Source organism: Chenopodium album, chromosome 25 (genome assembly GCF_948465745.1).
Source record: "Chenopodium album chromosome 25, dcCheAlbu1.1, whole genome shotgun sequence".
In the NCBI taxonomy this organism is placed as follows: domain Eukaryota; kingdom Viridiplantae; phylum Streptophyta; class Magnoliopsida; order Caryophyllales; family Amaranthaceae; genus Chenopodium; species Chenopodium album.
In genome coordinates this window covers 27,253,977-27,326,065 of record NC_137858.1, presented here as the reverse complement: position 1 = coordinate 27,326,065, position 72,089 = coordinate 27,253,977, and the positions used below count along the sequence as shown (strand labels likewise).

Below are 72,089 nucleotides of genomic sequence, written 5' to 3'. Positions count from 1 at the left end.
TGATACTTTACTTGTAAGCAGCCATTCTATCTCGGGCTGAGTCTCTTACTTCATCAAGGAAATCAAGGGATTCCTTCATAAGTTGTTCGTTCTCATCCGAGAAGTGATGCACTCGCAGACTTTCAGAACCGATTTCCACTGGAAGAATGGCATCGGCACCATACACCAGCTCAAAAGGTGAGTGGCCCGTTGCCTCTTTTTCAGTTGTCCGATGTGACCAGAGGTTCCTAGAGTTCCTCTATCCACTTGGACTTTTGATCTTCAACCCTTTTCTTCAAAGCATTGAGGATCTGTTTATTTGCAGCTTCGGCCTGGCCATTACTTTGTGGATGACACACTGCTGAGTATGCCAACTTGATGCCGAACTGATCAGTGTACCGCCTCAGCGTCAAATTATCAAATTGTCTCCCATGATCGAAGACAAAACCTTCGGAATACTAAAGCGAGTGATGATGTTCTGCCACATAAATTTTCTGACAGTTTGCTCTTTGATATTCGAGGCTGCCTCAGCTTCTATCCATTTGCTGAAATAGTCAATGCCGACTATTAACCATCTTTTTTGTTATGGAGCATCCGGAAGGGGATCCAAAATATCCAACCCCATTGGGAAAATGGAAGCGGATTAAGGATCGGCTGAAGGTCTCTGGCTGGCTGATGGATGACTGGTGCAAATTTTTGACATCTTTCACACTTTCTGACCAGCTCCTTAGCGTTTGAGACCATGGTGGGCCAATAATATCCGGCCCTCAATGTCTTGTTGGCTAAGGTCCTTCCCCCTTATGTGGTTCCCACAGATGCCGAGGTGAATTTCCCGAATGATGTAATCTGCATCTATTGGGCCCACGCACTTCAGCAATGGGGCTGAGAAGGATTTTTTCAAAAGTTCTCCTCTAAAGACTATGAACCTTAAGCTGGTTCGCTTCAATTTGGAGGCTAAGAGTCTGTCTTCGGGAATTTCTCCCCGTAGCTTGAAAGCTAGGATGGGATCTATCCATCTCGATTCTTGGTCAACGCAACACACTTCAGGTGCTTCGTCGACACTTCTTTCTCGGCGCACTTCCACATAGTCAGATCGGTTCAGCTCAGTGAGAGTTGAACTAGCAAGTTTGGAGAGTGTGTCGCCTTAAGCATTCTGACCCCTTGGGATCAGCTGAACTTCAAAAGTTCTCAGCTTTGCAATAACTGATTTGATCCTGGCAAGATAAGCTATCTTTGAGGGCTCTTTGGCCTCGTAGCTTCCCCCGATCTGATATGTAACTAGCTGAGAGTCTTTCTTCAGACAGACATGTTCGGCTTCCAAAGAGATGCACAGTTCTAAGCCAGCAATTGCTGCCTCATATTCGGCCTCGTTGTTCAAAGCTTTGAAAGAAAATTTCAGTGCATACTCAAAGGATTTGCCTTCGGGAGAGGTTATCACTACCCCTGCCCCCGAACCATTTACGGTGGAGGATCCATCCGTGAAACGGTCCAGATTTTCTTTTCATCATCTAGCGTCTCCTGGTACGAGCATTCGGCCAGGAAGTCCGCTAGAGCTTGAGACTTGATGGCTGCTCTCGGCTGGTAGCTGATGCTGAACTCGGTGAGCTCGAAAGCCCACTTGGCCAACCTACCAGATTTTTCAACTTTGCCGAGGAATTTTTCAAGCGGCTGATCAGTTAAAACCACTATTTGATGGCAATCAAAATAGGGCCTCAGCTTCCGAGCAGCTACCACTACTACAAATGCAACTTTCTCAAGTAGATGGTAGCAAGTCTCGGCATCCGTCAGAGTGTGACTAACGAAGTAGATTGGCTGTTGAATTTTATTTTCTTCCCTCAGCAGCACTGCACTGATGGTGGCTGGGCTAACAGCTACATGTAAGTACAGAGATTATTCCTTCACCGGGCTAGCCAGTGTCGGGAGTTGAGCCAGATGCTCTCGAAGCTGCTTGAAGGCCTCTCTTTGCTCGTCTTCCCAAATGAGCTCTTTTGTTTTTGGGAGTTTCAAAGCTTTGAAGAAAGGTAACCCCTTATTTGAGGCTCTAGAGATGAACCTTGAGAGGGCTGTCATTCTTCCGGTGAGCCGCTGAACATTCCTCTTTGTTTTCGGCTCGAGGAGATCGAGCGCTGCTTGCACCTTTGCGGGATTGGAATCAATCCCTCTTTTGCTGACCATGAAGCCGAGAAATTTTCTAGACTTCACGCCGAAGACACACTTCTTCGGATTCAGCTTCATTTGGTGCTTTCTTAACCTGGCGAAGGTTTCGGTGAGGTCCTTAACATGGTCTTCATCCTTTTTGCTTTTAACGATAGAATCGTCAACATATTCCATGTTTCGGCCTTTTTGATCGGCAAAAACCTGATCCACCAGCTTTTGATAAGTTGCTCCCGCATTTTTCAATCCGAAGGGCATCATTTAGTAATTGTACACCCCGACGTTCGTGACAAATGTCGTCTTTGCTCGGTCGTTGTGGTGCATGAAGATCTGATGGTACCCCGAGAATGCGTCCATGAAACTAAGCAAGGCATGGCCACTTGTCGAGTCGACTAACTGATCGATCCTCGGCAAGGGATAAAAATCCTTCGACAAGCCTTATTTAGGTCCGTGAAGTCAACGCACAATCTCTAGGTGCCATTTGCCTTGGAATCATGACCGCGTTAGCCAGCCATTCTAGATATTGACAGGGTTCGATGAAGCCTGCATCCAACAGCTTTTTAACTTCGGCTGCGATGTCTCGGTTCTTATTAGCAGAGTAATTTCGCCTCTTTTGCTTAACCGGCCGACACGTTGGGTTGACATTAAGCTTGTGAGAGATGAGGTCTGGGCTTATCTTGGGCATGTGAGTTGCCGAGAAAGCAAATACATCTCGGTTGTCTCGAAGGAGTTGGATGAGCTCAACGCGGACTTGTGGATCGAGATCCAGCCCGATTGTAACACATTTTTCAGCGTCTCCTTCGGTCAACTCGACCGTTTCAGTCTGCTGATCCAGCTCCATTTCTATGGGGCCGGACTCTTCATTATCTGGCTAGCTGTCAATATCAGCAGGAGTCCCAGACTTTTTCTTCGGCTGACTCTCTAAGTTTTTCGGTTCAGATGAAGAACTAGCCTTTTCTTTCTCTAGCCCTTTTCCTTTGTCCAGAGAACCTTGGGCCGAAGCACTTAGGCCTTTCGGCTTCTCCGCAATTGTCTCTCTTTCTTTCTCCTCCTCATCCTCATCGTCATCTTTTGAACGACTAGTGGATGGCTTGAGGTAGTTGCACCTTCGGGCTTCCTTTTGGCTGCCCTCGATTCTTTCGAGGTAGCCAGCATCCGAAACATAAATCATGAGCTGATGGTATGTTGAGACAACCCCTTGAATCTCGTGAATTATGGGTCTCCTCATGATCACGTTATACAGTGAAGGAGCGTCAATGACCAAGAATTCAGTCATGGCGTTCCTAGCTGCTTCATCGCAGCCGATGGTGACAAGAAGGGTCACCTTCCCGTCAGGATAAGTTGAAGACTCGTTGAATCCGGATACCGGATTGGGTACTGGCGTGAGGTGCTTGGGCTTCAGATTAATTTGATTGTAGGCCTTTCAGGACAAAAAATTTGCTCCGCTGCCACCGTCAAGGACTTTGCTGACGTCGTGGTTGGCCGCCGTGGCGATGATCACCAATGGATCCTCGTGAGGGCACGTCACCCCCCAACAGTCAGCGGTTGTGGACGTCATGTTTGGCACCGGTGACTGGGGCGGCTAAATGCTTGCATTATTCACCTGGTGGGTCAGAGCCCTAAGGTAACGCTTGTGCTCCCTCCAAGAGCATGTTCCTCCCGAAATAACATGAATTGGAGGAAATTTTCCCTCCACAGTTTTGCTGTTCTTTCGGGGGAAATCAATTTTCTGCCAAGAGTCTTTCTCGGACTTCTCAGCTTCTTTTTTCTAGCGGTGATCCGCGATGTATTTTTTCAAGTATCCCTTCCGGACCATATCCTCGATTTGGTCCTTCAGCTGGATACACTCTTCGGTGTTGTGTCCCAGGGACTCATGGAACTCACACCAATGATTTTTATTTTTTCGCTGATACCACTCGGGGAGTGGTCTCGGCTTTTGGTAACTCTGCTCTCCCTTCGTCACGCTATAGATTTTGGCGCGTGAAAGGAATGGTGTTCTTCGTACAAGTGTATTATTCTGATAACAGGTTCAGAATTATTAGAAAGCTAATATATTCAATAAGGTCAAGTGATCGGAATGCCTAGGTGGAGGCCGCTTCCGATCAGTAATATTAATATAATTAATATTACAGCTTAATCTTGACTGAACCCTTAGGGTCACACCCAAGCAAATATATGAAACGACTCGACGAATTAATTTGGAAGAAATTAATTCGTCACCCGAGTGTTAAATATTTAGACGTCCATAATTCGAGCTTGGAGCGTCGAAATCGAGCGTTAGAAGTCAAGTCAAAAATAATAAATGACAAGACACCCAAAATAATAATAAATCAACCATATTCCCAAAATACCCCTAGCATCGGAGTTCCCTGAGCACCCGAATGCTAGGGGAAAAAATGTCCAAGCAAAGGTGGCTATAAGCACACCAAGCCGAGCCTAGCATGACTGGCTGGTGCGTGCTAGCGCAGCTGCAAGCTAGCAGAAGCTAGCAGCTGCGTGGGCATCATGCGTGCAGTAGCTAGCTGCCACAAGCAAGGCATGCTAGCAGCGCACGTATGGCAGCAGCCCGCACCAATGTGCGAGGCTTGCTAGCCATAGCAGCAGCCCGCAAAATTGGTGCGGGGCTGGGCTTGTGGTTGGGCTATAGGGCCGGTCACTAGGGGAAGCATGTGGGAATATGGAAGCAAGTGGGGTGAGGGACATGGTGCACAAGGAAAGTATTGAGTGGGGAGCAAGTATGGTCCCCTACTCTCCATGTGGTCCTCTCCACCCTTTTGATATGATAGTGTCACTTGTAGATTTATTATTAGTTTGCAATTTTATTTTAATTTAGCTTTAAATTAATTTGTGGAATTTCATGATCCCACATTGATGGGATAGAAATTCCCACTCATACTTTCCTCTATAAATATCAAACTTGGGATTTGGCGTAAAGTGCTTGAGTGGGAGTTAAAAAGAGCATTGCATTTTGGCAAAAACTCTTAAACTCCCTTAACACTTGGGTTTTGGTCGGACCTTGCTAACTCCAAGGTAACGGACCTAAAATTTCGTGTTCGTCCTTTGTGGGTGGATGCCGTTGGAGGCTCGGCATTTGCGAGCTAAGAGCTTTCAAGTAAGAGCCCGTGTGTGAGGGCGAAGCACGCGTCAAAGGTAAATTCCGGTTTTACCCTTCTTTATATTTTGTTATTGTTTAAGGTTTTATTAATTGCGAGTGGTTCTTAGGTCGGGGTTGTTTCCGCGGTGAGTCGGATTCACCAAACCCCAACAGCGCGGTAGGGCGAGCGGAGTGTAGGATTCGTATCTGCCCAAGTGAGGTGCAGATTTTTCCTTCTTTGACTCGTTGGCCGAAGATAGTTCAGAGGCTTTCGCCTTTCCTTTCGCCTTCTGGCCTTGGCCTTCGACGATTGTTGTTTTTGTTTCCCGCCCCCAGTTTGGGGTTGGGTTTTTGTTTTGTTGCACTCTTCGGCTTAGATGAACTTGTCCGAAGCGTTCAGAGCCTCCTCTAAAGTTCGAGGTGAGTTCATGACCATGAAGTCGGAAAACGGTCCAGTTCTGAGGCAATGTGGTCCTTCGAATCCGATGTCCCATCATAAGTAATGTGCGATGGGATTTTAACCGTCGGCACATGATCTTCCAGAATCCACTGCTCAAATGGAGAACTAGAAGGAAGAATCACGGCCTTGCCCTTGTTCCTAGCCTAAGGGACCGCGCTCCGCCCTCTCAGAGAGGTAGATGTAGTTTTCGTCCTGGTTGGTAAGGTTGGGCCTCGACCTCAGGAAAGGAGAGAAGGTTGAGCACACTCTGTTCCCGGTGGCCGAGACGTTCGTGAACGCTTCTGCGAACAGTGTCCGACCGAGAGGTTGAACTACTGCTTTTGTGAGTCTTGCTCTAGGTGAGCCGAGGGTTAGACTCCTTGAAGTACTGCGAGTTTCTCTTTCTTTCTCGCTCTGTCTTCTAGGTGTCCTCCTCCCACTCTTCTGCCAACTCCCTGAAGGAAGAGGGTTTCCCCCCTCCTGGCCGAGCCTCCTCCGCTGGTTCCTGGTTCGCGGAGGTGTTCGGTCGCATGGAGGCGGTATATTTTGGGCCTTCATGGCCTCCATGAGAACCGCAGGGCTCTTGCAACCTCCTCCGTTCTGGGCAACGTTATAGGTGTCCTCGGCTGAGAGCGAGATTGAGAATGGATGCTCAAAGGCTGACTCCGTGCATTAGATTGAGTCATGGGGTTGGACTGATTTTCAGCGTTGGACCGAGGAGGACTCGCCTTGTGCTAAGATTGAATTATGGGAGAAAGATATTTCTCCAGAGATTCCCCTCCCGAAATGGCACCCTTAGCGGAGTTCCGTTCCAGTGAAGGCGATGGTGTTGGAGTAGGAGGGTCCAAGGGCCTCTTCCCCTGCACCATTCGGCGCTTCCGCGATGGGGAAGCACCGCTGTTCTTGTTCTTGCAATTCTTAGCCATTGATACTAAGATTTTGGTAGAATAATTGAGATTGGCTTAAAGATTTTTTGGAAGTCTTCCCCACAGACAGCGCTAAATTGTTTCGCGTGAAAACAATGGGACCTTGTCGAAGGTCATGTGAAGTGGTGAAGACTGGGCTCGGTCCAAGTTATGCTGGGCAGAGGGTTTGCTTCACAGCAAACACATGTAAATTGGCCTCAGGGGTTGTGCCGAGGAAGGCCCTTCCGATGCCGAAGTCAGTACAATGTGTAGAGAGAAATAGCTATGCAAGAGAATTAATTGCTTGAGGCTATACGTGAATGAATGTAAAGTTGTACAATTCACTACTATAGAAAAAGGGATAGAAAACTGTCAAAATAGGGCTTATAAAACGCTTTAGAAGCGTTCTTCTGCTAAGCGATGTGTAAAGTTTACAAAACGGGTGAAAAAGGCTTTCTATATGCAAAAGGAAAATAGAACGGTTATGTGAGTCAACCGTTATCTTTTCTTCTTCAAAAACTCATATAGAATTACAAAATCAAAGAGAACGGTTGTCATAGATAACAGTTCTCTTTGTCTATTTTTTTTTTAAAAAAAATTTAATAATTTGCACGAATTTCGGAGGTTGATATAGACAAATCTACATCATCAATCAATAACTCAGATCAAAATTAAACAGTAAAAGTCGAAATCAAATACCATAATAAATTTTATTCACATATGTATTCAATACAACACTAAGTACATTTTGATACAATTCAAATGCGAAAAGAAAGAGCATATTAATACTTGAAAAAAAATGTAGGTTTCCATGAAGGTCTTTAAGAATGTCTTCTCTATATCTACTTAATCTGATGAAATAAACAAACAAAAAAAGTTGTAAATATTAGATGTATAGATAATTAAAATAAAACATCTTTAACTAAAATATATTCATTTTTAGATCATGTAACTAGCAATTAACCAAAAACCCTTTGATTTTAAAGTCAGAGCCAACAAAAAAACAAATAGGAAGTATAAGGCATGCATTTTCATCAACACAAAACTGTAGATCTAAATCTTAATCTCAAAAAAAAAATATCATAAATTAATAATAAATTCAAAGAAAAATCTTACTTATAATAAAACAAAACAACTTAACACAAAAATGTAGATCTTCAATATCATTTCAACATTAATCAACAAACACAAAAATACTTTAATTTAAAGCATAGAAACTCTCATTAATCAAATGAACATCTAATGAAAATGAAAAAAAAAATTAGAAAATGTGAGAAAAGAAGAACAAACAGTATATGATACGGAGTACTTAACAATGAAGTAATAAACATTCTAAAATCACAGATCAATCTGCTAAATATACATTTACAATTAAATAAGTCAATTCGAATTTGACAATCAAATCCAAATTGGGCACCGATGTGGTGGAGAATTGATGAAGGACAGCGGAAGAGGCGGTGTGGCCGAAAATTGGGCGGCTGGTATTGGTTTGGTTGCTTGTGGTTTCACCATTTTTGAGGCTCCAAATTTGGGCTTTTTTGGTAGTAGACGAGATTGGTTTTTTGCCATGGAGATAATTTTGATTGTAGTTAGGGTAAAAGCCATGGAGGAACCTTAAGCCATATCTAAGGACAGGAAGAGAGGAGGAAAGTATTGATAGGGGGAAGATATGTATGCCATCAACGGCTGGTTGAGAATGGAGTTATTAAAAAAAAAAAAAAAAAAAAAAGTAAACCCGTGAGAAATTAGGGTTTTGCCATTTTTATTTTTAATTTATTTATTAAAATGTTTAAATTAAATAGAATGGTTAGCTACAAAAGGCGTTCGACATTGTAAAGTCACAATTTATTAAAAAAAATAAAACAAGTCAAATAGAACGGTTAACTTAAGAGGCATTCTATATGATTTGACATACACAACGTCCCTTTAACATAGGCGTTCTATATAATCCTAGAGATCTCCTACCTTAGTTAACCGTTTTGTATCTTGCGTTTCTTATTCTAATTTTTGTAGTAGTGATTAATGGCTTTTATTACTTTGCATAACTTGGAGACGTGGGCCTAAGCCAAATGGGCTTGCCATGTTGACTGACCTTGACTTGGCATGGAATGGAGAGTTGAACCTTTGACCTTGGGCCTTGAATTAAATCATTTATGGACTAGGCCCAATTGGACTAAATTAGACCCAAACACTTACTAAACAGGGAGTCGGTAACATTAATGATGCGCCACCCTTGCTTAGGAAGGAGAGCTTGGTTGAAAAAACGGGCATCCAGAATGCCTAGGCCTCCTTTTTCTTTATTGTGAGTTAGATTGGACCATTTCTTCCAATATACCCCTTTGTCAGTTCTGTTTCCCAACCACTAGAATTTCGCAATTATGTTGTTGACCTTTTTTAGGATACTAACAGGGCACTTGAAGACAAACAGCACATAGGTGCCCAAACTTGATAAGACAGACTTTATGAGTGTAAGCCTGCCAACATGGGAAAGAAAGAGAGAGTTCCAAGTATTTAAACTCTCTTTCACTCTGTCAACCAAATTACCAAAAATCTGTTGTTTATTTACCCCAAAGTCAGCTGGAATGCCAAGGTAAATCCCAAACTTGCTGCTCTTTTTAATTCCAAGTTTATCACTATATTTTTTAAACTCATTATCATCCATGTTAGGACTAGAAAGAAGCATTGACTTGTCTTGATTAATAACCTGACCCGAGGCCCTGTAGTAAGTCTCAAGCACCTCACTCAAAGCCCGAACATTGCTATCCTTACCTTGCAGAAAGAAAACCGAATCATCCGCAAAAAAACAGGTGGCTAATCTTTTAGGCTTTTTGAGCCACCCTAATCCCAACAATGTTGCCTTTCTCTTCCTGCAGACTGAGTAAACCAGATAGACCTTCCATACAATGAATAAATAAGTACGGGGAGAAGGGGTCTCCTTGTCGTAGACCACACTTTGGGAGTAAATTTTTCCTAGGGGGAGCCATTGATGAGTATAGACTAGGTAACCGAGCTCACACAGTTCATGATTATTCTTATCATCAGATCAGGTAAGCCAAATTTGTGTATGACTTTCTCAAGAAAATCCCACTTAATTTTATCGTAAGCTTTGCTCATGTCCGTTTTAATGGCTAGCTTACTTTTAACCCCCTTCTTAGTCTTTCTAATATTATCTAACAACTCATGTGCAATTAGGATGTTGTCAGAAATAGCTTTACCCGGGATGAAAGCGATTTGAAATTGGCCAACCAAATCATTTAAGACTTCCCTTAATCTGTTGGTAATGCATTTAGAGATAATTTTATATGTGACATTACAAAGGCCAATCGGTCTCAATTTATCCATAGTTTCAGGGCTATCACACTTTGGAATCAAAGCTATATTAGTGTGATTAAATTCTTTCAAAGTGTTACCTGACTTAAGAGCTGATTGCACTGCTTCTATCACATCGTCTTGCATCCACACTGCTTCTATCACATCGTCTTGTATCTAGTTCTTTTGGTAGAAGCCACCAAGAATTCCATCGGGCCCCAGCGCTTTCCATGGTTTCATGGCAAAGAGTGCATTTTTTATTTCTCTTCTTGTATATGGCTGTGAAAGTAAATCTCTCTGATCCTCTGAAAGCTTTCTGGTAATACCTTTTATGCCCTGTTCTATTTGAGTGTTTCTGTCTATATGTGAAATGGCCTCACTTCCCCCGTAAATACCTTTGAAGTATGCTGATGCAACTCCGTCGATATCCTTTTCCTCAAAAACCCAATCACCTTGTTCATCTTTGATTGCATCTAGTTTATTCCTTGCTTTCCTACCTTTAACATAATTGAAGAAATACCTGGAACACATATCCCCAGAATAGTTCCAATTTAAGTTTGCCCTCTGTCTCTAATAGGCAGCAATGTTCTAAGAGTATTCTTCCAGTTGGCTGCTAACTCTATTGAAATCTTCATCATCCCCTTTGTTTTCTAAGATTAATTGTGCTTCTAGTAAATCCTTCTCGAATTTGTCCCATTCCCCATTCCAGTCCTCTCTTTTGTCAAGTGTCCATCTTTTAATTTCTAATTTGCTTTTTGAGCTTTTCTTGCCAGTCTGTACATGGGTGAACCTCTCTGATTAGAGCACCAACCAACTTGCGCAGCATTAATGCATTCACTACAATTAAGGTTCCATTGCTCTAGTTTGTAGTTGCTCCTCTTTTTCTTTTTTGTAGGCTTAGTTTGGAAAATTTTTGGGGCATGGTTTGATACTTGTATTGGTTTGTGAATTATATGCGCATGAGGAAATTTATTTAGCCAAATTGGATTTGCGTAGCCTTTGTCAAGTCGTTCTAAGACTAGCGCATCACCTTCCCTACCATTCGACCAAGTGAATCTTGGTCCTTCATAGAGTAACTCGTGTAGGTTGTTAAGATCTTTCCATTCATTAAAAATATTTGCACCACGAATGGGAGTAGACTTATCTCCTTATGTATCTAGTTGGGAGTCAACTTGATTAAAATCCCCCACTAAGGTAATTGATCGAGGATTAAGTAGATCGTTGATCTACTAACCCTAATCAAATTAATTATTTATAACCTAAACTACCCTGATACAAGTATAGGGGTAAGTATAGGGTCGAACCCAAAAGGAAGCATGCAAGCTAAACATTAAATTTACTAAGCAAGAGTCAATGAAAGGATAATTTTGTTGATTAACTTGAATAAAAAGCACTAAAACTACGAATAAGCAAAATAAAGACAAATAGAATCAAGAGAGACGAACGCTAGGGATACGGGGGTGTCAAACATGATTAGAAGAAGGGGAATAATGATAGTTATCATGAAGAACATGCCAAAGAACACAAGATCCTACCTATACAATTCATTCTCATGCAATAGTCTAGGCAAGTCAATGAAAGAGGTCTATGCTAATTAGGATCATTCTCATGCATCCTATTAGACACAAGCAAAATCAAAAGAATAAAGAAGCACAATTCATAAAACTCCATTTTAACAACTCATTCTCATGCAATCATTAAAATAGAGGTGATCTTAATAATCTAGCTCAAATCATTTTCATGCATTTAAACTAGAGGGCAATCAAATAAAGTGCAACAATAATCTCAAGCCATCAAAAATCATGTCTTTCATCAATTTTAGGCATATATTCAATCCAACCATCATCATTCATCCAATATTCAACACATATATTCCACCCCCTTCCCCTAGCTAAGAAATTAGCCTAAAAGGGGGGGTTAAACATATTAGCAAAACTAAAAGTAAACTCAAGAAACACAAAACCAAACATGATTAAGAACAATGAAAATAACAATAATAACTAGATAAACTAAAAGGAGTAATGAAAATAAGCAACAATAAAGCAAATAAATAAAGCTAAAAGAAGTGATTAGAGATTACTAAAGATGAACTTGATTAAAGATGAAAACTCGATTAAAGATGAAAACTTGAAAGTATTGCTTGATTGAAATGAACTTGACCAAAATTGAAAACAATAAAGAAACTGAGCAATAAACTATTTTCTCTCCCTAAAATTATCTATTCTAACCCTAAGAGAGAGAAGCTCTCCTAAACTAACAAAAAAATAGCATAATAGATCCCCCCCCCCCCCCCCCAAATTACCCCAAAATGGGTATTTATACTAAGCTAAGAAAAGAAAATAAATAATGAGAAATAAAATAAAAAGAGGAAAATAAATAAAGAAAGGAAGGAAATTAAAAGAAAAAAAAAGAAATTAAAATAATAAAACCCACAAATCCCACCCAAAATCGAAAACTAACAGTCAGACCCCAAACTCTCTCCTCTTCAAAATTTGGCTGCTCTGAACATACATCAACACCATCACCATTCACGCATCATCAGCCCTCATCACCACCGAAAATCAGCATCATCATCATCTAGTATCCAAAATCGTGGCGGTTCAATTCTCATTAAAAATCACGTGAAAAACTCGTGATTGACCCACAATTGCGCGCCCGTACAGAAGACGCGCACAGGTCGCGCAAAGCTTCTACCTCGACTCTGATTTTGGACCCCAATGTGTGCCTTTTGACAGTGCTGCGCGGCCGCGAAGGTCTAGGTAGCTGCAATTGGCGAATTCGGGGGTTCGATTGAAGCGGCTTCTCTGATTGGTGGCTAGTGTTTGCGTGGGTTTGGTTGGAGGTGATGAATGAAGATGGATTTGAGGTGAGTTGGAGGTGAGGTGGTGCGTGGTTGCTGTTGGGAACGACTTTAATTGGTGGCTGCTGTGGCTGATGTTTTGGGTTGCGAAGTGGTGCTGATGTGCGTGTGAGTAGAAGTGGCTGCGGTGGTGTTGGTGGTAGAATTGAGGTGTGGGATTGCGTGGCTGGTTTGGGCTGTGGTGGTGCGCTGTGGGTTACGAAGCTGATTGGAGTTGCGGGTATGAGGCTGCGGCAGAGGGTAGTTTTTGTTGTTGTTGCGGTGGTGGGTGGTTGGTGTGATTGGTGGAGCTGATGGTGTGTGTGGCTGGTGGAGTTGAGGATGGAGTGGTAGAGTGCGTGGGTGAGTGAAGGTTGATTGGGGAAGGTAAATTGGTGGATATTGATGGCGGTGGCTGGTTGGAATTGTTGTTATTGCGAGGTGATGGTAAGGTGGGGAAACAGGGGAAGTTGCTTGTTGTTGCTCTTGTGGTGTAGGGTAAGGTGAGGTGTGGTGATGGTTAAGGTGGCAGCAGTGGTGCTTGTGCATTGTGCCTCGAACCTTGGACCTCCGAACGCGAATATGACTTTGAAACCCGGAACACCTACAACCAAAAACACGAGGGTGAATTGGAAGATAAAATAAAATAAAATAAGAAAAATAAAGTAAAATAAAATAAGATAAATAAAGTAAAATAAAATAAAATAAAATGCTAAAATTAAAGAAATAATAAAATTAAATGAAATAAAATAAAATAAAATAAAATAAAATAAACTACAAACTAAAAGAAAATAAATAAAATGAGAGAAGAGGGAAATTAATAACTAAAACTACAAAAATAAACTAAAAACTAATAAAAAGGGCAAAAATACTCAAAATAAAGATAAAAGACGATAATAATAAAATAATAGAAATTAAGGATAAAAGGGTGAAATTATTGGAAAATAAGCCGAAATACGACTCAATAAACACCCTAAAAGTGACATAAAAGTCACTTATCAGTAATTGGTAAATTGAGGTCCGGATTTGTCCATTGGTTGAGACAATCCCAAACATCTTTTCTATGTGAAGTGCTAGGTTCACCATACACCAAAATCAATCTCCACTTTCTATTAATAAGATCATTGATATCAACTACAAGGAAATTGACACAAATAAAAACAACATTAAACAAATTTTTATCCTTCCAACATAACCACAAACCCCCACTTCGACCACTAGGATTGACCCCTTTGAAGAAATTAAAATTCTAGACTTCTTAAACGGTTAAAGACTAAATCCGAGTTACTTTTAGTTTCCGAAAGAAAGGCAAAATCCGGTTCAAAAGACCCAACAAGTCTTTTAAGGATAGGAATTATCAGGGTTGTTGGGATTTTAATTCCCCGACAATTCCAAAATAAACCGATCACTGCACTAGAGGTGGTTGATCTGGGTCAACCACCGCAAGCCCATCTCCTTCATAGGTCAGAACTAAATTGGTTTCAAAGGCAAAGGAGAAACTCGGCCCAGGCCCATATTTGGAGGAGGTTGAAGGCCCTTCTCCTGTTGATTCACCACCAAAACTCACACTTTTCCCCTTTTTCTTTTTCCTTGCTGAATGTGAATCAGCATCATCTCTTCATCCTCAATAAATTGGAGTGAGACGAGATCTAGGTCTGAAATAGCTTTTCTCTTTAAGGGGCAATATCTTGCTTGTAACGCTTCTGAATAATTATGAATATTAATTGCTTAAACATATATATATATATATATACGCACATATATATATACACACACATATATATATACACATATATATATATATATATAATGTATTTTTTTTAAAAAAAAAGGTGGGGTGGGGGGGGGGGACAGTTGTCCCCCCTTGTACCCGCCTAGCTCCGCCACTGAGGACAAGTAAAAGAATCCTGGAAAATATTAATAACGGTTAGATTATCACCTTCAATAAAAACATTAGGAATATTATGGTCCCTAGCTAGAAGAAGGTCATTACGAAGGGATATAGCTTCAGCAAGAAAGGTCGGGCATGAGCCTAAATTACAAGTGCGATAATATGGTTACCAAGATAGTCTCATAGAACAATCCCTGCAATAGCAGAGTTTTAGATAGCAGAATCATCAAAATTAAGCTTATAGTAACCCACTGGTGGGGGAGACCAAAAAATAGCAAAAGGGGGAGGAGGAGAAGTCGGAGCTCAAATTAAAGAATGATAAATATCATTCAGAAAGGAACGAAAGAGTCACTCTTGTTAAAGGGAGAAAGCGCAAGAAAACACAGTACTAATATTAGCAGCAAAATTCTGAAAAATGAATGCATTACGACACTTCTAGAGACTTCAAAGAAGTAAGGCAAATTTAGGGAGAATACAAGGAGAACTATATTCAAACAAGTGGAAAAGGTACGAGAGTTGAGTGGGAAAAGGCAAAGGGCCGAGCTAATTATGAAAAGAAGGCGGAGAGGACCAAAGATTAGAAGAGTAGGGACAGAGTAGAAAGAAATGTGAGATTCAAAATGGATGGGAATTACATAAAACATAATGAGTAGGAACATCAATATGACGAGAGGCTAGAGTTTGTCGAGTGGAAAGGCTATTCAAAAGAAGTTGCCACAAAAATATCTTAATTGTAGGCAGTATGTCTAAATCTCAATCCAACAGAGATCCCATTTAGAGGAGGAAGGAGAATTAGAGTGGGTCAACCATACATGTTTCCGATTTAACAGTAAAAAGGTCATCTTTATACAAACCCTAAATTAGAGCATCTGGGATCGGATTAATAGGCAGAGGGATCCCAAGAATATGTTGGATTAAGTCATAAGGAAGGCACAACATAATAAAAGAAGTGAAACATTCAAAGTATTATCATGTGATAAACATATCCACCGTAGCATCAATTTTAGGAATTTAGTTAGGGTCTAAATTTAAAAGGGCAATAACATTGGTGTTAGCGCACCAAATATCAATAAAGAACAACACAGAAGAACCATTGTCAATTTTCTAGCGGATACCTTTAATTAAACTAGGGGAGCCTACGCACGCAATGCGCGCGGTATATCTAGCCATCGTGAGAGAGTTATGTATTTGAAATTTCGAACTTTAGAGTTTAAAGACTTTTAGTTTCTATTGCATTATACTTAATTTTATATATATATTTTTTAATCTCTATTTACCGACCTAATAATACAAGTATAATGCAACTCGCTAATGTAGTACTATATTTTATTGTATCTTTTTTCCATATATATTTTATAATCTCTGTTTGATTGATGTCCTTGATGGCTTTATTATGTCTTTTGTTTAAGCCTCTCGCAAACAACATCTAAAGTAGGCTCCTCCTCATCCACCAATTTAAAGATTTGAACCTGCAAAGATTCATTAGATTATAAATCAAGATTACGAATATTGATGTAATCAAGATTTGAACCTAAAAAGATTCATTAGCTTATACAAGACTCTTGTACACCATCAGGTCCTTCACTTGATTTTCCAGCTTCATTGTTTTGAACATCCTGTTTCCTAATACAAAAAATAAGACATGTGTATGCTATTACTTAAACAGAAAAATGTTAACAAAGGAAACATGCATGAATCACCTATTATTACCATTTAAATCACACATTACCTTCTCTTGTTTTTTATTCTAACCACCGGGGGCACCAGAATGGAGACTGACATGTCACCAGCTTTAAGGCGTTTCCGGCGAGAGGATCTAGATTTTCCGGCAACAAGAAAAGGGGTTGGCCGGTGAACCTGATAGAAAGTAGGAGCAGTAAAAAGAGAGGAAATTGATAAATGAGGAGTTTTGGGGTGTTATGATGGAGAGGAAGATAAACAAAGAAACGTTATATGAGACTTTGAATGTAGAAGATGAACCAGAGTATCAGACAGAGCCACATAGAGTAAAAGACTACAAGATACAAAAGATCAAATGTATCAAAATTTAATTGAGGATAAATAGGTAAATAAACTTTTTTAAAGGTATAATAGTCTTCACACTATCATAAGAGTATTTTTCCACTTTTTATAAGGTAGGGATAAGGGGCGAATTTGGAGAAGTTCCTTCCAAATCCAAGAATCCTTATAATGGGGATGGTATGTTAAAAATGGGAGTTATGTAGATATTTAGTAGTAACATATTGAACCCACAAATTTGAAGGGTCAGACATTACTTTTAAACCCAACTTTAAAGCTTCAGATTTACGTAATCCAAGACCCCCTTGGCTTTTGGGCTTACAAATTGTATCCCAATTAAGCAACCAAAGGGAGACCTTTTTTAACCGGGGATCGTTTCCAAAAATAATCACGATTTATTTTGTTTAACGAGTCTATGACAGAAGTGGGTAATTGGGTTGTAGTCAGTGCATAGTAAGGGATAGCCTCCAGATGGCTTTGTAAACAACTTTTCCCGCCATAGAGACCAAATTTGAAGACCAAGAATTCATCTTGTTGTCTGCTTTCGTAATAGATGCTGGAAATTGTCCTAAGAAAAGATAACTCCTAAATAGCGGCCCAAAAAAGACTTAAGGGTCACATTAAAATAAATATCGAGAGTATAATTACTTTGATTTGAAACACATTTTAAGAATACAATGGAAAAAAGTGGAAATTCACCAATTGGCCTAAAATTAAAGCAAGTTCAGAAAGGGTATCACGAAGAGGGGGACAAGTTGTAGGAGTGGCCTTACAGAACAACAAGCTATCATATGCATGCGAATAATAATAATAGGGGGTAATAGGAGCGACAAGCGCTATTTTACTTAACACCAACACTTACATATTTCCTTTGGTTAAGGAGAAGCAATCTATACTATCTATACTTATATATTAAAAAGCGTTCCTAAAATCGTTTATGTGCCACGTCATTCCCCTCTCATAGCATTGTGCCACATCATCACTTAATGACATGTCATTACCAATTAACAATCATTCCAACAATTATTGATAGATTAATATTAAAAAGCATTTGCTGGGTTTCGAACACTACACCTTGAGGATACAAGATCTAACTCTTTACCATCTTAGCTAATAATAATTCATGTCATATATTTATACAAATAAATATAACTATAAATGACCCGCACCAATTAAAAAGAAAACGAGATAAACAGTGTGAAAAAAATTAAGCGGAATAAAATCAACATTTCTCAACAATAGAGTATTAAAAATTGCTTTCTATACTCTTTGTTAATTAGTAACATTATGTTTAACATTTTAGCATAACATAAATGATGGATGATAATATATTTCATAAATAAACAATTTAATCAAAGTGGTAACCCGGTGCAACACGCAGGCCGCACACTAGTTATTACTTTAAAACATAAACTTTAAAACAAAATATAGAGTGCCACGTCACCAATTGTTTCTTAGATTTTTTTCGAGGGTTCTTTTCTTGGGTTTATCCTACTATTTCTTCCAAACAACGCTTCATTAGATCCCTGTCTAAGATTATCAAACGACATTTTTCCCCTTCACTATATTTTGAATACATAAATTGATGGATTTTTATTACTTTTACCACCAAAAAAATCGCAAAATTGTTTTTTATTACTACCAAAAATTTTAAAAGTTTTATTTTATCACCAAGTAAAAAAGTAAAAATTGTTTTTCACCACCTGCCGTAAAAAATCTAACAGGATTTTTAAAATTCTTCGATTTTCGTGCCAATACATGCTCTTTAGGGGTTTTAGGGGGCGTTTTCGACCATTGGGTCCATTTTGAGGTCAGAATTGACAAAAAAGATAATCGCAAATGCTTCCTTTTGCGTGTTTAAACATACCTCATTTTCGATCATTTTTTGTCAATTCTGACCTCAAATTGGTTTCATAGGCCAAAATGTCCCCTTAACCTATGAACGACATGTTTTGTGCAAAAATATTGAAGAATTTTTTTAAACCGTTAAATTTAACGGTTTTCTTGATGGTAGGTGGTAAAAAATAATTTTTAGAAATTTTTTTGGTGGTATAAATTAAAACTTTTAAAATTTTTGGTAGTAAAAAACAATTTTATGATTTTTTTTTGTGGTAAAAGTAAAAAAATCCATACTTAAAATAGTAACATTGTCATGAGTACTCAAAATAAAGACAAAACCAACATTCCTAAACTAGGTGAAGCAAATCACGGGACTCCCATATGTTCGTTCATGACTCCACCTGAAAATAGTCAACACTACTTACCATTACGGTAAACTGGGCGAACCAAAACAAATAGGAAATACGGATTAACAAAATATGTTGATAGGTGCAAGATTTTGTAAACTCAATTTATTTGCAAACATGCTTTTAAATACAATTCCAATAATTAACCCAATAATTCCAAAACTCATGATTCAAAACCAATCTCAATATTCTCAAACAATTCCAATAACTCATTAATAATGACTAATAAAATCAATTATTTTCAAAAATCCAATTTTCGCTCTAAGTGTGCACACCCCCAAGCTAGTCTCCTACTATTTCAAGGCTATTCTTGGAGAAAGACTAGGTCATACAAAGCTCATATTCTTTAATGAATCAACATAGTGGGATTAATATAATAATCATGCTTGTAAAAGCTTTTTAAATAACTCAATAAACCTCTTTAGCTCAATAATTCCAATAAATAACTCAAACTCCTTTTAAATCAACATGCTTTCAAAATCAATCTTTAATAAATAGTTGAGAATTAAATCTCATATTAATAACTTTTCAAAATCAATAACTCTTCCTTTGAAAAACCTTTTAAATATCATATTAATAACTCTTTAACTCCTTTTGAACTTTGGTACCTCGAAAATGACCCTAATTGAATTTTCGTACCTGTTTAAAACTTATTTTTATCATCAAAGTCACAAAATATAGGGTTTGGTACCTCCGTCCAACTTCCTTTAAACTTTCCGTTAGTGGGGTCCATTATTTAATTATTTAATAATTTAATTTTTTACAAAGAAAAGAAAAACTTTTTTTTTAAAATAAAACCTTATAAAATAATTAAAAAAATAACTAGCTACTGTTGTAGGTCTTTAGATACTCTAAGCGGAATTGCATGAATCATTTTCATAAGCATCTAAACACTAAGATCAATGCATAACACATAAAGAACACATAATTTTACCTTTGAAGCGTAAATCCACGTGCGATCGAGCAAGAACAACGGGAGATAAAGAACCCCAAGTGTGATTCCTCTACTTAGTCCACGGGCACAGATTAAACCTCCACTAATGTTATCTAGTTAGTTGTGATTGAACGCTTCAATCAACCTTCAACGGAGAAGAGAGAGAAAAACTAACCACGAACCACCACGACAAACACCGTGAACCACCACCAAAGGATGCCGGCCGTACGGACCTGAGGAGAGGGGAAGGCCGTGAGTAAGGAAAAAGAAGGGAGTTTAGGGTTTGGGAAAACTGGTTGCCTTGTGTCACAATTTACTGATTGTTAATTGTGTCTTATGTCAACCCTAGGCATGGATCTTATTTATAGATCACATCTCTAAATAAGAGTCCATGTCAAGCCCTAAGTCTTATAACTAATCAAACTACTCTAGTCCAACACCTTTCATGGTATGTCATAATCTCACGAGGCCCATTAATGAGCCTCTTAGTTGTTTAATCTAATACCCTTGTTGTGTGACCTCATAGGATCCATTCTATTGGGCTTTAGACCATTTGATTAGTCCAAAGACCATATCTAGCACACAATGACGACCCTATAAAATGAACTGATTATCTCCATAATAGTGATCCTTGATATATCTAGTAATTGCACTTATCGAAGACATAATTCCTTCAATCTCCTACTTGTCTGAGACAAGAGACAAGTACGCAACATTCAATTCCTTAAGTCAATGTGCATCATTTTGATAATATGATTGCATCTCATGTCGTGATCATATTAACCTACAAATCTTTTCTTGAAATTTGAGTTAGAATTTGAAAACAAATTATTACTGTTTAGGGTAAAAAATACCCCAAGTACGTGGCCCAATCTTATAGCGACACCCATTAAGAGGGCGACACGTGTCCCTATGAGAAGGCGACACGTGTCCCTATGAGAAGGCGACACGTGTCCTCATGATAGGATGACATGTGTCAGTTGCCCTAGAAGAATATCTGAGCATCAGCAAGAGAAAAGGCCTTTATTACATCAGGCCCAAATCCCGAGAAAATTCTTGAAAGCCGCAAAACGGCGCCCCCCTATAACACGTGGAGCTCTCTGATTGCACAGCCAATCGCGTCACGCAATTCTAGGGTACAAACCCTAGAGGGCACATGTTCCTACCCCTATAAATACCCCAATCATTTATGATGGGAGGGGCGGATTGTGACATAACACAAAAAAGAGCATTAAAGAGCTCCAACTTCTCTCTACTTTCTCTCTCTAAACTTTCCGTTTCCCGATCTCTAACTTGATCGTCGGAGGCGAATATTCCGGTAAAGGAATATTCGTTGTTTTGCAGGTGTCCGAGTCTCGTTGCCGGAAGAGCGTGACCAGTATCCGAGGAGATCACAAAATACCCCGAAACATTTGGCGCCGTCTGTGGGGACAGAGAAGAACAAGTGGGGGTGAGTACATACGCACTAGACATAGACTCACTCCAAGGAGGAGACAACTCTTCTCCGTCCACTTTAGACTCCTCAGTCCCAAGCGAACGGCCAGCCTCATGAGGTGAGTCGGACGAAGCCGAGTATGGATCCAGAATTGAAGTAAAGAAAAAATACAAGTAAAAATCAAAGAAGGAAGATGTAGGCGGCCTACCTTCGTACGTGTTGAAAACCTTGAAATGTTCTTGGTGTTCTTGAAGATTGACCGGAAAACTCATAAAACATCCGGAAAACTCAAACTCACGGCGGCGCTCTTGAAGATTTAGGGGGAGGATAACTTTCTCTCTCTAGAATGCTCTGCCTTCTCTCTAGAAATCAGAAAGATGTAAAGTAACAAAATGAAATCCAAACCCTCATATATGTAGAGTGAATTTATGGGGGCAAAATGGTAAAACCATCTTTCCCGCCTAGACATTCAAATGGTAATTCTTTGAAAAAATTACTCGAAAAAGGGACGGATGGCGTTAGGGTTCTGTCAGTCTAAGTGGAGATTGAGACGGACAAGTAACGGCGCGTCTAAGACGACTAAACAACAAATTCATGAACTTACATCTCAAACACTTAGTCTCCAGGAATTGTCAAATGACTTAATTGAGAAATTGCGTCCGTCCGGCTCCTAGACGTTTAGTCCAAAGAAAGCTGTCAGGCGGACGTAACCTGGCTGGGGTACTAGGGTGTACGCCCCCTTTGATGAATGGACGATAGCCGTCCATCTCACCAAAGATTCCAATCGTCCGAAGCCGATGCTTTGGGGAAAGACCCAAAATGCGGTCCCAGGCAATTGCCACCTTAATGGACGGACATAATCTGTCCGCCCCTTTTTCCAGTCCAGTCTAGAGTATGTGGACGCCTAGGAGAGCAAGAAAATAAGCTCACTCCAGATTATGTGGACGTCCAGTCCGGAGTATGTGGACGACCAGGAGAGCAAGAAAATAAGCTCACTCCAGAGTATGTGGACGTCCAAGGCGGCTAGAAAGTAAGCTCAGCCTAGTGTACGTGGACGTCCAAATAGAGGTTCAGAGGAGGCGGCCAGTATGCGTACGAGCCACCCCCTCTGAGGGGCAAATGTTTAGGGTAAAAAATACCACAAGTACGTGGCCCAATCTCATAGCGACACGTGGCCCATTGAGAGGGAGACACGTGTCCCTATGAGAAGGCGACACGTGTCCTCATGATAGGATGACATGTGTCAGTTGCCCTAGAAGAATATTTGAGCATCAACAAGAGAAAAGGCCTTTATTACATCAGGCCCAAATCCCGAGAAAATCCTTGAAAGCCGCAAAATGACGCCCCCCTATGACACGTGGCCCTCTCTGATTGCGTAGCCAATCACGTCACGCAATTCTAGGGTACAAACCCTAGAGGGCACATGTTCCTACCCCTATAAATACCGCAATAATTTATGATAGGAGGGGTGGATTGTGACATAACACAAAAAAGAGCATTAAAGAGCTCCAACTTCTCTCTACTTTCGCTCTCTAAACTTTTTGTTTCCCAATCTCTAACTCGATCGTTGGAGGCGAATATTCCGGTAAAGGAATATTCAGTGTTTTTCAGGTGTCCGAGTCTCGTTGCCGGAAAAACGTGACCAGTATCCGAGGAGATCACAAAATACCCCGAAACAATTATTGTGTAATCCATTTGAGCTCGACCATGCATTTTCTAAATTCTCCCTCTTCAAGGGGCCAAGATACATTCCTATTTAAATTGGTAGACTCAATCCAATCTTGTGGTAACCAAAGATCCCACTCAGTTCTTGAAGTAACCGGGAAACATCCTTTATAGCCCCTTTTTAACGGCATGACGTTTGAATGTACCACAGTTATGATTGAATGGAATCAATGTTCCACTCATGTTAAAGGAATCCATTAATATATCCAAAAGCTCTATACTTGAACTTTAAAGTAGGTATATAGTTCGATCATGCATCATTCATGTATATCCATGTGCTTGACTTAGCATCACTTGTAGGAGTTTATAGGTACTACGCAGCGGAAATAACATGAATCATATTCAATAAAGTACCTAATCCCAAGAATCACATGCATAACACACAAGACACATAATCAGACCTTTGAAGCGTGAATTCCACGAAGCTATTCGACAGGCAAATCAGGGAGAGAATAGAGCCCCAACTGTTGCTCCTCTACTTAGTCCACGAGATTCGAACGAGCCGTCCACCAATACTAGATTGGTCAAGTGATTGAGGAAAACTGCGATCACCACCTTTTCGGACAACCGACCACCGCACGAACCACCACCACACGAGACATCACCGTGCGACGGGAGGAGGAGAGAGCCGTGAGAGAGAGGACTTTGAGAGGGGTTGGGTTTCGTGTTTTCTAATTCGGGTTTGATCAAAAGATCAGTAAACTTCTTACTTGCAAGCCTAGGCACTTAGTCTATTTATAATCCCATTATAATTAGACTAGCGCACGAAGCCCAAAAGCCTCTCAATTCCCCTACATGGCCGGCCACCTAGAGTGATGAGGCCCATGATGGGCCTCGTCCTCTAATGCTCGATCTAGCCCCTTTGTGTGACCATATAGGATCCGTCCAATTGGGCTTTGGCCTATTTTACTGGTCCAAAGATCGTAAGTACCTCTAGCTATGGCAAAACGACAACCCAAATGTCCGGACTTAATTTTAACCATAATTTGATCCAATTATATATCTAGTAATTGCACACGACGAAGACATAACTCCTTCAATCTCCCACTTGTCTGAGAGAAGGGTGCAATATTCAAATTCCTTAAGCCAATGTATATGTCGATTTGATAATATGATTACATCACATGTCGAGATCATATTAATCTACAAATCGTTACTTGAAAACTGAGTTAGAATTACAAAACCAAATGATTACTGAGTAATGCATTTGAACGCGGCCACGTATTTTCTGAATTCTCCCTCTTCAAGCGGCCATGACACATTTCCTAATTTAATAGGTAGACTCTATCCAATCTTGTGGCAACAAGCCTCCCACTCAACTTCTGAAATGACCGGGAAACACCCTTTATAATCTCTAGTTACGAGCAGACGTTTAAGTGTACCACAGCCATAACATCCATTGAATGAAATCAATGTTCCACTCATGTCAAAGGAATCCACTAATATATACGGAAGCTCTATACTTGAACTTCAAAGTAGGTCAATAGTTCGATCATGCATCATTCATGCATATCCAAGTGATTGACCGAGCATCACTATGCCCCTATAGCCCATGAAACTGCGCTATCCAATCAATCTTACACGCTAGTCCATTCATTGAAATCATTTATGTCCACCTTAATGATTTCGAACTAGGAACTTAAATAATATATGAATTTTGTTCACCTGTGGGGTTTCAATTCAAAAGGTCATCAACCTAGTGAGCCCATCAATTCATAATTATTTTGGACATTTTATTTAATTTCCAAAACCATAATTAAATAAGAGAAATAATAATTTCTATTTAAACATAATTCTGCAAATTAATGTACTTCTCATGTAATATGTTTTCTCAAACATACACAACTTAAATTACATAATTTGCTTCAATCCAAGACTTTAATATGACTTTCATACCTTAGTCTAAGGAAGGGGTTTAGTGATTTCTCACTCATAATAAAACTTTGCAGAACGTGACCTCCCGCTGGTCAATGATCTCATAACTGAGGCGATATCTCATATCCATTTGTTTGGATTTGTGATGTGACCCTGGCTCCTTTGTTCTTGGGCAAAGGTGACCCTTTAGTCATATGACATTTTAATCCGAACTTCCTCTAAAACTATCCGACTATAGCTTAATACACATATTCTGACATTGAGCATGCAATAGTGCTCTGCTTTGAACTCTTCAAGCTCACTGTACTTCTCCATACTGACAAAAATATGCATCTAGATCAACTTCTAGAATCTAGCCTGTTTGGAAAAACTTGCATTTGTAAAAGCTTTTGATAACTTGTTTACCTTTAACACCATAAACTAGAAAAATTCCTTTAGTGCTTCTTGGTATCTCTCCGTATGCTTATTCTGTATTTGCTAGAAACTTGCTACACATGCACACGTCATATGTAACAACTTGCTTTGTACATTTCATGGCACATGTAATGGACCCTTTTGCAAAAGCATAAGGTACATTACCTTTACAACTCAACTCTACTAGCTTTTTAACGGCACAGAGTTTTACTGAGTGTAAAACCATGAGGCATGGGAAGAGATCCTCTCTTAAAATCTTGCATCTTTAACTTGTCAAGAACCTTATCAACATAAGTCTCTTGATTAGGTCCATTCATCCTTCAAGATTCACTTTGTGGATTTTGATTCCCAATATGTACTCAACATCTCTTAAGTCTTTCATATGGAAACAATCTTTCTAACCATTGCTTGACTTATTCAAGCATTGATATATCATTTCATATGAACTGTATGTCAACTACATACTAGAATAAGAAGACCAATTGCTCCCACTAAACTTCTTGTCTCTACAAGATTTCTTTCGTTCTTCCAAGGTAATCAAACTGTTTGATTTCCTAATCGAAATGAATGTTCCAACTCCATGATGCTTACTTCAATCCATAAATGAATTTCTGAAGTTTGCAAAACATTCTAGGAATTCCTGGATTTCACAACTCTAAGGTTGTATCATATACATGCCATCCATCAAGAACATTTCATGAAGGTGATTTTGATTTTCATAACTAGAAATAATCTGAATAGTGCTTACACAACTATTAGGTTTGACCCCATTTGCAAGACTATCATGGACTAGAACATCTTTACAGATATGGAGTCCATTATGGATTTCTTGGCTTTAAGCCACTTCCTGAGTTGGCACTTGTCCAAAGCTTGTTTGTAGGTATAGATTCTAAGTATTCCAATAGGAAAATTTTAGAATCCACCTTTTACTAGAATTCCAACAAACTGTTTGTTTCGATCCTAAGTAACCCACGATAGGTATGAGCGACAATAGAATTATTCTCTTCAACCCTTTGAAGCCTTTCATTCCAATAGGACGATAGAAGTCTCGCTAGTTGAATTAGCTTGCTTCGACACATGTTTTATCAAATTAGTTGATTTCATGCGCCTTCGTCTCTGATGTAGTGTTATCCACATCCTTTTATTGCTCGTCTCGAATCTCATCGAGATCTAACTTTACTCCCACTTGGCTTTGTAGAAAGACATTTCTTTCTATAAAGACACTATCGCGAGCAACAAACATTTGTTTCTACGCGATTGTAGGAATAATACCTTTGATTTAGGGTTTATTATGTCATCTTTGTAAACATTTTACATAGATTTCATAATCCTTCAATCCTGTTAGAAAAGATAACTTTGGAACATTTCCAATCTATAACATTTATGACATCTTTTAAACTGCTTTAGTTAAGTTTCTGTTTAGTATATTCGCAATTGTTGTTGTTCTAATGCATATCCCCAAAACGATATTTATAAATCATTCAAAAACTTGAATCGAACCATGGCAAGCAAAGTTTGATTCCTGCTTTTAACATACAATTTAATTGTAATTTTCCTGGATTGTGAACTAATTCAACAATTCCTTTAGATGATCATTTGTTTTGAGTTAAATATTTATCATAACAATCATATTGTAGTGCTAAATTATTTATCTCAGACTTGATTTTTTTTATTTCATTCTGGAATTTTGAACATTTCAATGATTCTAGCTTTTACTTCATTAAGTAATTATCGACATATTTACTTAAATCGTTAATAAAAGCAATGAAATAGTTAAATCCTTTTGCTAAATCTTGAAGTTATGGTACACACACATCATATGTTTGTGTTCCAAAAGGTCATTTTAGCTCTTTTACCCTTTCAACTAAAAGGTAACTTGGTCATTTTACCTTATCAAGCATGAATTCTAATTCTCAAGTGATTCATAATCATATAAGAGTAAGAGTCCATCCATAACTTTGGATGTGCAAATGGTTTACGTGACCTAACCTTACTTTATTTATAAGTCAGTTTACCTTGAATCATCTAAATTTACTTTTGTGATCTACTTATATCAATGTCATAAATCAAAATTAACTCATATCTAGCAAAATGAAAACAATTTATTACCTTGGTCATGGATCAACATTTGTCCAAGCCAAGTAAACCAAATCATTATTCAAAACAAGAAAACCGAAATATTGTCTCATCAAAAACTGGAAATAGTTCTAAATGTCATGATAAACTAATCAGAAAATAAAACTATGAAGCTATCTCTGGCCACTCAAAACTTCTAGTGCACCTTCAAGCTCCATCTCCATGCTAGCTTCACTTGTTTGCAGTTCCTGCGCAACATCACAATGTCAAGCACTGCAACTTGGTATCACATACCTTAGTGAAAATTAAAATGTTTATAACATATAGTATTAGGTAACTCTTACCTTATTACTTATCGTAGTGGAAACATCCTTGTTCAAGCACTGGCTTATTTTTCTTTCAGGTAATCCTCTGCATGATTCTTGAGTAAATCAACTAGTTTGACAGCAGAATCTTCATCATCTTGACAAAGTTTCTCGAGGTCAAAACCATCATGTAGAGAATGCAGAATTATATCATGGACATGTTGATCTTCATAAGTCTCCCTAACATACTCATGCGGTCAAATAGATCAACCATCGTATCCACATGAATTTGTACTGACTGGCCTGGCAAGAGTTTTCTTGAAATTATCTCATCATTGAGCCTATAGGTTTCAAACCTAATACTTCCAGTCCAGGAGTCGTCATTCTTGGGAACCATATTAATGATTTCCATGGCGTTTCCATCCATTTCTCCATCAACATGGGAATTCAAAATTCCATAGCAAACATTACGTAAGCACTTGAATAAGAGATAAGGTTCATAGTCCATGAATCTTCTAGCCCAATCCTATGGGATAGAGGACAACATCACATGCGCGACTCTCCTAGAATCTGAAACATTTCTCAAATGCTTCTCAGGAGTCATGTCTGGACTATATCTACCCTCGATTGGTAAGTCTAAATGAAATTCAAGATTTTCATTCCTTAGAATACTTCTAAGTTCTCTTTCCCAATCGTTGAAGTTAAGAAAATTAAGCCTTGTTGTCATTGTTGGTGGTAAAGAATTATAGTCATCATTGTTACGGCTACCCATCTATGTCAAAATAAGGCAAAGTTTAATAATTATGTTTAATAAAATTAAAGTACCATAAAACGCATTCATTTGGTAACTTTAAAACACTTATTGAATGATTAAATGATCCCTATTAAATTTTAAGTGATTCTAAGATCCTTTATTTGTGCAATAATTGACCGGACTAAGGCCCTACCATCAACCATTACATTTTCAAGGTGAGTAAACTCTTTACTGATTACAACTCTTGTAACTCTTGGTTGAATAATTAACCATCACATGTTTAATTATTACCCTTAGCTTCAAGGTTCTAAACGCTTTAGGTAACCTTGTTGAGTATAACCAATTAAAATTGTACAATGGGTCCTACCCCCACTTCCCCAAGATATATTATGATGCTCTGCTGAGGGCCAACCCATCATAAACGATCGAAAGTTTCGTCGGGTTTTTAATTGGAAAAGCTGCCTCAATATTACTGGGATCTAGATTTATTATGTTGTGATTATTTAGTGAACTCTAGCGCATCATCAAGCAACATAAATAAACCTAAACATGCATAATCAACTAATGCAATAAACATGACGTAGTATGGCCCCTTAGTCCTAAGAAAACAAGAAATGAAAAATGCTCCCACTTGAATCACCATGGATTTTCATCCACCTTGCTCCTTTGGGCCTTCAATTCATGGGCTTCTTTTGGGCTAACACCATTTAAATAACTATTCTATTTACATTAAATAAAAGTTAAAAAAATACTTAACGGTACGCAGATAGTATATAGATTACAAAAATACATCACGATGCGCAGATCGTATTTAAGAATCTATGGGCCATACTAGTCTATATATAGCAACATAATATAATATATTATAAAAGTGCCATATAATAAATCACTCAACATGCTTGTCTAAATTATAACATCGAATGATTATAATAATGACAACGCATTTCCTAAAATATCTTATATTTATAATCATATTTAGATAATATCATATATTATTCATGACGGTTCATAAAATATCATATATTTAATTTAGTCATGAGATAGAATCAAATCATATTTTAATCTAGAAAGATAAATCATATTTAATCTTCCAAGATTATCCTAACCAATTTAGGAGATTCTATCCTAATAGCTAGCTAATCAAATAATTTTAAAATCAATTACATTCTAATCTAATTACGGGATAATCACATTATTTAAATCAATTATTATCCTTTTGGAATATGCTCAGAATATCCTAATCATTCTTATCCAAAATTAACCACTTTAATTTAAGATAATTACCAATTTAACAACTTAAATATGGATAATATAAAATATAACAACTTTTGAATATTTGATTTTATCCTAAAATAAAAGATCTTATCCAAATAAAACCAATTTTATCTTTTAAAATAAAAGATCATATTTTCAAAATATTTTAACTTATCCAAAATAAAATTGATTTTATCCCAAAATAATTCATAATTATCTTGAAATAAATTTTTAAACCAGATTTTTTTTTTTTGTTTTTTGAAATTACCGCAACCACCAACGCCGGCCACCGTGGTTGGCTAGCCGAAGCTAGCCACGGTGGCTGGCTGCCATGACAGTAGCCACTACTGCAAAGGGCAGCAGTGTGGCAGCTGCTTTGCCGGGCTGCAGGCCACCGTGGTTGGCTAGCCTTGGCTAGCCACGGTGGCTGGCGGCTTTGCAGCAGCCACTGCCGCGCAAGGCAGCAGCCGCAGCCCTGCTCCAGCCGTGGCAGCAGCCGTGCAACGCTTGCACGCTGCTGCCCACAGCCACCAAGGACCGCCGCCCTCCCTTCCCCTCCCTCTTGGACCGCCACCTGGTCGGCAGCCGCGGTTGCCGACCTAAATAATTTTTTTTTTTTGTTTCTAATTTAATTAAAATAACATTTATCCTAATTAAATTAAATCAGTCCATAAAATTAAAATTAAATCAGATTCAACTTTAAAATTAGGGTTCATCATAAAATTAATCCCAATTTAATTCTAACTTTTTAAAATTAAATCTATGATCGTACATAAAACATTTTTATGCATAAATCAAACCAATTAAAATTATGAAACATAAAAAAATTCGAATTAAATCAAAATCAAGCACAAAAATCATATTTTAGGAATTGGAGTTTTCGAAATTATTTGAAATTAGGGTTCTAGGGCTCGAAATTTTCGAACATATTAGGGCTTAATTCGGTCCTCTTCATGGCTATTTGAGCATAATCAAATCGCATTTAATCTATTCCAAAAGTTTAATCACATTAAATATAACAATTGAACCATAATTAAATTAATTTCTCCCTCTTAATTGATTATAAAATTAACGTGGACATCAAATAATCGTATTATTATGATCTAGCGCGTTCATGCAAGAGGCTAACTGATACCACAGTAGGAGTTTATAGGTACTACGCAGCGGAAATAACATGAACCATATTCAATAAAGTACCTAATCTCAAGAATCACATGCATAACACACAAGACACATAATCATACCTTTGAAGCATGAATTCCACGAAGCTATTCGACAGGCAAATCAGGGAGAGAATAGAGCCCCAACTGTTGCTCCTCTACTTAGTCCACGAGATTCGAACGAGCCGTCCACCAATACTAGATTGGTCGAGTGATTGAGGAAAACCGCGATCACCACCTTTTCGGACAACCGACCACCGCACGAACCACCACCACCACGAGACACCACCGTACGCCGGGAGGAGGAGAGAACCGTGAGAGAGAGGACTTTGAGAGGGGTTGGGTTTCGTGTTTGCTAATTCGGGTTTGATCAAAAGATCAGTAAACTTCTTACTTGCAAACCTAGGCACTTAGTCTATTTATAATCCCATTATAATTAGACTAGTGCACGAAGCCCAAAAGCCTCTTAATTCCCCTACATGGCCGGCCACCTAGAGTGATGAGGCCCATGATGGGCCTCGTCCTCTAATGCTCGATCTAGCCCCTTTGTGTGACCTTATAGGATCCGTCCAATTGGGCTTTGACCTATTTTACTAGTCCAAAGATCGTAAGTACCTCTAGCTATGGCAAAACGACGACCCAAATGTCCGGACTTAATTATCTCCCTAATTTGATCCAATTATATATCTAGTAATTGCACACGACGAAGACATAACTCCTTCATCACTATGCCCCTTACATGCTATTCCATTTATTGAAATCATTTATGTCCACTTTAAAGTTTCCGAACTATGAACTTAAATAATATATGAATTTTATTCACCTGTGGGGTTTCATTCACTAGGTCATCAACTTGATGAGCCCATCAATCCATAATTATTTTGGACATTTTATTTAACATCAAAACCCTAATTAAATAAGAGAAATAAATTTCTGATTAAACATAATTCTGCAAATGAATGTATTACATATGTGATAGGGTTTTCTTAAAAATAAACACAATTTAAATTACATCATTAGCTTCAATCCAGTTGCACTAGCATGACCCTCATGCTTGGGCTGTGAAAGGGTTTAGTGAGTGGATCAGCTATATTCTCATCCATATGAACTTTGCACATCTTGACATCTCCTCTGCCAACGATCTCTCGAATGTTGTGATACTTCCTCTCAGCATGCTTGGGTTTGAAGTGTGACCTTGGCTCCTTTAATTGAGCAATGGTGCCATTGTTGTCACAATACAACTCAATTACCTTTTGAGCACTTGGTATAATGTCCAGCTCTGTGGGGAACTTTTTAATCCAAACTACTTCCTTAGCTGCTTCAACTGCAGCCAAATATTCTGATTCGATATGTCGTAGACTCTGCGACAGTGCTTAATTTGCTTCGAAATCTTCCAGATCTGTGCTACTCCATTCAGACAGAAAATGTACCATGACTAGGATTTGAAATCATCTCTGTCTGTTTGGAAATTAACTCTCATCTGTATATCCTTTGACAACCAACTCATCCTCACCGCCATATACTAGAAACATTCCTTTAATCTTTCTCAAGTACTTAAGGATGTTCTTGGCAGCTGTTCATTGTGCTTCACCTGGATTTGTCTAAAATCTACTACACATGCTTAGAGCATATGCAACATCCGACCTTGTACATATCATGGCATACATGATTGACCCTATTACAGAAGCATAAGGTTTATATATAGTACGTCTCATCTCTTCTGGCGTTTTAGGGCACAGAGATTATCAATATAAACCTGTCAAGAACCTTATCAATATAAGTCTCTTTATTTAGTCCAATCATCCTTCGAAACTTGTCTCGATGGATCTTGATTCCCAAAATGTACTAGGCGTCACCTAAGTCTTTCACGAAGAAACAACTCTTTAACCATTCCTTGACTGATTCAAGCATTGGTATGTCATTCCTCATGAGTCAGGGTCATCTACATACAAGACTAAGAAAACTATGCTACTCCCACTAGACTTCTTGAATACACAAGTTTCTTCTTCCCTCTTGAGAAAATCAAACTGTTTGATCGTCTCAACCAAACGATGGTTCCAACTCCTTGATGCTCGCTTCAATCCATAAATGGATTTCTAAAGTTTGCATACCCTTCCAGGATAATCTGGATCTTCAAAACCCTCAGGTTATGTCTAAAAGGAATGGTGTCCTTCGAACAAGTGTATTATTCTGATATCGGGTTTAGAATTATTAGAAAGCTAATATATTCAGCAAGGTCAAGTGATCGGAATGCCTGGGTGGAGGCCGCTTCCGATCAGTAATATTAATATAATTAATATTACAGCTTAATCTTGACTGAACCCTTTGGGTCACACCCAAGCAAAATATACGAACTGACTCGGCGAATTAATTCGGAAGAAATTAATTCGTCGCCCGAGTGTTAAACATTTAGACGTCGGAAATTCGAGCTTGGAGCGTCGAGACCGAGCGTCGAAGAATCTCAAATGTCGAGCCAAAATTTAGGATTTGGCGAGACGGGAATATGCATCAAGTAACAAGTAAAATCCTAGCCACGCAAAAGGCTAGGAATGCATGCCCAATAGGAGCATGCCACGTGGCAGCACACATGGCAAAATCGCCATGTGGCAGCACACGTGGCCGCCACGTTGGCAGCCACCAAGTGGCAGCGTGCCACGTGGCAGCGCCATGGTGGCGGCGCGCCACGGTGGCGACACATGTGGCGATGGCCGTGGACCCGGGTTGATGGGTCATGGACACGGACCAAAATAAAATGGGCCAACCGAACCCAACTTGGGGCTCAAGGTTGGGTGACACATGGTTAATTCACATTGCATGTGAAATGTCTTGGGGACCAAGTGAGAAAGTGGTCCACTCCTAACCATGTGACACTTGTTACTTGTTCCTTGGTTTATTTAACTAAGGGTTGAATTCACCAATCTTTCCATGTGGGATCTTTTTGTGAAAAGTCCCACATTGAAAGATGAGTGTAATTCACAAGGCATACTTCCTTATAAATAGTCATGGCATGGCTTGAGAATTCTTTGCTGGAGTGGGAGTTAGAAAGAGCATTCCATATTTTTGGGAAAACTCTTAAACACTATTAACACTTGGGTTTTGGTTGACCTTGCTAACTCCAAGGTAGCGGACCTTAAAGTCGTGTTCGTCCTTTGTGGGTGGATACCGTTGGAGGCACGGCGCTTGCGTTGCTCGAGGCTTTCAAGTAAGAACCCGTTTTGTAAGGGCGAAGCTCGCTTCAAGGGTATGATTCGTTCTTCCTTCTCTTGTGATTATTTATTTATGCTTTATGGTTTTATTAATTACGAGTGGTTCCTTGGGTCGGGGTTGTTTCCGCGGTGAGTCGGACTCACCAAACCCCAACAGCGGTATTGGAGCCCCGCTCGTTTATTTTTATAATCATGTTTTTCAAGGTTTATTTTGGCTTATCTTTCTGGTTTAAGTTGCTAATTAGATTAGTAGCTCGGTTTTATTTATTTTAATCCCGTTTTTAATGTCGAGTTTGGCCCAGAACCTAGATTTTCGCCGAAGACTAGTGAATTTTGGGTGGAAAACGTGTTCTGGAAAGGTTTTTACCCAAATTGACTGTGATTTTAGCCAAACTCTGACCAGAAATGCCTTTTTCGAGGGATTTTTCGTTTTTGACGAAAAATTTTAAGTCTTTTCTAACCTTGAAATTAATGGCATAACTTGTTGATTATGTGGTTGATTATTTGCATTATTTTCTGCATTTTTAAGTCCCCTTAAAGCAAACTTACTTGGTAGTATTTGATGCTTAAAGGTTGATTTATTTTCACATAATTGCAAACTAATTGCTTTTTAGTGTGAAGATTTTATTTTTGAGGCTTCCTAAGTGTTAAAGATTCAATCTTTATTTGTGATAAGTGATTGAAACTTTAGAAACCACTAAATTCCATGTTATTTTGTGTTAAACTTTGTTGTTTTAATCATTTTGAGTTGATTGGAAACATAAAGTTTCAATTTTTGTGATAGAAATTTGGTTATCTTCATGTTGGAAGATATAATTTTCAAGGATTCACAAAATTTAGATGTTGGAATTTTTCATTTGAACATTAAAGTTCATATTTTTCCAACTTCCCCTTACTTTGTCAAATTCTCAAGTTTAATTTAAATTGATTAAATTAAAAGTGAGAAATTGCCTCAACTTTGTTATTGCACCAAGCTAAACCAATTTAATTAAGAATGGTTCTTGGAATTATTTTGGTTATTTGCACTTTGAAAATTTTATTAAGTTAGACTTGTTTAAAATTTTATTTTGCTCACTAAATTAGTTCTAAAATTAATTTAGAATTAATTAATTATGTCTCGCGAAAAGGAATCAAATCCCGAGGCCATGGCACGCAAAACGAGGCAAAGAACCACTTTGGCTAACCGGGCTGCACAGCAGCCCGCATGTGGCTGCCAAGGTGGCTGCCCCACCTTGCGTGCGGCCACACGCGCGGCAGCAGCACACGGGTTGCAACAGCCACGCGCGGGCGTGCCGTGGCAGCATCATGTGGCCGCGTGCCGTGGGCCGTGTGTGCGTTTTTTTTGGGTGTGTGCGTATGCTTTGTGCGGTGAGGTGACTAGCCGTAATATGCTTAGTTTGCATGAGCCGCGATTATTCGACTTTCCTTGGCAAAACGCTTAAAGCGAAAGCCACTTGAAATGCGGTTGGCTTAATGTTGCTTATTTTGCCGTTTTATTTATTTTAATTAATTTTGTTTATTTTAATTAAAATTTTGGGAGGCTAGGCCTCGGTTTTGAGCGGCATTGGCAAAATTTTATTTTGACAAGTTTGGGTGCTACCGACTTAATTAATTAGATTAATTAAGGGAAATGCGGAATTTAGTGGGAGCTTCAATTATTAATGACGTCAATTACATAATCGGTTAAACAACTTTGACTAGTTTTAATTAGGCGTGTTAATCGGATTAACCACCTAGATTAGTTACTAGTGCGCGCGTTGTTTAAATGCATTTAACTTGTTTGTTTTTGTAAATTGCATGGGCCATTCACAAATAGTGAATGGATGAATGGAATGTATATTCTCTCTCACGGGTTTTTTGAATTGGCAACTAGTGGGACCCGACTAGGATAGAAAATACGGACTACGTGCCGTTATGTATTTGTGTAAATCTAAATACGGTCTACGCACCGTTAAGTATTTTTGTACTCTAATTTTTGGATTATTTCTAGTCATAGACACTAGTATTTGCATAGTTTGGTTAAGTCTTGAAGACGGCGTATCTTGGAAGACATAGCCTTGAATTGCAAATGAAGACCTTTTGAAGATATGAAGAATTCAAGGGGTCATTCTAGTTGCCAATATGCATCTATAATTTCGCTTTATATTTTATGCTTATATATATGTGAATTATTCGTTAGATGCATGTTTAGGTTTTCTTGATGTTGTGATGATTAGTTAAGTTCACTTAAATCAACCAACATAGAAATCCTAGGTCCCTAATAATATTGAGTCAAACTTGCCTTTCCAAAACAACACTTATTGACCGGACGAGGATGATGGTAGGCTACGCCAAAGCGAGGTGCCATTACTTCTCCAAGGCTCGTAAGGCACACCGGGTGTGCACGTTGGTTTTGGTTTAACTCATCGGTATGAGTGAGGAGTCCTCACATACCGTGGCAAAAGAGATACATCGTCAAAGATGCATTAGATGCGACGATTGTCTAACCAAGAGTGGCTTAGAGCCATTAGCAAGGCAATGCTTACCCTAAAAGATTGAGTGTTTAAGACAAGCCAAAGCATGCTTAACTACTCTTTGTTTCTTCGGAACTTGGAATCGCCTTATTTTCGCCAAATAGGGACATTTTTTATGCGTAAATAAAACGTTTAATAAGATTGAAGTTTGCATGAATGTTTTTAAATTTCAAACTTATTATGTTCTTGATAAATGGTCATACTTTGCACTTATATTTATAGTACTCTAAATCAAATAATATTGTTTCCATGATTGGTAAAGGTAATCCTTGAGAATAGTTCTCAAAGAAAGGAAAAGCAACTCTTAAATAGAATTCTCATAAATGACTTTTATAACTAAGTCCGAAAGGACGGTTGGACATCATGTATTCATAATACTAGGTAGTTTTGATAAAACATGAGGTATTGAGTTGCAAACTCAAGATTGTCAATGTTTGACAACCAACGTATCTTTTCGCATCATACATAATTGAGTAAGACTCATTGATGTAGTGATTCGAGTAAGAATTAATGGAAAAGATGGAACTTTGTTTTACGGCGCACTAGGTGCTTGATTATGCCTAACAAAGTATAAGTGTCAAGGTACTTAAAGAAATGATTCTTAAAGTAAGATTATGAGATATTGTATGATAAGAAATATAGGAAAGCAGGAACGAAGAAAAGGAATTAGATTTCATTTCAACACATGAGTTCATGTTATTGTAGTTTACTTAACAATTCGTTATCTTCACAAGTATCGGATACTGCTTGAGTGTTCCATTATGATAGTGACCTCAAACTATTGAAGTTAAGCTAAGTTATCGACTTACAAGCTTAGAATGAAGCAAAAAGAGCTACATCAGTTGTAAGGTCGTATATTTTGTTTAAAGACCTTTTAAAGCCAAAGGCTAGAACAAGTAGTGGTTATTATGTTCCATAATCAGCAATTGATCCGTTTACACACGGAAAGACTCACATTCAAAGTAATGAGCAATTGTTGCGAGATTTATTTGAATGGCATGGTTATCCAAGCATTGAGTCAAGAATGCTTGATTATAAACAAACATTTCCCTAACATGATAAAACTCACTAAGTTCAAGTCATGGGCTTGATTTGCGTTCCAAACATCTTTAGCAATGTCACATCGACAAGAACGTACTCAAGGCTCTATTAGATAGGCTCTTGATAGTTGCTTGAATTGGAATCGTTCTAAGATAAGCAAGTCTTACTTGGTGAAACCGACAAAGCAGAGAGCTATTGTTCTTGGTATAGACAATTGACTCCGAAGGCTAAAGAGGATATAATTACTTCAACGTTTCACAAAGAATTTGAAAGGATATGGCTATATTCATCAAATGTGAACAAACTTGACTTTAGTAGCTCAAGAAACCAGTGAAGTACGGAATCGACTTGGCAAGATATCAAAACGTCTAGATTAGATCGAGCGACGTTTGCTTGAGCCAAGCGTGACCATCTCAAAGTTATGAATGGAAATTTTCATAAATAAACTCCACAAAGAACATAGTGTGTCTTCATGGAGACCTCGGTGTCATTTGAAAATGACTCGAACGATGATGGTTCACAACCCTTCCTATAAAGTTCTTAAAGATTTGCACAAATGACTAATGTTACACTAAACAATATATTGAAGCTAAGAAAGGACGCCATATTTAGTATGGATAGAAACAATTTCTAAAAGTCTTTTCAAGTATATGTCTAAGGCTCTTAGTCTCAGTGGGAGTTCACTAGCTCAGTGGGAGCTAAGTGGCTCAGTGGGAGCTGAATGGCTCAATAAAGACTAAGATAGCTCAAGTGGGAGCTAATTGTTTGTTTCACAATGAACTTTTACCCAAAGACAATATACATGTCTCTTTGTAAGCATTCAAAGTGAGACTACGGGCATTACCTCCACAACCTAATTGAGAACAAAATGTTTGTTGCTCTAAGTAATGTATTTCTGGAAAGTAACACGTTTCCAAAACGACAAGTGGGAGGAAAATGAACTCGATGACCATCGAGCTTAGCAACAAACTAGAACTGAGAATCTCGGAAGACCTTAAAGGACTTCATGAGAATGCTTGATCAAGAATACTCAAAAGACTTTACAAGTGCCTTAAAAGAGAAGTCATTACTCACAAAACATTAAAATTGTTGGAGTAAGATCAACATAATATAAGTTCTTTGAAAGCGCCTTAAAACTCAGTGTTTGATGCAATTACCCCGTATAGGTATAGAATTCACCAAAGTCTTGGATTGAATCCTATAAATTTTCTATTAAGTTAGAAATAAACCTAAGACTTACAAGCAAAGGAATAATGTCTTGTAAGATAGCTACGACAAATCCAAATTCCGAATGATGGTTAGAGGCCATGAAAATCCGAAATAGACTCCATGTTTGAAAATCATGTTCGAAACTTGATTAATTTGCATGAAGGATGAAAGATCCATCGATTGCAAATAATTTTTCAAGGAGAAAACTGACAAATGTGGAAATATATATGCATACATAGCTAGGTTGGTTGAAAAGGATATAATTAATTTCAAGGAGTTGATTTTAATAAAAACCTATTCACCAATCGGAATGCTTAAGTCTTTATGTGATTATCTAGCAAAATTGCACATATGAAATATGGCAAAATAGATACAAAAACCGCCTACCCAAAATAGGATTTTGAAAGTGATCGACTATGGAATAGTCTAAGGGTTTTGAAAATCTAAATAATGCTAGATTTGAAAACAAGCACATGGAATCCGTCATGGGATTAAAGGAAGCATTGCATGAAGGAATTGGAACGTGTTTTCTCATAAAGTTAATAAGAGGATTGACTTATGGAGAAACATAGAAATTCTGATGAACAAGAAGTTTAGTGGGAGCAAAAGTAATGGTCCAACAAGAAGTTTACGAACTCTATTGTGAAACAACTATCAAATGCTAAATGCTTAGATTTGAAAGTATTTTCGACAATGGACCGAGCTAAAGACGATACTTAGTACATGTTGGGAATTAAGTTCTATGGTATAGACTTAATTAAATGTTTAAATGAGTAAAAGAAATTACCATGTTAAACATGAAGGATTTTGAAAGGCTTTCGACCCATATGTGTGAAACTAAGTAAATGTTTGAACTAAGTATAAGCTAGGCTAAGTACTAAGTCAAACAAGAAAGACTCTAGTAAGAGACTTTCAGCCACATCATATAGCGAACAATTTAGCAAGACTCAGTGTAACTGTATGAGCTAAATGTCACATGGATGGAATAAAATTGAGAATAATCCTAGAATTAAATCCATCATGAAAAGCTATGATATGGAATCGTCAGACGACGTACATGCTTAGAGCATGTGAAGTACGTATATAATACCAATCGACATTAATCTAAGTATTAGATCATTAGATTATAGTCAAGAACATCCATAGAACTTAGATAAGTAGTTGGATGAGTTCTTGACGCATGGAAATAAATATAATTTGAGTTTTGATGTTGCAAGCACAAACCTTAACAAGGACTAGATCCTTATCAAGGAAACCATTTATAAGCACGAGGCAAGAAGCGTCGTGGCATGAGAATGGTAACATGGATGTGCATCCATGTATAATGTGCGGGAATTTAAGTAAAATTTCCATAATCACAAGTGATTAGGGTATCCCAAATTGTTGTGAGTCGCTTGGAGTGAAACCCAAGCAAGACATCATCAGGGAGTCTACTAAAATATATGTTGAGAATATTGTTGCCTTAAAGGCAATAATAAGGAAAGATGTTAAATGGAAAGGTTCGTTGTTGAACATTAATGATTGCAGGTTGTCAAGTATAAGGTCTCAAATCATGAAAATGAGTGGGAGCCATTGCTTGGACAATAAATCCTGAATCACATGTAATCCATTAACACTCTCAAAATTTTATCATCTTATTATGGAAATGGTGGATAATGAAGATGCTAAGGTTTGCAAAGTAATTATAACTAAACCTATGCAATAAGTGAACGACAACATTCATAATTGCATGAAAGAAATCAAGCATATCAAATATGAGTGTGATTTCTATGAATGTTTTATGAAGAGTACTACTCTTAAAACATTTGGGAAAAACCATTTATCATAAGATGAAACATTGTGAAGTTTCATAGTGGAATAAAATATTTCTAAATATTCCACAAAACTATTTAATTGTGGTTTAGAATTAAATAATGAGTCCATTCGATTTTAATAAATATTCAAAATAGGGTATCAAGTCAATGGCTTGGATAAAGAAACACCTATTAAGTGAACGTTGAATATTTTAATCGAAAATTATCCCTAATCAAGGTCATATTTTTGTGGACGATTAATGACCATTAGAGATTAGTGTGTAGTATGATTTATAGCACCGTTTCTTGTGCTATGAGGATATAAATCATTTGCACAGGTATTGGTTTAGAACCATACTGGATCGACCTATGAGAATACTTTAAGAGATTTAAAAATTGTTATAAGTATTTTTCTCATTATTACTATCGGAATTCTTTTCCTTTGACCATGAGTAGTGGGAGATCTCTTGTTTGAGTACTGGTCCGCTTTGATATCCGCCAAACGTCTGCCGTAACTGGGGATGGCACCTGGAAATAAGCAAAACAAGGGATGGACAGAGTAGGGATTGGGTGGGTGATTTCTAAGCAAGACACATTATTATTCAACATCAAATTGATAGATTTAATGGAGGGTTAGAAATTCACAATGGATTACTGGTTTTGCAAAGAGGATTGTAGGAGGGAGGGAGGTTGTCAACACACTTAGAGATTAGATAAGATATTAAGTTGAGTGTTCAAACTTTGCAAAACCCAACGCTAGCTCCCAAGAAAGTGAAGAGCTTAATCTTAGAGATTTTTAACTTAGGTAATAGTTTATCTTATATATGCTGCTACTATGTACCTAAAATTGTAGTGGATAGAGCCTACTTAACTACTGGTACTAGGAAAGGGCTCAAATTGGTTTCTACTCAGTATTCTTTTTTTATAAACAAAAGAAAATTAGTAGTTGTATCTTCTGAAAGTATCAACTTTTAAGGGTTTTTCTAAGTTATGCCCCCAATGCTCATGCTTTTTCAAATGTCTAAGTTGTGCTCCCAACCTCACTAGTTTTTATTAACAACAACATTCGATGTTAATAATAACCTTTTTTAATTGTTTTATTTTCTGATTTTAAAATTTATTTTGATAAAATATCGTGAGATGGAAGGTACATCTTATAACTTTAAAAAAACATGGTACAGAAATTCAATAACTTAGGGGATAGATTAGAAAAACCCAACTTTTATATATACAAGGGCATTTGGTCTAGTGGTATGATTCTCGCTTTGGGTGCGAGAGGTCCCGAGTTCGATTCTCGGAATGCCCCGCTTTTTACCCTTTTTTACACAGCCTCTGTCCCAAATTCAATTTCACAGTCATATTTCACCAAGTGTAGGCGGGCTTCCATTGAAAGGGTTTTGTTGCTGCTTTCGCTTTTCTTCTCTTCTATCATACACTTTCATACTAATCACTTTCAATTCTCCTACTTTTTTTAAAAAAAAAAAAAACAAATTATACAAGTACTTCGTATAATTTAATACCCAATAATCATGGTATTCGGGCAAGTTGTAATCGGACCTCCAGGATCCGGAAAAACTACCTACTGCAATGGCATGTCTCAATTTCTTCCTCAAATTGGACGGTATTACCATTTTTCTCTTCTTTTTATTTATTTATTTATTTGTTATTATGTTAATTTCACTTATTGGGTAAACAAATTTATAATCATTCAAAAATGTAAATTTATGTATGTTAATATTGGTATGATATTATTGAGAAATGTTGAAGAGGTTTTACTGGTAATGTTGCATAAATGATGATGCCAACTATGTCGAAATTTTCCTAATGTTACTTGAAGAATTAAACCTTATTTTGAAGATTAGCTGTTTAATGACTGGTTTTAGCTAGGATTTGATATGTACTTGTAAATTACTAGTTTTGTTGTCTATATTGTAATGATAGAGTATCTTGTACTTATAATATTTAATATACTAGTCAATTAAGTTACACTCTTGGGCGGGATGAGGATGAGGCAGGTTCCGGTTGTACTGGCATATGAATTTGAAAGGTTATGGTTTCAGTCCGTTTATGGATTCTTTTAAAGCTATTTAAAAACTTCTTTTGTGTTGGGATTGAAATGGGTGACATTGGATGAAGCTTGAAATCAGCAATCATACTTCACAATATTATTTATATATGAATTGTATTATGAATTAAGAGGTACATTATCTCATTATTTAATCAGTGAGATTTGAACTTTTCATCTTGGGGTTATAAAGTGGACTGCAACTTCTACTTGCAATTGGTGCTTGACAATATCTGTTTCTGTTGCGTCATGTAACCATCTTTGCATTACTTTGTTGTTGGGACACATTTGGAAGCCTCATGATCAAATCTACCATTAACATTATCTACGTAATTTAGTGACAATTTTCACTCATATAATAGAACAATTTGATATTACCTAATCAGATGTTATTCCTATGTCTAGTGCCTTACAACTTTTAGTATGGAAATCGGGCTACCCCTAATAATTTACCATCATTTCCATTTTATTCAAGTTTGCTTTGCCTTCTTTTCCTTGGAGTTATTTGCTTGGTATTTGTCTATTATTTACCAGCTTTGGACAAAACTATTGCTTGGTTTTTGCCATTCTGGTTCTTAGATGCCTATAAAAGTGACATTTTACTGTTTACAAATGCAGGAAGGTTGCTATAATCAATTTGGACCCTGCAAATGATTCGTTGCCGTATCCTCTTTGACACATGACTGTTCAATATTTATATTTTCTTTAATTATGGAAGTACTCTTTGTTGTATTCTTTTGGTTATCATTGATTTTCTTAACATGAGGTTAAGTTATGACTGTGCTGTTAATATTGAGGAATTGGTCAAACTTAGTGATGTGATGAATGAGCATTCACTAGGGCCCAATGGAGGTCAGCTTCCTTCTTATTTGATCTATTTTCTTGTTTATTTTATGAAGTCTATGTTGAAATTTTGTATAAAATGAGCTAGGAATGTTTTAGCTACATGGATATCATTTTTAATTTCTACGGATTAGGGTAATGATGGACTTATAGCAGGGCGATCCAATCTCTGCTTTTCTTATCATGTTGCTTGTTGATCTATTAAGCATTAGTCACCTTGCACCTTGGATTTTTTTTTATTTTTTTTATTTTTTTTTTTATAATAAAGGGGTGAGGCCATGAGGGGAGAAATAAAAATAATTTTGATTGAAGAAGGGAGGTTCAGCTCTTTAGACATTTAACAATGCAGAGTTGAGGCAGCAGCTAAGATGGATCTTGTGGATCTGCTGGGCATTAACACTTGGAGCATATCACCATGCATATGCTTACTAGCAACATTTTTTGTAGTATGCTGGTGGCACATTTACATGGCCATATAAGAGTGCAGTCTTTTGTGAGCTATGTGCAAGGCTGGTAAAGTATTCTGCAAGAAACACATTTTACAACTTTCAGCAACTTTGTTGACAGTTTCCTATGTACATTGGATAACTAATTAGTAACTAACATAAATTCCTTACTTAAATGGTTTGCATTTTGGAATGAGTGTCAGACTGTTGAAGTAGCATTATTGCAATATTCTCCTAGTCCTAGTAGAGCTAGGAATGTCCATAGAGAGCAAGTGGGCCATCGTTTTATGAACATCTGAAATAGAGTTTATAATCACTTCAGGAAACTGTCTTTGGTCTTTAGAGGAAGGTGTTGTAATGCCAAGGGTAATAAACTTGGCAACCATATACATAACGAGATACGGATTCAGCCTAAGAAGTGGGAGACCAGTCTTAAGAAAGTTGTTTCTCGTGAGAGAATAAGTATTTGGCTGAAGAACTTGGTAGTGGTCCTAAGATGTAGATGTCTTGCTAGAAAATAAAATGTATTTCTAAGAGAGAATTGTAGCTCAGAGTAGTAATAATATGGAGTTGGTTCCAATACTTGGTTAGTAGAGTGGTTTTTCCGCATAAATGATGTTGCATTTTCTGTATTTAATTATTTATCTAACGATTTGCACCATACTTGCTGATTTGCTCATTCTTTTCTACTATGTATTACTCCTTTCGTCAGTAGAAGATTGCCCCAAACCCAAAATTCTCTTTTTTAAGATCACAGAGAATATTTGTGCATATGGTTTGGCACACATATTGATGAGGAGATGGATAGAAAGCAAGTGGGAAATTTTACCGATTTCGGTATGGGGCAATCTTTTTGGGTCATCCTTTTTTGGTATGTGGGGCAATCTTTTAGAACTGAAGGGAGTAGGTTTTGCCGTAATCCCCAAAAATATGGACCCTAATTCATGAATCACATCTTGTGCTGATATGGGTGGTTCCTCATCATTTGGGTTAAGAGAAAGAGTTTCAGCGACAGGTGATTCTAGTTGTCCTTCACCTCTGGTGGCCATTGTGAGACATCTTTTTCTTCGTCAGGCATTTTTTAATGTCTCCCGAGGTCTCTTAACCTTTATATTTTCTGTTTAGAGGAAATATCTACTCTGTCGTTTCTGTGGGAGAATATTCGTCTGAGGAATCAATTTTTGTTTTGCTGATATCCGGTTTGACTTGCTGAAGTGCTTCATCGTTCTTTCTATAGGTCGGGTCTTGGGTGCCATACTGCCATATCTTTATTCTTTTGCATAGCTGCTCTTTTCTCTCTATTCTGTATTATTATCTTTTTTACATATTCTTTTGCATAACTTGAGATCTTGCAGCATTGAAGTATATAGGGAGAATTATTAGATTTAAAGTGGTGCAACTCATGTGCTTTTTGCTCACAGCTCCACATTGCGCTGTACTTCTTGGTTATGCTGTCTCCTTATGTCTTGAGAGTTTTTAAAGTTAAGTTCCAAAGTTAAGGCCATAATTCTCAGAGCTTCTCCCGTGTTTATGTTTGTGGGTGAAAATTTTCGTTTAAGTATTCATAAGCCACTTCTACTTTCCAAGATCCAAGCTTTCTTAAAGAAGGAAGATCAAGGATATTGACAATTTGAGGTCTTGTATCTAGAGCTATGAAGGTTTACAATAGGGTCTTTTCTTGTTTGGGAGAGAAGGAAAACAATCACAAGATGTTATACATTGAACTCAAGGACATTCCTTGTGGATATTCAGTATACTACTGACTACTGAGTGTATAAAAAAGCACGCCTAGGCTCAGAGGCACTAGGTCAAAGGGGGTACATTACTTTTTGAGCTAGGCAAAGTGCATTAGAAGCTGCTTTTTTGAGCTAGGCAAAGTGCATTCAAAGAGGCGCTCCTGATGCACTTGAGGCACACCCGAGATGCACTTGGGGAACACCTGTGGTGCTGTTAAGGCACACAAAACACACCTGAGGTTCACCAGAGGCACACTGCAGTGAGCCAGTGAGGGGCGTACTGCTTAGGCTCAGCAGGAACCCTATCGCCTTAGTGTGCCTTTGTGCTTTTATACATTGATACTGCCATTTGACATATGCAGGATTTTAATTCCTCTGTAAACAAAACAAGGACTTAGAAGGTAGTATGGATGCAGCTATTCATTCTAAACTTTCTGAATGTGCTTAGTCTCTAATATGTAAACTCATTGACTTGTAAAACTATTATGAAGTTCTTACTTATTCTTATTTTCAAAGTTGTCTTCATCAGCAGTTCCATTTATTTTGTAGGTCTAGTGTATTGTATGGATTACTTGGAGAAGAACGTTGATTGGCTGGAGTCCAAATTGAAGCCACTTCTTAAAGGTTGTTTACTTTTTTCTATTTGCGTTGTAAAGGTTTTTCTTTTTTCCAATGTTACTCAGACTCGTCTCTAAGTGTCGTGTCTGACAAGGTGTCGCAGTGTCCGACACTTCAGTCCATATCTATCTGTATATATTAGCATTTGCTTTAGTGCTTATAATGTTTATTGTTACCTTGCAGATCACTATCTGCTCTTTGATTTTCCTGGCCAAGTTGAGCTATTTTTCCTGCATTCAAGTGCAAAGAATGTTATAATGAAATTAGTGAAGAAATTGAATCTTAGAGTACACTTCATTAAACTAGCATCCTTAATCTTTCTGTTCTTTTCTTTTTGGTCATTTATAAGAAGCTTACTTTTCGTAAATCTTATGCAGCTGACTGCTGTGCATTTGGTTGATGCCCATCTCTGCAGTGATGCAGGGAAGTATATCAGTGCACTACTGCTATCTTTATCAACAATGCTTCATATGGAACTTCCTCATGTAAATGTTTTCTCTAAAATTGATCTTATTGAAAGCTACGGGAAATTAGGTATTAATTGGAACTCCACTCTTATAATTGGCTAACTTACTGGTAGGATTTCCCTTGTTTCTTACTTGCCTTTTGCCTTATTGCAGCTTTTAACCTGGATTTCTACACTGATGCACAAGATTTATCGTATTTGCAACATTGCCTTGATCAAGATCCGCGTGCTGCCAAATATAGGTGCACCAAAGCTATCCTTTGTGAATTATCATTGTCAAAGTGACCATACACTTCAGAAATGATATTAAGTTGCTTTTTGTCTTTTATTTTATACTTCCTCCGTTTCTCAATTGATGCATTTTATTCCTTTTTGGGATGTTTCACAATAGCTGCATCCATTCTATTTTTAGTAAAATTTTATGTGCAAAATTACTAACTTATCCTCAACTTTATGCGGACTGAACTCCACCTTTAGTTAGGCCTTAATGGTTAGCACATGGACAATTTTGTCAATTACTCCACTCTCTCTTCCATTTATTGGTTTGTGTGCCATATGCAAAGGATGCATCAATTGAGAAACAAAGGAAGTATTTTTTTTTTGTGCTTATAAAGTGTTGTTTTTTAAACCCTTTTTTTTTTTTTTTTTTAAATTTTAAATTTTTATTTTGTTTTATTTTATTTTTATTGTATTAAGTTTGTTTAATAATTTATTTTAATGCAAGTGCATCAAATTGAGACCCATGTGGGATCTCCAAATTATTAGGGAGGTATAGAATTTTTATTTCTTTTTGCTACACACCTAGATTGGTAGAATGTGCTTTTCACTTTTACTAAATTTATTTTAAGGAAAATGCTATATGTAGCCTTAAGAGCTATATATAAGAAGCTAAAATAGGAAAGTATTAATGAAATATAATCACTTATTACAGCGATCTGTGCGTGATTTTGTCATACATTCCTAAACTGATAACCCAAAAGGGAAAGATATCAAATGTTTATTTGTAGCCCTAAGGGATACATATAGCATTACCCTTATTTTAATTGTTGATCAATTTCACTCTAATCCGGCATGCTTTTCTACAATTTTAAGTAACTTGTGTAAATTTGTAAGAGAAGTCTCATGTTAGTGCCAAGTGACCAGTAAACTCATTTTAATGACCAAGTTACCATTTTTACGTGGCTTATACCCTATCTTACTCGATAATCAATGATTCTAATAATGCCTAAATGTTTAAGATAAGCATATTGGCAATGCATCTTAAAATGACCTAACCCGGCCTGAACCGTTTGGCTCTTAAAATCTACCCGAACGAGTCGTATATAAAATAAAATAATGACCCGATCTGAATTAGCCCAACCCAAACCCAGTCCAAATGACTCAATTGCCACCTTTAGTGACCATTGCTTGTCCTGTTGTTCACCCCCAAACATATGTGTTTCTTTAAAGATTTTCATCACCACTCAATACCACATATGAACAAATAATGGCAAATTATGAAGAAGCACATGTTGTAGGATGAAGTTCAATTACCATGGACATTAGCAAGAGTCTTTTCCTCAAATTACAAATATATTCATTTTCATTACTGTCATTTTTTTACCATGATATTACTAACCAACAGGCCACGGCACCACCTACTGACAGTTTAATACGCCACGATACTACCTACCAACAAGCCACAATAGTACCTACTTACAGGCAATTTCTGTAATCCTTGTTCTTGAGTTTGAGGCATCCTAGCTTGTTCCCTTGATGTTTTGGTGCTCAGGTTTCTTTGATTTTAACTATTTATATTACTCAAAAGTAGTTTTTCATTGATCGCTCTCACATTGTCATCGAGAGCAATGTTATTGGTTACCCACCTGAATAGTATAAGGCTCTTATATGACGACACTTGTGTATTGTTAGGTGCTTAAAGGTATGATACAACCCTTATCAGTAGTGAAATGCTCCATATCCCCGTCCATCTTTCTCCATGTAATCTTTTGCATATTGCTAATGTTACTAATATAGGCAAGTATCTCCTCCTAGATTCTAAGTATTCCCTTAAAACTAATATCCTCATCCATCCTTCTCCTTGTAATCATATTTATATGTGGACCTTTATGCAGTTATGCTTTCTTGCAGCTTGTAATAGAGAGATCCCATATGTTAAACAAGTCAAGGTCTCCATCCCCCCACCCCCACCCCAAAAAGGAAAAGAAATAGATAAAAATTTGGGAAGTGCTTCTAGAACTTTGATTCTTTGTGTTTGTCACCAAAGCTCAAGTCAAAATTAAGTTGTTTATCTGAGACATAGATCAAATTCAGAACTCTCTCTTTTTTAATACATATATATAGCTCCTAAATTATTGAGAATAGACCCTTCTATTTATATCAGAAGTCCTTCAATGCACCATCGTATCCATGCAAGTTTTTCTGCTATCTAGCCTCTCAAGCTCTTCTTGTAGCTATATATGTGAGGGGTCATAGGCCACATGACACAGTGATTACAAGTGGCTCATACTCCCTTTTCAAGCATTTTTGAAGATATACCACTATTTGATTGAACTTTTGTTTCAGCATTTCATATGGATCCAGACTGCAATGATGTCCATTACCCGAGAGGCTGAGAAAGGCTTATAAATTTATGATGGCTAAAAAAATGTCTATGTGACTAGGCATAACATTATTTCTTATTTTCAACCATGATTCTACCTAACTCTGCATGTTAAGAAATGTTGGTATCTGCTAGAATTTTGTATGAAAACAGAGTATAATTCGAGCAATCAAAGAAGATATTAGCCACCCAGATATTTTGTATTGCAATTCCAGAAAAGAATACAACACAAATGCCCTCTTTCGATATGAAGGCTCTCTCCCAAACAACTCAACAATATTTTCAAGATACCTTCCCCCTAACCCCTTAACCATATTTATAATCACAATTAGCCTAACAAACTCAATTATTACAGCTAACACAGGGAATCAAAATAACAAACTATAATCTGAATTACTCTTCTGCCCTCCAGCATAACTAACTTCGTCCACCTCAGCTTCATACTTTAGCAGCACTGTTATTCTTGGCTCTCCTCCTAGCATAGGTAAAACGAACCTAAGGTCTAGGATTATCTCTTGCAATACCTCCCACCCAAAGATTCACCTTGTCCTCAAGGTGGAAGGAAGGAAACCTTAGATTGACTTCATCAAAGAATTCCCAGGTAGCTTCGAAATCCTGCAAGCCCTTCCAATGTATCAGCACTTCCATGGCAGTCTGAGAATTTCTCACCTCGAGCACAGCCTCAGGTTCTACCTCCAAGATCATGTCAGCTGACAAGTGAGCAGGAAGCTGGGATGGAGTTTGATGTGGTCCAAGGGCCCTCTTCAACTGAGAAATGTGAAAGACAGGATGGATCTTAGCATGAGGAGGCAACTGTAACTTGTAAGCCACACTCCCAATGCGCTGAACCATAGGAAATGGCCCATAAAACCTCGGAGATAGCTTGTCATTCGACCTGCGCACCAAGGACTTCTGTCTATAAGGCTGAAGCTTTAAATAGACCAAGTCCCCAACCATAAAAGAGCCCTCCCTTCTGCCCTTATTCTCATGAAATCTCATATAAACTTGAGCTTGTACCAGGTGGTACTTGAGTTCATCAAGCATGACATCTCTCTCTTGCAGCTGCTCTTCAACAGAAGAAACAGAGGTGCTCCCAGAGAACCTAACCAAGTGAGGTGGATCACGTCCATAGAGTGCCTTGAAAGGAGAGCAGTTGGTGGCGGTGTGAAAGGACGTGTTGTACCAATATTCTGCCCACGAAAGCCATTTTGCCCAACTGTGGGGCTTGCCATTGACAAAGCATCTCAGATAGGCTTCCACACCCTTGTTAACCACTTCAGTTTGCCCGTCTGTCTGCGTATAAGCCGTGCTGCGCAAGAGCTGAGTGCCTTGCAATCGAAAGATTTCCTTCCAAAAAATACTCAAGAAAACTTTGTCCCTGTCCGAGACAATAGATCTAGGAATGCCATGAAGTCTGACCACCTCCTTGACAAAGGTTTCAGCTACACTCTGAGTAGTGAAAGGGTGCTTGAGTGGAATAAAATGCCCGTTAGTCAGCCTATCCACCACGACTAGTATGGTATCTCACCCCAACGACTTGGGAAGACCTTCAACGAAATCCATGGATATATCCTCCCACACTCTCTCCGGAATAGGCAAAGGTTGAAGAAGACCCAAGGGAGTGAGCGTTGAAGTTTTGTTCTGCTGACACACATGACAATGTTGCACATAAACCCGGACATCCTTCCTCATACCAAACCAAAACCATTCCCCAGCAAGTCTCTGGTAAGTCTTTAAGTCACCCGCGTGTCCCCCGATGACTGAATCATGGTACTCTCGAAGCAATTTGCTGGTAAGTTCACAATGCTTAGGGATCACCAACCTGCCTTTATATTTCAATACCCCATTATCCAAAGAAAACCATTTGGGAACCGACTCACCAGCCTGAATTTGAGAGATCAATCTCTGTAGGACCGCGTCCTTCTGAATAAAAGATTGCACATAATCCCAACGAAGACCACACGAAGTCACCAAGGTCAAGCACTCCACCTCTAGTGAAAATTGACGAGACAAAGCATCTGCCAATTTATTTGTAGGGCCCGGCTTGTAGTGAATTTCGAATGAGTAACCCAAAAGTTTGCTAACCCATTTCTGATATGCCTGACCCACTTCTCTTTGTTCCAGGAGAAATTTGAGACTCCTTTGGTTAGTCCTCACCACAAAGTGGCGACCAAGCAAGTAATGCCTCCACTTTTCAATGGCAAGGACAATCGCCATCAACTCTTTTTCATATATGGGCTTGTTCCTGCTACGCACACCTATAATCTTGCTGAAATAAGCTATTGGATGGCCAGCCTGAAGGAGTACAACACCCAAACCATGTCCTGATGCATCAGTTTCCAGCACAAAAGGGAGAGAAAAATCACGGCAGCAAGGATAGGTGCATTGACCATAGCTTTCTTGAGAGAATTGAAGGCTATAGTTGCTTCTTCTGTCCACCCAAAACTATCCTTGCGAAGTTGGTCAGTGAGAGGTCGAGCTATAAGGGCATAACCTTGAATGAATTTCCGATAATAGCCCGTGAGACCAAGAAAACCCCTAAGCTCTCTCAGGTTCGAGGGTGGAGGCCAATCCACCATAGCTTGAATTTTAGTGGCATCCACCTCAACCCCTGCAGCAGAAATTACATGCCCAAGATATGCCACTCGTGTTTTGCCAATCTCACACTTCTTGTAGTTAGCATACAATTGATGTGTGGCCAAGGTTTCTAGCACTTGTCTAAGATGGTCCAAGTGGGAGCCTTCACAAGGGCTGTACACTAAGATGTCATCGAAGAAAACGAGGACAAATTTGCGAAGGAACGGCCTGAATATTTCGTTCATAAGTGACTGGAACGTAGCTGGAGCGTTGGTTAGCCCAAAGGGCATAACCAAAAACTCGTAATGGCCATCATGCGTGCGGAAAGCAGTCTTATGCACGTCTTCTGCCTTCACTCGTATCTGGTGATTTCAGGTCAAGTTTTGTAAAAATGGCCGCACCCCCCAATTCATCAAGTAATTCATCGATTACGGGAATTGGAAATTTATCTGGTATTGTCTCCTTATTAAGAGCTCTGGAACCGTCTTTTTTTCTCACCAAAAGCACAGGACTTGAATAAGCACTTGATGAAGATTGAATAATTCCAGCACTCAGCATATCAGAAACCAATTTTTCAATTTCATCTTTCTGTGATTGAGGGTATCTGTAGGGTCTAACGCTGATGGGGTTAGCACCATTGCGGAGAACAATAGCATGCTCAATTTGTCGTTGCGGGGGCAACCCTTTTGGCATATTGAAAACTTGCTGAAACTCCTTCACCAAGGGCTGAAACGCTGCTGGTAGTGAAGGTTCAGCATCATCCTCCACCCTCTCCATTCGATTGAACTCAAGTAAGAACCCCTGTCCTTCTTTCTGTAAATTCTTGAGCATGGCTTTTAGAGAAATTCCCGTTCTACCAAGCTGAGGTTCCCCCTTCAAGGTTACTGTATTACCACCCAATTGGAACTTAAGAGTCTGAGTTTTCCAATTCGCGGTGGTGTTTCCCAATTTTTCCGGCCACTGTATTCCCAAAATAATGTTCGAGTTTCCCAGAGGCAACACGAGGAAATCCTCCACTATTGTCACCCCTTGGAGGTCCAGCACAACACCCTTACACTCTCCTTCCCCCTGAATAGACTCCCCTGTTCCCAAGGTTACCCCAAAATTCTTAGCATAAATCGGTTTAATCTGCAAGTGCGACGCGGCAGTAGAGGATATGAAATTATGTGTTGCTCCGGGGTCAATCATCACCACCACGGAGCAACCATTAACAGTTTCGGCCAACCTCATAGTTTTAGGGCTGGTAACCCCATCACCGAACTCAAGGTGACTCGCGTTTCAGGACTCGGCGGTGGTTCCGAGAGTAGAGGCGGTGTAATAGGCTCATCAAAAAGAGTTTCGGCCATAGAAAACTCACCGGAGTCCTCGCCGTCGTCGTCCTCCACCGTCAATAGCACGCTCAAGCCGCGGCGTGGGCAGCGGTGGTTCAGATCCCACTTGCCATCGCAGCGAAAACAGAGCCCTTGCTCTCGTTTTTGCTGGAGCTCCTTCTCAGTCAACCGGCGCAAATCTCCGGTGGGTCTTGAAGTGGGGTTGCGGTTGGGATAAGGCTGGATGGTGGCGATGGGTTGTGGGTTTGTGTTTAGGCTAGTGTTTTGGTTCGTGGTGGGTGAGGTGTTTAGGTTGGATCGTGTGTTTGGGTAGTGGGTTCTCCACGTGTTTGGGGTCGGGTTTTAGGCTCTGGGTTTTGGGCTTAGTTTTAATTTTTCTTCGATCCGCATGGAGAGGTCCATGGTTAGATCCAACGTGGGCGGGTTTTGGATCCGAACTTCAACCCGGATCTCCTCCTTCAGTCCATTAATATATTGCCCTTTAGCAATCTCTTCTGGAACTCCATCAATGGGAGCAAGCAGCTCGATGAAGCGGCGACAATACTCAGCCACCGAGCCGGTTTGCTGATGTGCGAGCCACTGCTCATGAAGTGACCCCGTGGCGGTGGTTCTGAAGCGGCGGAGGAGGAGTTTCTTCAGGGTGTCCCAGCTTGACACGGTGTGCCTCCGGTGCTCCCATTGGTACCAAAGCAGAGCATCGCCATCTAGAGCGACGATCGCCGCCTCCTGATCCTCCTCCGTCAATCGATAGAAATGAAAGAAACGTTCAGCCCTGAGAATCCACCCATCCGGATTCACTCCATCAAAAATTGGTAAGTCAAGTTTCCTCAACTTCCAATTAGCTTGACTCGCCTGAAAACTTCCATCTCCTTGATCCCCGCGAGGTTGCGAAGAGAAAGGGTTTTCCCAGTGATAACTGAGAGGTTCTCCAGAGTTCGGTGCACTGGTCACGGCGGCGCGCACCTCCGATCGGATCTTATCCTGACCAGCAGCAATCTGATCAACCATCTTCGACTCAAAAGCCGCCATGGCTGTGGAAATTTCACGAGCAACGCGCGAGGGCAGCCCTGCAATTTCCTGCTCCAGCAAGTCCAAACGCTGACCATGATTAAGGCGAGCCATCGTCTTCTCCGGCAAGAATCGTCACTGCTTTGATACCAAATTTGCTAGAATTTTGTATGAAAACAGAGTATAATTCAAGCAATCAAAGAAGATATTAGCCACCCAGATATTTTGTATTGCAATTCCAGAAAAGAATACAACACAAATGCCCTCTTTCGAGAGGAAGGCTCTCTCCCAAACAACTCAACAATATTTTCTAGATACCTTCCCCCTAACCCCTTAACCATATTTATAATCACAATTAGCCTAACAAACTCAATTATTACAGCTAACACAGGGAATCAAAATAACAAACTATAATCTGAATTACTCTTCTGCCCTCCAGCATAACTAACTTCGTCCACCTCAGCTTCATACTTTAGCAGCACTGTTATTCTTGGCTCTCCTCCTAGCATAGGTAAAACGAACCTCAGGTCTAGGATTATCTCTTGCAGTATCTTTATCTTACATATTTCCATCTGCTTACTTAAGGTCATAGAATACCATATTGCTTTGTCTTTGCAACTCAGCCCCGGCCAAATTGAACTATAATAAGTATTTTCTTTTCTGGCCAATAAGTCACTAGAGCATATAGGATCTTCCTTTGTGTTCAGTTTTACTTTGGGTGTGAGAGTTGGGTAGCTTTTAGTAGCATAATTTAAAGACTGGAAAAGAAACAAGTTGTTTACTTAAACTCAGTATCCCTCATTTCTTAATTTCTCAATCTGTAAGCAGGGAGTCTTTGCTCAAAGAGAATTTTGCATCGTTTCATACCATCTGATCCACTTTAGACTCATTCCTCCTGAAATTAACAGTCAATAAGTTATGTAATTTGCTTTCAAACTCAAAGATCTTTGGAAGACTTAGTGCAATTTCTTGTCATTAGTTTTTCTCCCCTTTAGTGAGGTACACGATAGGGGATGGATGTTTTTGAAAGGAGAACTTTTTTTGTTTGTTCAATTTCCTCAAATATTCTATTTGTCTTCACCTTGTAATGCACCTGTGTTTGGGGTTTATGTGATAATGCCTGGGATTTACATGTTTGGAATTCATTTCTAAGTTAGAGGAATTCTCTTCTTCAGCTAAGTTTTGGAATCTTCAACTGCAATTGGGGGATTCTAGGGCGTGGACAGGGATTATTTGGGTCTTTGTTGCTTGAGTCAACCTACTCAATTTCGAATCTTTTGAGTAGTAAACTTTACTTGGAAGATGGCTTTTGTGTTGAGTGTTGACAATGACATTGGGTAGGATTTAGTGATTTACACTAATGACATGTGCAAAAGCGTTAGGCTGGGGTTATTTCACATCTGTATGCTTTTCCTTGGTAATAGCACTTGTTCACATCTTCTTTGTTGTGAGGTGACAAATTACCTTTGGAGGAAGTTGATTGGTTTGCATGAAGAATCTTGGGTTTTGCCTTAAAAGGTCTAGAATAACTGTCATTTTATGGGATTTGGTTAAGGAAAGGAACAGTTGATGTGGCACAATGCTTTTATGGCAATTATATGCTGTGTAGTTGAAACAAATTCTCATGTTTTATTCATGAGCTGCTGTGGGAAAAAGTCACTTGTCTAATTTCATTATGGAGGAAGGTGGCGGGAGGCATTTAAGAGTTACGTGTTAGAGGAGCATCAACGAAATTGGGTTAAATCTGTAATTTTTTGTTTTCTGATTGGACCGTTTGTCCCGGTGCTTTGTTATCCCATTTCCAGCTGTTATTATATTCTTTCTCTTATCTAATGAAATATGTAAGATCCTTTTTAATATTGAAGGAACAAAGAATAGCTAGAATTTTGTCCTTGTCCGGCAAAGCAGACATTTTTTTCCTTAAGTTCCTAACTACCTATACGCAAACATACTGCAGGAAGCTCACAAAGGAACTATGTGAGGTTGTTGAAGAATTTAGCCTTGTGAATTTCACAACATTAGATATCCAGGCATGCTGTCATTTCCATATGCTTCTTGGATTAATTGCTGTGTTTTGCTTCAGTATTTGATATGTTTTTCACTGCTTCTGACTTCTTTAGGACAAGGAAAGTGTTGGAAACCTTGTTAAATTGATCGACAAGACCAATGGGTACATCTTTGCTGGCATAGATGGAAGTGCAGTGGAGTTCAGCAAACTTGCAGTTCGCCAAGTTGATTGGGATTATTACAGATATCCTTTTTTACCCCTTCCTGGTGTCTTTGTTCTAAATTACTAATTATTTGTGGAAACTACCGTTTGTCAAGTCTGATTGCTTGAAATTGAGCTTTTTCATTTCGTTGTTTCCCGTTTAATGTCTATATATATACACATGAAAGGGATCTAATGAAAAAAAGGTATATCGTGAAAACTGAAAATAGAAGATCTACACCGTCTGATCCCTCGTTATCGTTGCCCTTTAACATTTCATTTGTTCCCCTTTCATGTCAACTAATTTCTCTTTCATTGCTCCTCTGTTATTTATCACCTTTAATTTAATAACTTGTCTTCATCGAATTTGCTCCCTTTAGTCTTTATCAATAGTGTCAGCTCTCTGGCACTCTCACCTCTCCCATCAATTCTCTATCTTCTCCTCCATAATCACATAGCTCTTACCCAAACTAGCTTCCCACATTCCTCAATTTATAATTCATGTCTCATTCTCTTTCCAATTCATCCTCAAATCCCTCATCTTTAGTCACCTACACTCCTGAGTCCTGATAATCATCAATTCAGACTTCTTTAATTAATGTCATCAAACTAGTATATTTTTAATCGCTTGAGCTCTTGTTTTTGGAATTCGAGCAATTCTGAGTTATATTATTCAACTTCGAGTACCCAGAATCATTAAGGAAAATTGTGTTCTAATTTGAGAGGCTGATGAAACAACATACAATGCTAGAAACTAAGAATTTTAAACAATTCTTGCAACCCAATGTTGTAATAATATTTGATAACTAGGAATTTAACAAGGTAGAGTGGCATATACAAGTATGGTCTAGGTAGTAAAAAGGCAAAAGAAGAACACAGACACCAACAGATGTGATCGACAATAATTACTACTAATATCCCTTTAATCATTTAATATACCCGTATAAGTATCAACATTATCCCTTTAAGACTATCATTACTACTAGGAATTAGATATGTAGTGCACTAGTGCTGAGAAAGTCTCTGGTGACTAAATGAGGCAGTTGTTTTTAAAGAAGGGCTCTTTTATAATTTGTCATCATCGCCGTAAATATTATTGTGGTTGTCTTGGTCATTAGTTCATTACTGCTTGCAATCTTTGCATCATCATCTATATATGCATTATTATAAGTAGGGGTTATGGTTTTATCCCCTTTTGTTGATGCATCACAAATATGTTGCGGTGATGCCGCCAAGGTGTCTGCAAGTCATATAATACTTTTCATGCTGTTTTGTTTTACTTAACAAAGTATTCCACAGTAGCAGCAGTACAAGAGAAATACATGAAGGATGATGAACCTGATGACGACCCCAATGCATAGGGAGCTTTGCAGTTTCAATACATCAGCTGCTGAAATTACTGAGTGTACTGTGAGTGGCAAATTGGTTCTTTATTGCTAGAACCAGACGGTAGAGAAATATATTTTGCTAGGCTATGAACATGATGTACCAATTGTATATGTTTGTGATGCACAGTAAGTTTTGTGTGTTAAGAGTAGTGGCATTTTGCCTTTAGTTGGCACATTTGGTTTAGCAAAGAATTCTTGTACACTTAGGTTAGCTAGTGTTTGATGATAATTTTAGGTAATACAGATTACAACATGAAATTACATGGTGTTCCTGTTTGCGATCTCAGACAATCAGTATTGGTATGCAGGAGTTCAACTGAAACTAGTTTTTGATGATAATTTAAGGTAATACAGAGTACAACATAAAACTACAAGGTGTTCCTGTTTGCGATCTCAGACAATCAGTATTGGTATGCAGGAGTTCAACTGAAACTAGCGTTTGACGATAATTTAAGGTAATACAGAGTACAACAAGAAATTAGAAGTTGTTCCTGTTTGCGGTATCAAACAATCAGTATCGGTATGCAGGAGTTTCAACTGAAACCCAAAATTTCAGCAGCACCTCAAATTTGACTGTTAATATCTGAGATGCTTAATGCATAGGCTGCATCAATTGCTAGAATGGTGGGCATTACAGAAATTGACTATGACATTTGACATAAGCATGTGAAAATGACCACTTGTACGAGAGTACTCCGTATAAATTTGTTATTCTTTGTTTCATATTAGAGTGCTCATTTTCATTTTCTTATTCAGATGTTAAAAGGTTATATAAACAATTCTTATTAATAGGAAGAATATACTAAAATACTCATGTGACACATTATTAGATTAGACTCAAGATGTAGTTTCATAATATTAACATTTTATAAATTTTAATTATTGGGAAATTAAAGATATTAACGGTCAAAGTATGTCTTAAAGATTATGCGAATGAAAATTAGCACTACATTTTGGGCGGAAGGATGTATGTACAGGGACCTTGACAGGTTGATGTATATTCATGGATTATCTGCGAGATAAGAACCCCAATGTTGGTTTACTCGACTGTGAGTCAACTCTTAATTTCTCTAGTTCTAGATGATGGACACTTCTTTCTACATACTCAGTATAAAATTTCACAAGGAAAAAGACCCTTGACTAAATTTAAGATATTTTTTCTTAATTATATACGGAGTATAAAGTTGTGCAATTAGATAAATCATGAAATATCGACATTATTTTAATTTGGGATTGAGGAATGGATGTCGTATTTAGTTGACACGTTTAATTTAGACACACATATTCAGGTTGGGAGAGAGAATAATATAGCAAGTGGAGTATAGTAATAAATGTGCGTATAAAAGTTACCTAAAAAAAAACGTGACACTTAAAAATAAACTTCCTAAAAAGAAATACATATCCCTACCTTATAAAAAGTAGAAAATTACTCTTATGAATAGTGTAATGCCAATTCTACCCTTAAAAATGTGTATTTACATATATACCCTCATTAATATGTACAAGGTTTTTTAATGAATAATGTTTGGACAATTATACCCCTAAAATATTTAATTATGTACTTATTTGCTCTCATGCTTTAATGTTAGTTGTCTTGGACATTTATACTCATAAACATAGTTGTTTACATATATTTTTGTCATTAATTATGTCAACAACTAAACTTGTGATGTTAAGACCAAGCCGAAAAACTTCTAGATGTGACTAGCTATGCGCGCGCATCGCGCGCGTTAGCTGCCCTAGTTAACTAAAAAAACGGAGATAAGTACTCTAATTGTCTTAAAAAAAAAGTACTCTAGAATATACAAAAATCCAAAGTTTAAAACTTTGGATTAGGCTTATTATACAATTAATTTACATCAGCCTCCATATTTGAAAGGTATATAACTATATACAACACGTAAACAAGAATCAGTGTTATCAAAACACAAGAGAACATAAAACAGAGTCCTCTTCAACCCTCAGTTCAACCTCTATCCTTATATTTTCAAAGTAATTTACAGGAAAATACAGAGATTCATATCCCAAATAGAGTTCAGCTTTCTAAACTCAACATTAATTAAATTAAGAAACAAGATCAAGATAATCAAACCATATGAACAACACTAACAAAATGTACAACTAAACGCAGCCATGATTAGAATTAGTCAAATGTAAGAACCCTTCAAATGCCGGTTTCGACATTAAGTTCTTCCATTAGATGTCTTGTTAAAGGACTTTGTGCCTTCATTTGTCATAAGTTTCTTATGACTTAGCCTTCGAATCGTGTAGTCTTTCTTTGAAACTTTCGAGTTGCTAGAAGAAACAGAATTTTTTGACATGGTAGGAATAACATACCACCCAATTGAAGTGCACATAATTGCAAATGATCTCCCAAATAGTACCAAGAACACCAAGATTAATATAACAACCATTAGTAATATCAATTTGGGCTCTTTCCATTGTTCAATCCTTATTTTTTTGCAACATCCCATTTTCTTTTTCTTCTTGTGAATCTCATTTTCAGCCTTATTTTCTTCTCTGACATTCAATGATTTTGAAGATTGCAGCTTCCTTAGAGTTGATATCTTTGAATCCGTATCTGATTTTGGTTTTTCGATTACTCGATCAGGGGAAGCCTTTTGTTTAGCCTTGACTACAATGGGCTTGAAATCATGATCGCCCGAGTAGGAGAAACGAACGAGGGAGATTTCATCAGGGTCAACCTGTGAGTAGATTTGCTGTCTTTTTTCTTCAATTTCTGCAAGAAGAGCTGAAAACTTGTCTAGCCCTCGGCTCGAATATGGGTTCTTGTTGCTGCTGCTCTTGGATCTTGATCGCCTAGGTGAAGAATCCGCGCTTCGAGTTTGACGTTCATATTCATCTTCTTCACGCGGGAAACTATGAGTACCACAAATGAAGCCACTCACCATTTTTTTGAGGAAATGAGTATCAAGTTTGATGAAGTAATAATAATAACAATAATAAAACAGAGAATTTTGGTTGGTTTTATGACAAAGGCGAAAAAGAAAATAGGCTTTTTGGTATTTAAACCAAAAAAAATTGAGGCTATTAAATTAATTAAGTGTGGTTGGATGAGGATTGGAAGGAAATAGTCAAATAACATGAACTTTGAAATGGATGAAACTCCAAATAGAAACTTCTACTCTAAATATATTTATTAATAATATTGATTGAGATTGTATGTTCATTGACTTTCTTGAGGAACAAGTCTTGAAAATTATATTGTATGTCATGCATGTGACACAGATAATACATTGTTTGTGATCTTTAATTCTCATTGCACTTCTTAGAAGGAGAGACTTTTATGAAATGTGTACATATCATTTGTGTTAGGGAATATTTTATTGTATATCAAATTATGTCAAGGTGGGTTATAGTGTGTACAACATAGATAAGTTTGACTTTAGCACTATTGATACACCTCCCTTTGACCATATTTTGTGATTTACATGCAAAGAAAAATATAGTCAAGTGAGATCTTCTTAGATTCATCACAATGTATATGTTCAAAATATCAACTTTTATATTTTTTGTTTATCAGTAATTAAAGATATTTATGATTGAATTTGTGCATTGGCAAACGTGACTAAAGAAACATGTTAATTAAAAAAAACGGAGGAAGTATGTAACAAGATGTTCATTGATGTGAGCTCTTCAAAATGAGCAAATATGAGAAAATATTAATGTGATAATTTAAGAGCACATGTAATGCTTATAGCATGGCATATAATGGAGTGGGAAATAGAAGAAAATATATATATATATATATATATATATATATATATATATATATATATATATATATATATATATATATATATTTGGTGCTTAGAGAGCCACAAGGACGGCGAATGATGAGATTCGATCTCAGGATCACCTAAAATCGGGAGGAAAACTTTAAACCACTTGAGTTATCCCTCACTCTCAGAAAATATATAATTATAAAATAATTTTTATAACAAGTGAAAGCCCCACTTAATTGCAAAATGAAAAAGTTTAATTTAAAGATAAATTAATACGGAATACATTAAAATATGGTCATGTCTCATGTGAGATCTTATGAAATTCGTCTTGTTATTTAGTTTACAAATATACACTTTAACTAATTTGACAAAAGATACTATTAACGAAAGATAGTATTACAACCTAAGTAGAGTAAAGAAACTAGGAAAATTACAAGAAATCAAACCAACATAGTTACTTCTTGTATTAATCACGTTATTAAAAAAAAATAATAATAAAAAAAAAAAAAAAAAAAAAACTATTACTTGTATTAATACGTACCTAAAGAATCAGCTACTAAATAAGTGTGTCACTTAAAACACCGAACATACAAGGAAAGTGTGTCACGTTAAAAAAAATGGATGGTGTATTAGGAAGTTTCAATAGTCAATAGATATATATAATTGTACCACTTATCAACTTTTATAATTATAGTTAACAAACACTTAAAATGATTAATGATTAATGATTAAAGTTATGAAGTTGATGTCTCATATTAAGACAAGGTTTTTAACAAAACACAAAGATGGATGTATAATTCAACATCTTCAGGTTTTTGCCCTTAAAGAGGCAATGACTGCAAGATTACGCTGTTTCAAATTTCAACATCTGATCTAAGATATAAAAATTGGGCTATAAAATATGCGATGATGCATGATTAACTTGGTCAAGAGTCAAGAAATTGATGAAATTCCAATTATTTAAACTCGGAAGTCAGGCGACGCTATCCGCATTATTTTTTTTTTTATTTTTTTTTTTTGAATGGTATCCGCATTATTATTTGGTCAACCTCATTATAATTTCTAAATTTTAAATGCGGTACGACACTTAGTGAATTTTAAATAAATAATTAATTTTTTTTTTTAAAAGTAAAATATAAAAGTATATCAATGTCTAGATTTTTTTAATTTTTATTATTTTTTTACAAATCATCAATGACTAGATTAAAAGTACAATACTTAGTTCAACTATTTGAGTTTTGACAAAGTTTTTTAAAAAATGCAATACATAACTCGCTACATATAATAAAGAGCTAAAAATGGAAAAAAAAAAAAACTTTGTAGTAACTACCTAATAAAATTCAAATTTTGTGTGAGAGAACTACCTAATTAAAAAAAAATTGTAAGAAACTATCTTATAAAAGGTAAAATACCACGTCTACCAGATTTCCACCATTGACCCACCTCAAAACACCTGTGGATCCACCGCTTTCATCCCAAAACCGACACAACATGCTTGAAATCGCCTCCACCATGTCGAAACCACCCTCCAACCCCAAAACCACCACCTTTAATTCCAAAAACCACCATCCCGAAGCACGACAGTAACCTCACCAACTCGAAATATCCTCCAACCACGCACTGCACCTCGAATTAACATTACCACCTCATAAACCAACCCCCACGGTGGTTTCAAGGGTGTTTTGAGCATTGGCGGATCCAAGAATGTGGTAATAGGGGTATGAAATTCGGTTTGTCAAAAAATTCTTCCTCCATCCGTTTTTATTAGTTGCAACACACCCCTTCGTTTGGCATTTTAAGGAAGATATTAGACTAGGTAAAGGGATAAATTAAATTAATTTACAAAATTTTAACACCTATAAGAAGACAGGGATAAGTTGTTACAGTTTAAATTTCATAGCTTAATTCATTCGTTTACCTAGTTTAATCACCTTCTCGAAAAGCGTGATTAAAGGTGTGTTGCTAGTATAAAAAAATAGAGGAAGTACAAAACTTGACAAACCAAAATTTCAATTATTTAAGGTTTCCACCACCTTATTAGTCATCAAATGTATCCCTTACTCCTTCAATGTTGTCCATAATTGAACCAAACAATTAAAACTAATAGTACAAAGTAATATAATTAAAGGTCATACAATTACACTTTTATAATTAAAACTCTTAGTTAAATTATTATTTTAAGTCAATGATCATATAAATCAACTTAAAAAATACTTGTCATTTTTAAAATATAACTACTAATTACACTAATTGTAATCCCTTGTCACAGTCTAATGTACAATTACTTGAATTGAGGCATACTACTTATCAATCAATAGTAATAAAAATATGGAAATGTACCGCAAAGGAAAGGTACTACCGAAATGTACCGCAATTGAGACATACTACCGAAATGTAGCAATTGATTGATAAGATCTACGTGGGGAACTCACCTTGTGACTTTGAGGTCATAAGTTCGACCCTCACCAACTACAAAATGTTTGGGAGTAGAGGGATTTCCTTACCTCCCTCCTCTACTCTCAAGCGATGATCTGCAGAGCTGGGCTGGTTAAACCTGTGAGAGGTGCTGGCTCAATAGGGTCCTTCTTCTTACCTTGAAAAAAAAAAAAATTGATTGAGGCAATTGCAGAAAAAAATATGAATTAATTGTATTAATTATCAATAAATAGTACTCCCTCCGTTTCATAATGTTAGTCCCATATACTATTTTGGGCGTTCCAAAAAGATCTACCCATATTGAATATGTTATATTTTTATCTTAGTTTTTTTTGGAAATAATTGTTCGTGGATTGATGACATGGATCTAAGTAAAGAAATCTCTACCTTGAATTATGCAATTAAGACTTCCAAAAAAATAAAAAAAAACTTAAATAAGGTCAATTAATGATGAATTATTTTGTAATTTGATGTTAGATTCCAAATATTTTTTTTTAATTTTATGTATTGATTTTATACGGGACTAACATTATGAAATGGAGGGAGTAATAAAAATTGATACGTAGTATGCCTCAATTGCGGTACATTTCCATAAAAATATGAAAATAAAAAGGAAAGGAAAAAAAATGTACCGCAAAGCAGCAAATTCGTATTGCTGATTTTTGTAAAGTAACAAACAAAAAAGAACAGTTTTTAAGTAGAAGAGTAAAATGCATTTTCGGGGATTAACCTTTCATATTTTTTTATCGTTTGGGGACTCACCTTTCACTTTTCATCGTTTGGGGGTTGTCGGTAGCCAGTAGGTATTAAAAGTTTTTCGGCGAAGTAATTTTTTTTGTTTTTTTTTTTTTTTGTACATCTAAATAAAAATAAGGACACATACTCCTCCTCCTAATAAGATAAAACAATGCTAATTAAAATAACCTAGATTAGACTAAAGTCAAGTAACTTGTGACTTGCAGTTCTGTATTTTTTCAATCAATGATATGAAAAATTACATAAAAAATCAAACTTGAGGTAAACTCACAACTCTATACAATATATGCTATGGTTTTATTTTTTTTATTTTTTTATCAAAATATTACTCCAGTTACAATTTTAACATATACATTATTTATTTTTTTTTTTTTTTGAAAGTTTTAATATTTTGGGGTTATATAGTTACAATTTTAACATTTTGGGATTTTCTTCTGCAATGTATTTTTTTAGGGGTGCAAGTAATTTGGATTAAAACCGAACCGAACCGAAAACCAAACCAAATTAGTAATTCGATTTGGATTTTTTTTGAATTCGGATTGGATCGATTTGGAAAATTAAAAAAATATGGATTACGGATTGGATTCGGTTTCGGGTTTAAAAAAACTTAAAACCGAATTACAAATCGAATTTTGACTCATTACTTTAAACCTATTTTATTTCAAAGTATTTGTAGGTGTCGTTCGAAGTGCGTCTACGTTAAAAGCATGGTGTGAATATGCTTGGCACTCATAGGAAGTGGGAATTGACATTACGATTAGGGACAACGATTAGGGACAAAGCAAAGTAGGGAGCAGCCAACAAGTTTTTAAGGAACTTGTAAACCGTTCACGGATCATTTAAGGCAAACACGAAAAGGGACAACGATAGGCAACAACAATTGACCCGTAAAGGTTACACCCCATTCATAATCCATGAGATTACTAACTCCATATGGTTCGGAACCACGAAAGGAGGATCGGGGATGATGATACGAAGTGAGTCATGGAGTCACATTTGCCCGTATTGGCCTCTACATGATTGAATAAAACTCAAAGGCATACAAACAAAGATTCAATTCGCTCCAAACTAATAATAAGCTAAATTGATTGGTTGAATATTAATGCAACATGTAATTCTAGAATATTGGTGATCACTTGATTAAACAACAAGATTAAAAAGGAACCTAAACCGGTTGTCCAAATTATCTTATTAGTCGTGATATTCAATTACATATTCCCTTGAACATGCAATATGGTGATCATAAATAATAATAGAATAAATTAAACATTAATATCGGAAGCAATTCAACAATAATAGCGTTAGTCAAATCAAATCATAATAAACCTTAATCATGATAATAGCAACAAGAAATAATAACAAGAGTAATTAAGCGATTAATTACTCACTTTCCGCGTTTCCTTGAAATTGCTACATCATGAATAAATTGTTAGTAACTTCAATAAAAATATAATCAAATGGAAATTAAATTAACTAAAAAGTAGAGTTGATTTGGTCCAAACCCTCAGTTAATTATACCTTTCACGCCTTGGTTTAAGTATAGTAATTCGGGTATTGTATGGACTCCTTAGAGTGTTTAAGGGATATAAAATGAGAGAATAGGGTGGCTAGAGTTTAGGCTAGAGCAAGAGAGAGAGGAGAGAATATTTTTTATGTAGGGAGAGAGAATGATTTTTAGTGTAGAAGAGAGGAAGAGAGAATGATTTGGTGATCAAGCTTATTGATGATTGAAAAAGGGGAGACATGACCTCAATTTATAAGGAAAAAAGAGGGGTCGAATCAAGAAAAGATAAGATATGGCCGAAATAGTGGGACGGTGTCAGTTTTGGATAGTGTTTCGTATTTCTTTTATATCTTTTTCGTTATAGCTCGGAATTAATATTGTAATATATCATTGGAAAGATAATTTCAAGAGCTATCTAACCATCTAAGAATTAAAAAACAGTAAGGCACGAAAATAGTTTCTGACTATCTTTGAATATCTTTCAATTCGAATCGAATTACTAGAGGAGTTTTATTCTATTTCAAACTCTTTAATCTTATCTTTTCAAAAAGGATAATTAAGATATTTTAGAAGCTTATAAAAGCTTCCAATTAATCCTAATTGGATTAGGAGTGGGATTAAATCCTTTGGACCCTCCACATGATCATTGGGTCGTAGGTAAGGTGAGCTTAGGTTTGGTTTGGACTCAGTTTAGTATTTTAGCCATAACTTATTCGTTATAACTCGGATTTGGGCTTATAATATATCGTTGGAAAGCTCTTTTCAAACCCCATCAAACCATATAACAATTGGACCCAGATTATGGACCAAAATAAACTGGTATAAACGTTTTTATAAAAAGGACACGAAATGAATGATTTTAATGGACGCGAAATGAATTATTTTGGGTTTAAAGGCACGAAATGAGGAAAATAAGTTATGGTTTGGTGAAATGTATTGGGAATGAACATGGATTTAAGCACTCTAAAGTTACATACTCAACCTGACCTATAATGGCGGTGAAAGGTTGTTCATCATCGGGTTTGGATTTGGGGAGACATTTTTAGGTGTCTACAGAAGCCCCCACTTTGACTGAGTTTGTAGAAACGTCAGTTTCGAAAACAATAGTCAAAGTAGTCGATAGGGACGGAGAATGATTTAAGACGTTCTGCGATCTTAAATCACTCTGTATACGCCGATACCTGCAGAAAAATGTTAGTTCCACAGATAAAACAGTAAAGGGATAGAATGCATATTTGACACCAGTGTATCGGTGACAAATGAGTTTGGAAGGAATCCACCGGATGATACTTTCCATGCTTGAGGAAAGTCGACAGATGATGTTGGCAGTTTTCTATGCTTGAAGAAACCCACCGATTGAGATACTTTCCATGTTTGAGGAAAGTTGATAGATGACAATTTTCCATGCTTGAGGAAAAACTTGTCTGATGATGAAATTGCAAGTCTCTGTGTATCGAGAACCTTGCGCCGTGAATCGTCTTTGCTTGGGAGATGATCACTAAAATGATGATGGTTCGATTGTCCCCGAACGTGGGCTGTAGTTGGTTCGCTTGTCCCCGAACGTGGGCTGCAAAAGGTTCGCTTGTCCCCGAACGTGGGATGTAAATGATCTGATTGTCCCCGGACATGGGCTGTAGTTGGTTCGCTTGTCCCCGAACGTGGGCCGTAGATGGTCCGCTTGTCCCCGGACGTGGGTTGTAGATGGTCCGCTTGTCCCCGGACGTGGGCTGTAGGTGAGACCTGCAAAATAAAATTTGCCAAGGGACTCGTATATAATGATTGACTTGACCAAATAACTTGACCAAGTTTGACTTGATGTGACATGACATGTGTATGACTTGTGAGTGTGTGTGTGCAGACACAAGCAAACGAAGATGCAAAAGCAAAAAATTTTCGTCAATTTTTGTCATGAGTGGAGGGTACCGACTTTCTCCCGAAAAAGAAAGATATGAAAAATGAACTTTTATTTTCGAACTTCCCTCGATGAGAAAATTTTGAAAAAGTTTTTGAATTTCCCCAAAAGAAAATAATGAAAAGGGGAAGAATTTTAAAACTTCCTCCTTAAACAAGACGAAATGAATCACTATGAATTGAATTGCTTGCCTTGAAAATAGTTTATGCATGATGCATGCTCTTTGGCCAGGAGGCTAAGCTAAGGACAAATACATCATGTGACACGATAGATGAATGAACTTAGGTTATGGAGCTAAGCATCATATATGGTGTAAAGAAACAATCTTGAATGCCACTTAGGTCTAGAAGCTAAGCACGTCTATAGACGAAGTGATTATTGCATAATAAACGTTGCTTAAGTCAAGGAGCTAAGCACGATATGCTTTGTATGATTAAAAATCACTGATATATAAATGTTGCTCAGCACATTATGCGATGCATGAAACAATGAATATTGCTCAGGTCAGGAAGCTAAGCAAGTATACAATGTTTCTTCTAATGAATGTTGTCTTGAAAGATGATGACATGCACAGTGTTGAAACAAGATTTCATGATAAAGGGTTCTTAAAGGGAAGGATGATATGGCTATGTATGTGTGAGTGAAGTGTGTGAAAGTGATACTAAGGTTGGCTGCAAAGGTTGTGGTGATTGAAATAGATGTGAGAAGAGTCAAAGATGATGACTCTTGTTGGGCTGGGTAAGCTAAGAGATGTGGGTTCAAGCCCCCAAGTCTAGCTCTAAATGGGTAAGGGTAAGCATCGGATATTCTTTGACTCGATCATGCATGGATATGAATATGAATGTGGCCGCACCTCAATGTGAGGTTGCCTACGTATTCGTTAGGAATCAGGCCGAACGTAGCTCTAACCGAGCTTTGCACAAGTGTATGTACTCCTCAAAGAGGTCTTTCAAGGGTTGTAATGTAGTTAAGCTGAGGTAAAAGGCTCAAGACCCGAGAGAAGCCCCCAAGATATGCAATTGTGTATTTGAAAATTTTAAATTCGCAAGTTTTATTTTTCACAATTTTTATTTTATTTTATTTTATTTTTTTTTTTGCTTTGATTTTTTTTTTTCTTTTTTTTTTTTGCTCTTTTGAATCAATGTAGGCAATCCCAGATCGTGCAGTTCATCACTCACTTAGCATTCATGTTTCTCAGGCACGGTACCAAGCACTCGATGAGAGACACAATTTGAGACGTGTTCGTATCTAAGACATTGGAACACTTGCCTTTAGACATTGTTTTTTTATTTACTTATTCTTTTGTTTTTTTTTTTTTTTTTTGAACTTGCTTTTTGAATGTTACACAAATTGCACACCTTCCCATCCCATGGTTAGGTAAATGTTGGTTGAATAAATGAGGTCAAACGTTAGACGAAGCTCAAAGTGGTTGATGAATAAATGGATATGTGATCGAATGAAAATAGTTTAAGGGGAATGATAGGGTTGCAAAGGTGCCTCAAATCATTGGTGTACCTTGTGTTTAGTTCAGCGGTTTTTTTTTTTTTTTTTTTTTTTTTTTTTTTTTTTTTTTTTTTTTGCGAATGACATGATCGAATACAAAGGAAAGAAATGCTTATTGATGGAACATGGCATAGAGACATAAGGATAAGGAGAACCTATGCTAGACTTATTAGGGAAAAAGGGTTGGAACAAAAGATAAAAAAAGCATGAAATCTTGTATGGAAACTTGTCTTGTGCTTCGTCTTCATGGATGCTTATGAATTACTTGTTACCGCCAAGAGGGACAAGAAATTTGTTATAGCTGATGCTTTGATTGGAAGAAAAGAAGGAAGGAATGACGTTCCCCTTATTCTTCCAACTCTAGCCTAGTGAATCTTGAACTCGAGTACTATGGAACAAAATGAGCTCACTTAATGCATTGACTCAATAAATCGGATTGGAAAGGAAGAGTGTATGAAAAAATATTCAAAACCAATGTGAAATACTCTACTCATTCCTATTATGACGGAAAACGACGCATGCATGGTCCTAGTATACGATCATAAGAAATATAGTGGATTAATCGAAGACAAAGTATGTGCAACGACTCAACATGTATGATTAGGTGAGTTTATAAGACTCGTGGTATGATTGCATGACTAGACATGAGGACATTGTGAAAAACAAAGGACCCAAGGACCAAATAGCACGGAAGACTAAAAGACAAACTAACTTGATTAATTTTGTCCAATTTTAATGTTTATGCTATTTACTAGGTGAAAACGGTCCATTGGCAATCGTTAGTCATAAATAAGATCAACCTCAATCAACGACAAAGAACACATGTTAAGGTTAGCACAAAAAATCACAAGAAACTAAAAAGATGAGTGGAATTCTTGAAGAGTTAGGACTCATGAGTATAAATGAATAAAATCCTATAATCCTATGTTATAAAAATTGACATGGATTAAAGGACTTGGCTAAATCTAGCTTGACATGAAAAGATACAAAGAAAAAGAAAAAAAAAAAACGAAGGTTGGACACTAAAAAGACACCTAAACTGGACAGGCTGTAGTATATCAATTATAACTTTTGTTCTATGACTCTGATTGTGGCGAAACCAACTCCAAATAAAAGTTAAAAACTCGGGGCTACAGATCCATAGGTGGCACGACACGTAACTCTTTCTAGAACTCCGGTTATGACCAAAACAAGTTGACTCTTATGCAGGCTACGGGAATAAAAATCCGGGTTGACTCAAAATTAAAAAATACATATTGTGAATCGACTCTAATAATAAAAAAAAGGGAAATTCTCTTTGGTGAACTCCAAGTTTTTACTTTTCTAAGGGGTAAACGTTCTTAAATTTTTATTATCAATGATAAACCTAAATTATTGATTACCATTGATAAGTGTTATTTTAATAAAAATCCTTAACTATAGTTAGTTTTTTTTTTTAATAATTTAATTATTCTAGAAATATTTTTCAAAAAAAAAAACCTCCACCCAACCAGCAGCCCCGACCACCAGCCCTCCGCCTATCCCCAACCACCACCGTCAGCCCGACCCAACCTGACTTATCCCCAACCACCGGAAAACCTCCCAGCCCAACCCCCAACCATCAAAATCCCCACCTGATTTACCCTCGACCACCAAACAACCTCCCAGCCCAACCCCGACCACCAACTGGCCCACTCCAACCCTCAGAAACCGCCCACTCTCCCTTGAAAATAACCTCTCACCACCGCAAAACCCAAACCCGTTTCCCCTACACCACGACCCTCTCCCTGTCGGAGTCGGCCCTCCTCCCCTAACCCCCACCCCGATTCGACCCCTATCCTCTTCGCCTCCCCGAAAACCAGCCCCCTAAACCACCTAAAACTCAAACCCGATTTCTGGGTTTGGTTTAAAAACCTTAAACGGGTTTGGGTTTTTTTGGTGTTTTTGGGTTGGGATTAGTGATTCTAGGGCGGCGAGCAGAGGTTGGGGGAGGTCGGCGTTTCCAGGGGTGGGGGAGGACGGCGCGCCGATAAAGGTTGGGCGGCCGGTGCGCCGGCGTGGGTGGGTGCAGGGGAGGGGGAGCTGGCAGTAGGTGGGGGGAAGGGGTGGTTGATTTTTTTTTTTTTTATTTTTTAAATTTTAGTATAATTATTAAATTATTAGAAAAAATAATTAAAAACCTAACTATAGTTAAATGTTATTGTTAAAAAAATAAAAAAACCTAACTATAGTTAAATTTTTTTATAAAATATAATAATTAATGGCACCATTAATAATTATAAAAAGTTTAGGAGTACCAAAGATAATTTTAAAAAACTTTGTTTACCACTTAGAATTTTATAAACTTGGAGTTTACCAAAGAGAATTTCCCTAAAAAAAAAAAAGAAGGTTTGAT

General features: G+C 37.5%; 2 protein-coding genes and 1 non-coding gene across 3 annotated transcripts; 2 read left to right on the top strand and 1 right to left on the bottom strand.

Moving 5' to 3' along the window:
• The first annotated feature begins 41,803 nt into the window (after positions 1-41,803).
• Positions 41,804-41,875, top strand: TRNAP-UGG (transfer RNA proline (anticodon UGG)). Its single transcript has one exon. It is a non-coding gene; the product is annotated as a tRNA-Pro (tRNA).
• Positions 41,876-41,991: 116 nt separating this feature from the next.
• On the top strand, positions 41,992-58,581 carry LOC145614872 (GPN-loop GTPase QQT1-like). Its single transcript, XM_081669940.1, has 10 exons — positions 41,992-42,190; positions 43,253-43,297; positions 43,407-43,486; positions 46,209-46,283; positions 46,461-46,564; positions 46,655-46,811; positions 46,898-46,985; positions 56,219-56,291; positions 56,382-56,513; positions 57,769-58,581. Exons 1-10 carry the CDS (start codon positions 42,099-42,101, stop codon positions 57,829-57,831), a joined length of 909 nt encoding a protein of 302 aa, XP_081526066.1. The 5' UTR covers positions 41,992-42,098; the 3' UTR covers positions 57,832-58,581.
• A 1,080-nt stretch (positions 58,582-59,661) lies between these two features.
• On the bottom strand, positions 59,662-60,792 carry LOC145615528 (uncharacterized). The gene has a single exon (XM_081670601.1). It carries the CDS (start codon positions 60,768-60,770, stop codon positions 60,042-60,044), a length of 729 nt encoding a protein of 242 aa, XP_081526727.1. The 5' UTR covers positions 60,771-60,792; the 3' UTR covers positions 59,662-60,041.
• Between the last annotated feature and the right edge of the window lie 11,297 nt (positions 60,793-72,089).

Excerpts from the sequence above, each read along its gene's own strand:
- LOC145615528 (XM_081670601.1), bottom strand. The coding sequence starts at position 60,770 with ATGGTGAGTGGCTTCATTTGTGGTACTCATAGTTTCCCGCGTGAAGAA.
- LOC145614872 (XM_081669940.1), top strand. The coding sequence starts at position 42,099 with ATGGTATTCGGGCAAGTTGTAATCGGACCTCCAGGATCCGGAAAAACT. Across the intron at positions 42,191-43,252 it reads TTTCTTCCTCAAATTGGACG|GAAGGTTGCTATAATCAATT; the intron begins GTATTACCATTT and ends TTACAAATGCAG. Across the intron at positions 46,284-46,460 it reads ATTGAAGCCACTTCTTAAAG|ATCACTATCTGCTCTTTGAT; the intron begins GTTGTTTACTTT and ends GTTACCTTGCAG.